Raw genomic sequence first — 72,089 nt, 5'->3', positions numbered from 1 at the left:
TTGTGGTTTGGCTCTCCAACACACCGGTGAGCCAAGCCACAACATTTACAATCCTGCCGCCAACGAATGACGCGGCCATCGCGACGGCAAGGAGACACGTGATGAGTCCGGCGTGTCCTCCTCCACGGGACTCATCGGCAGAGCAAAGGGGCCATCGATAACACGCACGGCGGCCACGCGATGCCTCTGACTGGTGCTCGTGCATGCGCAGGGCTTGTGACTGCACGACAATTGCACTTGCCTACAGGGAACAATATTCATGAAAATTCAGCACTTTGGAGAATTGATGAGAGGACACGACACGCACGAACGTGCGTGCGTGTGTCGGGCTGGAAATTAATAGCTCAAAGCCGAGACGAACTTTAATTTCACCAGGTTCGGTCCACGCAGCTGCATAGCTCTTTTCTTTGTTTTTCCCAGAAGCGACCTGGCCACAAATGATAGCAGCACAATGAAGCGGCTTATCGCGGGGAAATGCATTGCAGCCAAATCATCCAAACGCATGATTCTAAATGCGGGCTGGGAAAAACCCGAGGACCCGGAGACAAATCCACGCCACCACGGAGAGAGAGAGAGAAAGAGAGAGAAAGAGAGACACGCAAACTCCAAAGATTCACGCGTCGGGGGTCTGGGCCCGAACCCACGTGCCTCCGGCATGCCAGGCGAGGTTCAAGTTCAAGTTCATTTATTAGGTGTAGCCCTGTGAGCCATTCGGCTCTTGAATCGGGTGCAACCGCAACAAACAAAAAACAAAAACATGAACAAAAAAACATCTTAAAATTACTATATGACTAAGTGCAAAAAGAAAATCCAAGAAAAGACAGCAACATATTGCAGAAAAAAATCACCGTACACCAACGCTGTGTGCAAGCATCCCAGTGGGATGCGAGTCAAATAACCAACAACAACCACAAGACAACTGAGATTAAGGCCATCAGTCCAACTCCGCACTACAACAAACAAACAGGTAGGTGACATCTCCGAGCGACCGCGGCGCCTCATTCCCCTTGACGCGGTAGAGCATTCGGGGTGGATTCGGTGGCTCAGAAGGTTCACCCCTTGTGCTGAACAACGAATGAACACGCTTCACGAGCCGACGTTCCAGGCAACGCCCCGTCTTCAGATCAAACGACCAAATCACGCGGGGACGTGAGATATATACTATATATTTATTTTTAAAATATACATTTGTGCTTGTGCGTCACTCCCAGCAGCCTCTAATTATTTGTCTTGAGCGCGTAGGAGTGAGACAAAGGGATTAGGTGGGGGGGGGGGGGTGTGAGAGGTGAATGGGATGGAAGAGCGGTGGGGGGTGGGAAGGGCGGGGCTGTAATCGCGGCCCGTGTCTCGCAAATGCACCCCACATCGTCTTGCTCCCGATGCTTTGAGGACCCCTTCGCGTGGTGTGGGAGTGGTGGGGATGGAGGGGGGGGGGCAGGCAGACGGGTGGGGGAGGGGCGGGGACTCGGTATGAGAGACGCGGGTTCGGGACTCGAAAACGATTTTGACAGAATAATAAGGAGAGTAATCCGGTCTGTGCAACGCAAGGCGCTATGTTTGTAAGTGGCGCTTGGTGGTGACGGTGATGAGGATAGTGGTGACGGTGATGGTGATGCAACTTACCATCACAGCCCACCACGGGCCATCATGGACCATCAGAGCCCATCACATCCCATCACTGCCCATCACATCCCATCACTGCCCATCACATCCCATCACTGCCCATCACTGCCGATCACATCCCATCACTGCCCATTACAGCCCATCACTGCCCATCACATGCCATCACGGACCATCACAGCCCATCACGGGCCATCACGGGCCACCACAGCACATGACATCCCATCACATCCCATCACATCTCGTCATAGCCCATCACTGCCCATCACTGCCCATCACATCCAATCACGGACCATCGCCGACCATCGCGAGACTTTCTGCAGACAGCCTCCGTGTCACCCTCGAGTCGTATCGACGCATTTGCGTCGCGCCCATGGGGATCGACGGGCGGCTTCGCGTGACCACGTGGCTCGAAATGCCCCGTGCATCGCCCGAGTACATCCATCTCTCTGCTGTTGCCTCCCCGCCTGGGAATCCCCTAGGTCGACTCAGCCTCAAATGAATCCCTGGTGCGATGTGTGAAACATCGTCACTGGGGAGACAAAGGCGGTCGGGCGTGGTGCTGGCCACCCACCCACCCCCCGTGTACCGTTCCGGCTTTCATAGGTGCTCGCTAACAGCACTTGCCCCTACAGTCTGTTAAGGCTATACGGGAGCTCTTTGTCTTTGTGTGGTTGTCAACGGGAAGCGAACTCGGTTCACAGGGTTCATCGTTTATTGACGGCTCGGCTAACAGCGATTGCCCCGAAAGTATTTTACCGGCTGTATGGGGGAGTTTTGTCTTTGCATACTGCTGTGTGTGTGTGCGTGTGTGACTCTGAGTGTGGCTCTGTGTGTGTGTGTGGCTCTGTGTGTGTGTGGCTCTGTGTGTGTGTGACTTTGTGTGTGTGTGTGGCTCTCTGTGTGTGTGTGGCTCTGTGTGTGTGGCTCTGTGTGTGTGGCTCTGTGTGTGTGTGGCTCTGTGTGTGTGTGGCTCTGTGTGTGTGTGTGGCTCTATGTGTGTGTGTGTGGCTCTGTGTGTGTGTGTGTGGCTCTGTGTGTGTGTCTCTGTGTGTGTGGCTCTGTGTGTGTGTGTGGCTCTGTGTGTGTAACTCTGTGTGTGTGTGTGGCTCTGTGTGTGTGTGTGTCTCTGTGTGTGTGTGGCTCTCTCTGTGTGTGTGGCTCTGTGTGTAGCTCTGTGTGTGTGGCTCTGTGTGTGTGTGTCTCTGTGTGTGTGTGTAACTCTGTGTGTGTGTAACTCTCTGTGTGGGTAACTTTGTGTGTGTGTGTGGCTCTGTGTGTGTGGCTCTGTGTGTGTGCGCGTGTGTACACTGGGATGGCCGAACATCCCATTGTAGTGAGGCCTCTGCTGAATAAAAACCCCCGCCAGTTCTTGAGACTCACTGAGGCTTGTCTGGGTGATTAAAGATTAACGCGCGGCCACCACTACCACTCGTGATTAATTGCAACATTTACAATTCTCCGTGAGTTGCGCCCTATCGCGTATTTGACACACGCGCGCAGACACGTGCGGCTTTACGCCACGCGCGCGTGTCTCTTGAAGCAAAGTTATTCATACCCATTATGAATTTAATTCCATTATACATTTCATTTAATCATCATCATCGTTGGTTATGATGATGGATGGGCGGTCGAGGTTTCTGGGTAAATAAACCCGAGAGATCAGTGAGCTGAGCAGAATCGCGCTCTGGCACCGCGGACCCACCCATCGTGCACCCGCCACGGAGCCCTGACACCCGAGTTCGACACCGGGTCACGGATTCTTGTTTGTTGTGTCCCACGACGGTCATTTCCAGCACGCGGGAACGAAACGTCGAGTCGCTCCTGCTGCTGCTGCTGCAACCCGACGACACAACCCGACAGCAGCAATAGGGGAGAGGGAAATCTACACAGGCCCCGGAGCCTCCCCCTAAGTAGACTCGGCCTTAAATAAGAACTGCACCTGGCACGCTGCGTAAATGTTAAGCAGTGGAGAGAGAGAGAGAAAGACGAAGGTGTCTGGGCGTGGTGCTCCCCACACACGCACGTGTGTATGCATAGCGTGTATGCGTGTGGGTGGCGCAGTGGTTAGCTCCCCTAGGTCGACTCAGCCTAAAACGAGCACCTGCTCCGATGTGTAAACACCCCCACTGGGGATGCAAAGGCGGCCGGGCGTGCTCGTGCTGACCTCCGCCACCCCCTCGTGTGCCGTGCCGGCCTTAATAGGTGCTCGCGAACAACGCTTGCCCCAATAGTGTGTTGAGGCTATACGTGGGGGCAGGGGAGTCTTTGTCGCGTGCCTCAGATGTAAGCGATTCCAGAGTCCGACAGAAATTCCGCGAGGGCCGTCTGGACTCGGGACAGAAGCAGTTACTCTTTTTGGGCGATTCGAAAAAAAAAACCTCCCTCTCAATGGGTCTGCACAATGGGTCTGCAGGGCTAGCACCCCCCCCTCCCCCCCCCAACGTCTCAGATCCCCCCCCCCACTACCCCCCCCCCCGCACTCCTTTCTCCTCCCCACCTCCCCTCCACCCACCCCCACCCACCCACCTCCTTCACGCACGCACGCGGCGGGGAATGAGACATTTGGCTAATTCGGTCAATGAGAGTTGAGCGTCATTTGGGAGGAAACGAGGAGTGGCTGGGGAGAGCCCCCCCCCCACGCGCGTACGTGGTAGTAGTGGTTGTGGTGGTGGTGGTTGTGGGGGGGGGGCGTGAGGTGGTTGACGTGGGAGGTGACACTCAAAAGTTCCGCGCGGATGGATTCATTTCGCGGCCACGCCTCAAGGCAGCGACTCTTGGTGCAAACCTCTCCGTGGACCCCCCCACCCCCCCCGTCGCTTTCGCTGCCATCTGCCCCCCCCCTCCCGCAGCGAGTAATCATCTGGGGTTTGTTGCATCGCGAGGCGCGACCCACCGGCTTGGGAATGTGGAACTTCCCATCGCTAAGCGAGCGAGTGAGCGAGTGAGTTTCGACTCATTTGCAAGCGGGAAGTGCAATCGCACTTGGGGCATTGATTGGTTCGCCCAACGCGAAGCTCCCACCAGTTCTCCTCCTTCACGTCGCTCCCAGCGTCCACTGGACGCAACTCGCGGTTCCCTCCGAACTCCCTCAAACTTCCCACGCACTCGACGTCTGTCCCAGCTCATCGCTTCGCCTGCCCCACCTGACGAGCCCTGTCGATCCCGTTACCACCTCCCCCCCCTCTCTGCCACCGCCCTCTCAGCTCCAACTTAACGTTCTGCTGCTCCCATTTTAATTGAGCTGTCAGAATCACACGTGTATTTCTCACTGGGTATTTCTCACACGTGTATTTCTAACACGTGTATTTCTCACTGGGTATTTCTCACTGTGTATTTCTCACTGTGTATTTCTCACTGGGTATTTCTCACTGGGTATTTCTCACTGTGTATTTCTCACTGTGTATTTCTCACTGTGTATTTCTCATTGTGTGTTTTCTCACTGGGTATTTCTCACACGTGTATTTCTCACTGTCTATTTCTCACTGGGTATTTCTCACTGTATTTCTCACTGGGTATTTCTCACTGGGTATTTCTCACTGTGTATTTCTCACACGTGTATTTCTCACACGTGTATTTCTCACTGTGTATTTCTCACTGGGTATTTCTCACTGTGTATTTCTCACTGTGTATTTCTCACTGGGTATTTCTCACTGGGTATTTCTCACTGGGTATTTCTCACACGTGTATTTCTCACTGTGTATTTCTCACTGTGTATTTCTCACTGTGTATTTCTCACTGGGTATTTCTCACACGTGTATTTCTCACTGGGTATTTCTCACTGGGTATTTCTCACACGTGTATTTCTCACTGTCTATTTCTCACTGGGTATTTCTCACTGTATTTCTCACTGGGTATTTCTCACTGGGTATTTCTCACTGTGTATTTCTCACACGTGTATTTCTCACACGTGTATTTCTCACTGTGTATTTCTCACTGGGTATTTCTCACTGTGTATTTCTCACACGTGTATTTCTCACACGTGTATTTCTCACTGTGTATTTCTCACTGGGTATTTCTCACTGTATTTCTCACGGGGTATTTCTCACTGGGTATTTCTCACTGGGTATTTCTCACTGGGTATTTCTCACTGTGTATTTCTCACACGTGTATTTCTTACACGTGTATTTCTCACTGGGTATTTCTCACTGTGTATTTCTCACTGTGTATTTCTCACTGGGTATTTCTCACTGTGTATTTATCACACGTGTATTTCTCACTGGGTATTTCTCACTGGGTATTTCTCACTGGGTATTTCTCACTGTGTATTTCTCACACGTGTATTTCTTACACGTGTATTTCTCACTGGGTATTTCTCACTGTGTATTTCTCACTGTGTATTTCTCACTGTGTATTTCTCACTGTGTATTTCTCATTGTGTATTTCTCACTGGGTATTTCTCACTGGGTATTTCTCACACGTGTATTTCTCACTGGGTATTTCTCACTGTGTATTTCTCACACGTGTATTTCTCACTGTGTATTTCTCACTGTGTATTTCTCACTGGGTATTTCTCACTGTGTATTTCTCACTGGGTATTTCTCACTGGGTATTTCTCACTGTGTATTTCTCACTGTATATTTCTCATTGTGTATTTCTCACTGGGTATTTCTCACTGTGTATTTCTCACTGTGTATTTCTCATTGTGTATTTCTCACTGGGTATTTCTCACTGGGTATTTCTCACACGTGTATTTCTCACTGGGTATTTCTCACTGTGTATTTCTCACACGTGTATTTCTCACTGTGTATTTCTCACTGTGTATTTCTCACTGGGTATTTCTCACTGTGTATTTCTCACTGGGTATTTCTCACTGGGTATTTCTCACTGTGTATTTCTCACTGTATATTTCTCACTGTGTATTTCTCACTGTGTATTTCTCACTGTGTATTTCTCATTGTGCATTTCTCACTGGGTATTTCTCACTGGGTATTTCTCACTGTGTATTTCTCACTGTGTATTTCTCACTGTGTATTTCTCACTGTGTATTTCTCACTGTGTATTTCTCACTGTGTATTTCTCATTGTGTATTTCTCACTGGGTATTTCTCACTGGGTATTTCTCACTGTGTATTTCTCACTGTGTATTTCTCACTGTGTATTTCTCACTGTGTATTTCTCACACGTGTATTTCTCACTGTGTATTTCTCACTGTGTATTTCTCACTGTGTATTTCTCACACGTGTATTTCTCACTGGGTATTTCTCACTGTGTATTTCTCACTGTGTATTTCTCACTGTGTATTTCTCACTGTGTATTTCTCACACGTGTATTTCTCACTGTGTATTTCTCACTGTGTATTTCTCACTGTGTATTTCTCACTGTGTATTTCTCACACGTGTATTTCTCACTGTGTATTTCTCACACGTGTATTTCTCACTGTGTATTTCTCACACGTGTATTTCTCACTGTGTATTTCTCACTGTGTATTTCTCATTGTGTATTTCTCACTGGGTATTTCTCAAACGTGTATTTCTCACTGTGTTTTTCTCACTGTGTATTTCTCATTGTGTATTTCTCACACGTGTATTTCTCATTGTGTATTTCTCATTGTGTATTTCTCACACGTGTATTTCTCACTGTGTTTTTCTCACTGTGTATTTCTCAAACGTGTATTTCTCACTGTGTATTTCTCATTGTGTATTTCTCACTGGGTATTTCTCACACGTGTATTTCTCACTGTGTATTTCTCACTGGGTATTTCTCACACGTGTATTTCTCACTGTGTATTTCTCACTGGGTATTTCTCACACGTGTATTTCTCACTGTGTATTTCTCACTGTGTATTTTTCACTGTGTATTTCTCACTATGTATTTCTCACTGGGTATTTCTCACTGTGTATTTCTCACCGTGTATTTCTCACTGGGTATTTCTCACTGTGTATTTCTCACTGTGTATTTCTCACTGGGTATTTCTCATTGTGTATTTCTCACTGGGTATTTATCACTGGGTATTTCTCACACGTGTATTTCTCACTGTGTATTTCTCACTGTGTATTTCTCACTGGGTATTTCTCATTGTGTATTTCTCACTGGGTATTTATCACTGGGTATTTCTCACACGTGTATTTCTCACTGGGTATTTCTCACTGTGTATTTCTCACTGTGTATTTCTCACTGTGTATTTCTCACTGGGTATTTCTCACTGGGTATTTCTCACTGTGTATTTCTCACTGGGTATTTCTCACTGTGTATTTCTCACTGTGTATTTCTCACTGTGTATTTCTCACTGTGTATTTCTCACACGTGTATTTTTCACTGTGTATTTCTCACACGTGTATTTCTCACTGTGTATTTCTCACACGTGTATTTCTCACTGTGTATTTCTCACTGTGTATTTCTCATTGTGTATTTCTCACACGTGTATTTCTCACTGGGTATTTCTCACACGTGTATTTCTCACTGTGTATTTCTCACTGTGTATTTCTCATTGTGTATTTCTCACACGTGTATTTCTCACTGTGTATTTCTCACACGTGTATTTCTCACTGTGTATTTTTCACTGTGTATTTCTCATTGTGTATTTCTCACTGGGTATTTCTCAAACGTGTATTTCTCACTGTGTTTTTCTCACTGTGTATTTCTCATTGTGTATTTCTCACACGTGTATTTCTCATTGTGTATTTCTCATTGTGTATTTCTCACACGTGTATTTCTCACTGTGTTTTTCTCACTGTGTATTTCTCAAACGTGTATTTCTCACTGTGTATTTCTCATTGTGTATTTCTCACTGGGTATTTCTCACACGTGTATTTCTCACTGTGTATTTCTCACTGGGTATTTCTCACACGTGTATTTCTCACTGTGTATTTCTCACTGGGTATTTCTCACACGTGTATTTCTCACTGTGTATTTCTCACTGTGTATTTTTCACTGTGTATTTCTCACTATGTATTTCTCACTGGGTATTTCTCACTGTGTATTTCTCACCGTGTATTTCTCACTGGGTATTTCTCACTGTGTATTTCTCACTGTGTATTTCTCACTGGGTATTTCTCATTGTGTATTTCTCACTGGGTATTTATCACTGGGTATTTCTCACACGTGTATTTCTCACTGTGTATTTCTCACTGTGTATTTCTCACTGGGTATTTCTCATTGTGTATTTCTCACTGGGTATTTATCACTGGGTATTTCTCACACGTGTATTTCTCACTGGGTATTTCTCACTGTGTATTTCTCACTGTGTATTTCTCACTGTGTATTTCTCACTGGGTATTTCTCACTGGGTATTTCTCACTGTGTATTTCTCACTGGGTATTTCTCACTGGGTATTTCTCACTGTGTATTTCTCACTGTGTATTTCTCACTGTGTATTTATCACTGGGTATTTCTCACTGGGTATTTCTCACTGTGTATTTCTCACTGGGTATTTCTCACTGGAGGAATCCGATGAGCTGTGAAGATTTTTTGTTTGAGTTCAACTTACAGATGTCATACTCCTAGGTTTTTTCGGTAAAGTCACGTAGGTAAAAAATAAAATTAAAAATTACTAAACGTAATAATAGAAATAAAATAAAATAATAAATCACGACGTTTCGGATGCAACACAAGTCTCCGTCATCAGGTGGGACCGTCACAGCTAGATTTGCTGTATCAAGTGTATCACTTAATAATTATTATTACTGATTTATTATTTTATTTTATTTCTATTATTACTTTGAGTAATTTTTATTTTATTTTTCACCCACGTGACTTTATCGAAAAAACCTAAGAGTATGAATCCTTGCAGTCACGAAAGCTTCAAATGTAGAACTTACAGATTTCGTCCGGTATAGTTCCAGCGACTCCCCGTGCCAGCTATTTCTCCTTTAGCGATCCGTCCCCGCTTCCTTAAGCGCACTGTACTCTGTTTGGCTTGGCATCCGATGCAGAAATAAGGAGGGGGGGGGGAGGTAGTGGGGGTGGGGGTTTGGAGGGGGGGGGTGGAGGGAGGGGGGTAGAAGCTGGAATGGGGGGGGGGAGTTCCTGGTGAATGGAAGGCAGGAAATGTGCGCGCATATATCAAATGTGTTTTTTTTTGTGGGTGGGAGGGAGGGGGGTCTATAAAATATCCCCCAAAGCGTTTGAGAATTAGGTCAAAACTTTACAGGAAAATTAACAGCTGGGGTTTCCATTATGGAATGAAATCCAAACAGGAAAATAGTCAAATGAGTTGCGGGGTTGTGAGGCTGTTCGCTGTTGTTTTAAGAGGGGGGGGGGGCGTTTCTGAAGAGTGGGCTCAGCCTTGAAGGAGCGGTGGCGCTGTGGTTAGCGCGCCGAGCTGCAAACAAGGTGGCACGTGTTCGACTCCTGCCTGTGATGCACACAATCATCATCATCATCACCACCACCACCATCCATGCCATAGCCAACATCATCATCACCACCACCATCGATTCCATAGCCATCATCACTGCCATCACCATCCATGCCATAGCCATCATTATCATCACCACCACCACCATCGATGCCATAGCCATCATCATCATCACCATCACCACCACCATCACCACCACCACCATCCGATCGCAGACAAGAGTTATCATTACGAAGCCACTGTGAAGCAAGCGACACGTGGCAGATGATAGCCAATGGCAGCTATGGTGAGCTAAAGGCACAGCCCTGCACTTGCTTGCTCACGCCACCGCTGGCGGAGGTTTCCCCTCTCTCGAGGCGGCCTGTTGGCCTACTCTTCCACGCTAGGCCAGACGCCTTAGACGAGGCGAGAGTGACCCATTCTTAACCCCACCACGCGCGATCTGTCCGGTGGAGGCGGGCGGAGGGGTCAATTAAGAAACCTCCACCGTTGTGCAGCAGCATCGGATGCCTTCATTTCAGAGAGGGCTGAGTTATTTCGACGACGTCTTTGAAACGTATTGCCCAGGGGAGGTTGTGGGGGGGGGGGCTTCTTCTGCCCGACAGATAACTGCAGCTCGGGGAGGTTTGTGAATTCTATCCGCGGGCAAAGGGAAATGTTTTCAAAGCTGCGCCATCTCTCCCGCCTCCCATCCGATGCGTTGTTCTCGTGAAGATTTACTTTCCCTCCCGTTGTCTCTCTCTCTCGCTCTCTCTCTTTTACTCTCTCTCTCTCCTGCTTCTCGCTATCTCTCTTCCCGTCTCCTCGCCACTCTTTTCCCTCCAGTCGCCACCCCCGCCACCATCACCTCCTCCTCCTCCTGCAACATCCTCCTCCCCGATCCGTGCTCGCGCTGTCGCTCTGCCGTCTGTGATGCCCTCTCCCCTTTTCCAGTGAGTGTGCACGTGTCTGTGTGCACGTGTGTGCGTGTGTGTGCACTTATGTGTGTGCGCGCGTGTGTGTGCACGTGTGTGTGTGCGTGTGTGTGTGCGTGTGTGTGCACGTGTGTGTGTGCGCGCGCGCGTGTGTGTGCACGTTTGTGTGCACGTGTATGGGTAGTGGTTGGCGCCCTACGCTACGAACCCGGCGATCCGGGTTCGATTCCCGCTCACGGTCCACACGAGTGATGATTAATTATCCGAACCGATCCTGGGCCTCTCCTAGGTCGACTCAGCCTCAAATTAGTACCTAGTGCGGTGTGTAAGAAAGACATCACCACTAAGGAGACAAAGGCGGCCGGGCATGGTGTTGGTCACCCACCCCGTCGTGTGCCACAGTGCCGGCCTTCCAAGCTGCTACTCGCTAACAGCGCTTGCCCCGCCAATTCTGCGTGACCACACGAGGGGGTGCTTCGTGTCTCTCTCCGTCTCTCTGCCTTCCTCCCATCTGCTCCCTGCCCACTCTCCTGCTCGTCCACCCGTCGTCTCGCTCTACCCCCCAGGCATGCGGGATGGATGGAGTCGGAGTTGTTTGGAGGTCGGTGGTGGTGGTGGAGGGCGGGCATGGGGAGGCGGGGAGGGTTGGGGGGAGCGGTGGTGTTGCGGTTAGCGCTACGCTGCGCCATGAACCCGGCGACCCGGGTTCGAATCCCGCTCACGGCCAACACCCAGTGACGATTATCTGGAACCGGTCCTGGGCCTCCCTCTAGGTCGACTCGGCCTCAAGTGAGCACTTAGTGCGGTGTGCGAACATCGCCCCTGGGGGAGACAAAGACGGTCGGGCGTGGTGCTGAGACAAAAGGCCGGAATGGCACACGAGGCGGGGGGGGGGGGTGCCCTTCCGTGCTGGCTAATAGCACTTGCCCCAACAGTACGTTAAGGCTATACGGGGGATCTTTGCCTTTTGGGAGGGGAGGGGGGCGAGCGGAGGAGGAGGAGGGGGGCACTGGGAGGGGAACGGGGGTACGGGGAGGGGGAATGAGCAGAGGATGGGGGCACGGAGGGGGCAATGGAGTGTGGGGGGTGGTGGGGGGGGGAGTAGCTATGGACCCATGTCGAGTAGCCGGAGGGGCTGCGGGTGCCCGGGTGGGGTGCCCATGATGAGCCTTAATTAAGAGCGCAATTAATTGGCGTCGGGCGGATTGTAGTGGGCGCGCAATTAATCTCTCCGTCTCCCACTCGCTCTCTCTCCCACTCTCCATGACTCTCTCTCTCGCTCTATGAGTGCCCCCCCCCCCATCGTCTTTCCCTGTGTTTCCCTCTCTTCAACTCCCTACGCCTTCTCTCCTCCCCTCCCTTACGAATGTCACCCGCCTCTCGATTGTTCCCCTCAAGAGACCCCCAAACACAGCGGTCTGCACGTGCTGCGTAAAGGCGCTCTACACGTGCTGCGTAAAGGCGCTCTGCACGTGCTGCGTAAAGGCGCTCTGCACGTGCTGCGTAAAGGCGCTCTACACGTGCTGCGTATATGCGCTCTACACGTGCTGCGTAAAGGCGCTCTACACGTGCTGCGTATATGCGCTCTACACGTGCTGCGTATATGCGCTCTACACGTGCTGCGTAAAGGCGCTCTACACGTGCTGCGTAAAGGCGCTCTACACGTGCTGCGTATATGTGCTCTACACGTGCTGCGTAAAGGCGCTCTACACGTGCTGCGTAAAGGTGCTCTACACGTGCTGCGTAAAGGCGCTCTACACGTGCTGCGTAAAGGCGCTCTACACGTGCTGCGTAAAGGCGCTCTACACGTGCTGCGTAAAGGCGCTGCACTCCCGGGACCTGGCCGACCTACCGGAGACCATTTCTCTCCCCTCATTGCGGCCGCCCCTCAGTGGAAACAAACGTACAAGTCTCCCCCGTAGCCAAACGCTACGGTGACCTCCAGTGGAGGTTGGCACACCGCACGTTGCCATCGGCCGTGTGGCTCAGCCGAATCTCGCCAGGGGTAACAGACTTGTGCATTTCCTGCGGTGCCAGGGAGGATCTGCCACACCAGTACTTAAGCTGCCAGCGGCTCAAACCCAATGTTCCGCCTTTTGGGGGACATCTTCAGGAAACTGGGGATGCCCTTCTACAACAGCAGCTTCGTATATGGGGTGCCTTACCTGGCTAACAAGCGCCATGACCTCGCCAACTTCGCCTGTGCTCAGGCGAAGATGGCGGTGTACAGAACGAGGAAAAAGATGCTGGAAGGTGACACTGACGGTTGCTCTGTTTAAGGCACGACTCCGGCTGGAGCACGCGTACCACACACATGTCGGTGATGTGCACATCTTCTTCGAACGCTGGGGAGCCGGAAAAGCCCTCTGTACCAGCGTGGACGGCACCCTCGTGGTGTTCACCTTCTGAAGCGCTCGCTCGTCGCCGTGGCGTGCGCGATGACCACCACCACCACCACCACGTGACTTTTATTTCGTGTCGTGCGCGGAGCATTTACCGCCACAGCGCGTGGATTTGTAGCGTTTGTTTATTTGCTGGTGACTTTGTGTGTTTCGTATCGGAATCACCCCCAGTGCCGTTGCAGCTGGCGGCAATGAAAGTTGTTTAAAAGTCAAAGTCTATTATTCTCACTCACTCACTATACTCCATCCCTCTCTAGCCCACATTCTCTCCCCGCTCGCTCTCGCCCACTCTCTATCTCTCTGTCTCTCTCCCAACTCTCTGCCCCTTCTCCCCCCCACCACCACCACCCCCTCTCCTCCCCCACCACCACCACCACTTCTCCCCCCCCCACCACCACCCCCTCTCTTCCCCCACCACCACCCCCTCTCCCCGTGGTAGTAGTCGACTGTGCCCAGGGGGTATCGCTGCTCGCCGCCGCCGCCGCCTCTCTGGCGGCAAGAGACGCCACAGAGGGGGGGTGGGGGGGTCACGGATTTTTTTGTCCGTCGCGAGCAAAGGGGGAGGGATCAGCAATCTGCGGCTCCGCAGCCGCATTCGCCTCTCTCGAGGACCGCTTCGTGACCGTGCACTCGCGTTGGATTGCGGCTCTTGCGATGTCGAGTCCTGTTTTGTTTTGTTAGGGAATTCGAACAAATAAATTGGCTCGAATTGTCATTTTGGTTGCCAGCCCCTGGTCTAAAGCTTCTCTCTTTCTCTCTCTCTGTGTGTGTGTGGTGGTGCGGAGTCTCGGCTCTCTTCCCCCCCGCTCGCCCCACCACCCCAATGTCCACTTCATCTCGGCAGGTGGCACCGAGGCAACACTGGGACCTCACACAGAGAGAAGAACCTGGGTTCGGTTCCCGACTGCGGAGGCCTTTCTGTGTGGAGTCTGTGTGTGTGTTTTCTCTCTCCCACTTTCTCCTCCGCCTGCTTCCTCCCCTGTTCTGCACGCTTCGGGTGAGGGTTCCGCATGGGTTCCTCTCCAGGTCCTCCGGTTCTCCTCCCATAGCTAAAGACGCATTCGACAAGTGAGTCTTTGGACTCAGTCTGGCTTTACCGAGGTAATTAGTTTGCGAATATCATTCTGTTGGCTGAGTGTAATGATGTATTATTGTGTTTCTGGGCTTTCAAAGCTGTTCGCTAACAGCCTGTGTAGCCTATAGGGGGGGGGGGGGTCTTGGTCTATGTGTGTATATATATACTCCTGTATGTGTGTTATACTGAATGTGTATGTGTGTTTCTGTGTGTTTCTGTGTAGGTGTCTGTGCCTTTGTACGTGGAGGAGCGGTGGCGCGGTGGTTAGCGCGCTGAGCTACGAACCCGGCGACCCGCGTTCTATTCCCGCTCAAGGTTAGCACCGGTGACGATTATCTGAACCGGTCTCGGTGCGGTGTGCAAACATCAGCACCGGTGGGGAGACAAAAGCGGCCGGGCGGGTGTGATGTGCCATGGCGGTCTTGGTAGGTGCTCACTAACAGCTCACGGCCAACACCAGTGACGATTATCTAAACCGGTCCTAGGCCTCCCCTAGGTCGACTCAGCCTCAAATGAGTAACTGGGGCGGTGTGTAAACATCGCCACTGGGGGATACAAAAACGGTCGGGCGTGGATGCTGGCCACCCACCCCATCGTGTATCGTTCCGGCCTTCATAGGTGCTCGCTAACAGCACTTGCCCCTACAGTCTGTTAAAGGCTATACGGGGGGATCTTTGTCTTGTGTGTGTGTGTGCAGCCGGTGGCAATGAGCTGACAAGTGGAATAACATTTCCTTGGCCGCCACTCAGATGCCCCCCGCAGTGAGAGACAGAAAGAGCTGCAGACTCAGCGAGCCATGAGCTGGCGCCGAAACGAGAGAAACAAACGTCACGTCTATTCCGCATTTCATTATCATCATCATCAGCATCATTATCATCATCATCATCATCCATGTTTAATCCACTGCTAAAAAAAATGTTTTGCTGTATCATGTGAGGCCCACTGAGCTAAATAGCTTTATTGTTTGCCAGAACCGACCTGGCTATCGCAAATGATCGCTCAACGAGGTGGCTTACCACGTGGAAATTTATAGCAGCCAAATACTCGAAACGCGCGCTGATTCTAAACGTGGAGGGGGGGAAACGGGAGGACCCGGATTAAAATCCACGCGCGACCATGGGGATAAAGAGAAACAAACACACGCAAACTCCAAATATACAGCAGGCGCCAAGACCTCCTGCATACCAGGTGAGGGAGTTAACATCTCACCACCGCGGCGCTCAGATGGAGGCCTCCCGAGGCCTCTGCCACCACCAATTCTCGAGATCGTGCCAACGCAACAAAATGCGCCCAGCACCTGGCGCGCGAACTCATTCAATCGCTCCATCTCCGCGGCATACGGGCCGGGCCCCCTCTCGGGCGCGTTCCGTCCCTGTTTGGCTGTCTGTCCCCCCCCCTCCCCCCCGTTATTATTCTCAACCACCGCGACTTGTCTCGCACAGGTTCACCACTTTACTTTTTTTTCCCGACAGTGCTAAGCGACGAGATGTCACCAAAGGGCGCGCGCGTGCAATTCCGATGAGTCAATTGGACGTCCAGTCCCGAGTGGCGCGGAGCAAACGCAGTGCGTATCACCCCACCCCCCCCCCCCACGGCGCGTGTAGCGAACGTAGCGTGGAAGGGGATATCACAGAGGCACTTCTGAAATCAGTTAGAGGTGTCACGCTATGTCCAGTGCCGGATTAAGCTAGTGCGGGGCCTGTAGCATATGTTATAGAGGGGCCCTAGATACAACAAAAAAACAAGTAAATATTAAACACACACATTTTGAACTTGCATAGTAAAGTCATTGTATTTTTTCGATTACTATACAGACAGATAATACGACAAATCGCTAACCCTAAACACCCAGTCGTTCGTAAATATTGAAGGCAGTATAGCACTGTAGTAATAGAGCAAGTGCAGAATCACTGAACCGGAATTGATAGCTTGAAAGCATTTAGCCCTGGAACGTGCGGGGCCCGTAGCTACATGTGTAGCTACTTTTGCCACTTGGATAATCCGGCACTGGTTATGCCCAAGCGCGAGGACGAAACGCTGCTCTTCCCCCGGCTCGGGCTGCAGATAAAAGAGACGCGTTTCTGATTGTGCATCAACACCACTCGTTGTGTATCCACTTCACCAATTGTGTATCTAAGCCACTCATTTCCACGAATCTTATGCCCGATTATCAACAATCGGTGTCACGTCACGAGACAAAAAACCCATTCCGAGCTCTCTTTCCATCGCTTTGAGAGCAGTGCAAACCCCGCCTCCTCGTGTTAGAAAACGGCCCGTGGAAGTGGGTATCACACAACCACTTCTGAGATCCCTTCAAGTTACCTCTCATCTAAACGCTAGCAGCGGACGTCACGTGATCGCACGCGCACATGCTACAGAGGACAGTTCATTGCACGAGAGTCAAACCAGATATGTTGAATACTCAGCGCTGAGATTTAAGCAAAAAGAAAAGGAAACATCTAATTTATAACGCGACGGTTCCTTTAGTGCAGTCGTTAAGTGACCAGGTTGAGATCAACAACTCGCTGCACTTGAGAAGCGGCGATTGAATCACAACTCAACATGGGTAAGTCTCGCGGGGTCTCGGTGCGAGTCTGTGGGTCTCCGTGGCTGTTTCTGCTTGTGATCACCAACGCTCTACCCCCCGAGAAGCCCGATTTGAATCACAGGCTGTGGCTAAAACCCGGGATCGAATCGAGACCCGCACGGCCAAGTGACCGACTGGGACGATAAAACAATCGGCCCAGGCATTTGGAAGCACACCGGCCCAAATTCGGTGCCGCCGAACAGCTAGATCTGCGATGTGACGACTTATTCGCGTGGATTTTTTTGCCGTGCGATCTCATTGGCACATTTGGGTTGGTCCAAAAAACCCAAAACAAAATAAATGGGCCGGTGAGGAAAGCATTTCTGGGGTTGTAATGAAGCGTACACATTAGAGGTAATAATATATTTTGATTAAAAAAAAAAGAAATATTTTTAAAGATATATTTCTTACTCTGATAACATTTGCAATTTCCCGACACAGATCGGCTCACCGGCCCTACCACCCACTCACCCGTTGCCATCGAGACGTGGGGACCAGCTGCCACTACGCAACGAGACGTGCCCGTTACGTTGCGGGCGCAATATAACGTGTGAGTAGAGTTTGTATTACTCTACGGCAGTGGCTCTTTAACCTTTACTACTTTTTCGGTAAAGTCACTACACGTGACTTTACCGAAAAAACCTAAGAGTATGAATCCTTGCAGTCACGAAAGCTTCAAATCTAGAACTTTACTGCAGCCTTGCACCCCTTTGGTTCTCGATCGTATTTTTTTCTTATGTTAGTAAGTACGTGCTTAATTTGCGTTTCGATGATTTATCTTCTAAAAAAAAGTCTGGCCATGTCTCGCAGTCCCAGAAAGGGTATCTCGCACCCCAGGTTAAGAACCGCTGCTCTGCGGCGATCATTGACCGAGAACAATTTTGCAATTCACAAAACGCGACCTCGCCTGGGTTGCATCAATGGGATCCGGATACAACCACATTTGCAAATGTGATTTTGGTAACGTTGCATCGATGGTGTGCTATTTTATTCAGGTACTGCGCGTTATCTCGGCGTGGTCTGGGACTGCTGTTGTTTTGCTGCCTTGCCCGGGTTTGCATTTAGTGTTGAAAAAAATCGACAGGAACCCATTGTACTCATGCAATTTGCACTCATGTTTTCTTCTTACTCTTCCACGCGTTCGTCCCACTCGCGTGGGGTCCGCTGTCCTTTCCAACCTTCTCCATGCTGCCCTAGTTCTGCGCCAATTTGTGCGTATGTCCGCTATTTATATTTCATTATCGATAGTGACCTGCTTACCTTTCCTCGACTTTGCACTCCTATCGATTGTTGTGTGTGTGTGTGTGTGCCCTTGGTTGTTGTTGTAACTTGCTGACCGTCCCTACTGCACATCTGTGCAAAAGAGCTTCACAGCTCATCGGATTCCGCTCGGATAAATGCAACAAAATAAATTGTGATTCAAGTCGCCCTGTAGACATCCGAGCGGCCGGATAAAAACCCCTCCCCACAAATCCCATCATACCGAGGGCTGCCGCAACTGCTCCTGCCGATACTGCTGCTTCTGTTCCTCCTGCTGCTACCGCTACTGCCGCTACCGCTACTGCTGCTCCTACTGCTGCTACTCATGCTTCTGCTGCTGCTATCGCTGTTGCTGCTGCTGCTCCTGCTGCTACCGCTGCTTCTGCTCCTCCTGCTGCTACTCATGCTTCTGCTGCTGCTGCCGCTACTGCTGTTCCTGCTGCTGCTGTTGCTACCGCTACTGCTGCTGCTGCTACCGCTACTGCTGCTGCTACTGCTGCTGTTGCTACCGCTGCTGCTACTGCTGCTATTGCTACTGCTGATGCTGCTCCTGCTGCTACTCATGCTTCTGCTGCTGCTGCCGCTACTGCTGTTCCTGCTGCTGCTGTTGCTACCGCTAATGCTGCTGCTGCTACCGCTACTGCTGCTGCTACTGCTGCTGTTGCTACCGCTGCTGCTACTGCTGCTATTGCTACTGCTTCTGCTCCTCCTGCTGCTACTCATGCTTCTGCTGCTGCTGCCGCTACTGCTGTTCCTGCTGCTGATGTTGCTACCGCTAATGCTGCTGCTGCTACCGCTACTGCTGCCGCTACTGCTGCTTCTGCTACCGCTAATGCTGCTGCTACTGCTGCTGTTGCTACTGCTGATGCTGCTCCTGCTGCTGCTACCGCTAATGCTGCTGCTACTGCTGCTGTTGCTACTGCTGATGCTGCTCCTGCTGCTGCTACCGCTGCTGCTGCCGCTACTGCTGCTGCTGCTCCTCCTGCTGCTACCGCTACTGCTGCTGCCGCTGCTGTTGCTGCGGTTGTTGCTGCTCCTGCTGTTGCTACCGCTGCTGCTGCTACCGCTGCTGTTGCTACTGCTCCTGTTGCTATTGCTCTTGTTGCTGCTGCTCCTCCTCCCGGGCACTGAGCTGTGAATGAGAGCGACAGGAGGAGCCGAGGACCCGGGCAGAGAAAGTGGTGCTCAGGTGACGCTGCCGCTGCTGCTGCCGCCGAGTAATAATGATTGTATTCATGGTCACATGGAGGTTGGAGGTGGTTGTCATCGATGGTGGGGGGGTGGTGGGGGGTGGGGAAGGAGTGGGTGGGGGTCGGTCACTTTCAGAGCATTTCAATTCCTGAGTGGGGGGCCCTCGGTGAGTCTGCGAGCTGAGTTCAAATACCGGTGGCAACGTGCAAGCTGCAATCCAAGGACGCGTCGCATTTGGAACAACGCGGCAGCCACTGCTCACTCGAGGCTCAGCCAAGTCGCCCCGAGGGGAGCCCCAGGGACCGGTTGCGGATAATCGCTGCTGACGTTTGCCCGTGGACAGGAATCTAACTGGGGTCGTGTGTAAGTTGAACTTCTTTCGCACCGTACGTAGCCAACCGCGCTAATCGGAGGTGCGCGCGCGAGCGGTGGGGTACAATAAACTAAACACAAAATGCAGTTCGAAGTAGCACGCCGTGGTATCCCAACGGGTCCATGGGCTTCCTCTAAGTCGACTCAGCCTCAAATGAGTACTTGTTGCAGTGTGCGAGCTTCGCAATTTGGAGGGGGGGGAAGACAAAGGTGACCGGGCATGTTGCGGGTCCACCCCCCCCCCTCCTTGTGTCGTGGCACCTTAACAGATGCTCGCTAACAGCACTTACCCCGACACAGCGTGTACAGGCTACACGGGAGACCATCGAACTCGTACGTAAGATAAAAAATAGAAACAATCATGTCTTATGCACTAATTTAAAGAGCTTGAGTTCGGTTATGTAAGAGTTCCAACGATAAATAAATAACACAGACATCAAGCGGCCACATCGCTTTAGACTCAAGCAGCGTTAAATTATTAACGCCACTTACAATTTTTCTTTTCGTGACGGCTGAAACTCGTCCATGCCACTGGGCTGGGCAAGGGGACATATTGCAGGGACGCCGAATCGGATTTGTGCCGCCGACTGTCAAAGACGTGGGCGGCGTTCGACAAGGCCCATTCCCGTCGCTCCTTGCTCCAAGTAAACAGCATTACTCCTTGGTTCTTTCGGTAAAGTGACGTATAAAGAGAAAATAAATAATAAAATACTAGCATACGACGTTGCGATTGCAACACAAGCAATCATCAGGTATAAATGAAACAGAAACACAAATCTAGTATACTTAGAAATGTAATGTAATACAACAAAAAGAGTCGGATAACATAACAGTCAACACCCTACCTGGTTGATTACGTTCTTCCTGAGAATGCTAAATTTGAGAGAGAGAGAGAGATAAAACACAGAACCAGAGACATATAGACAGACATATACGTAGAGACAGATATCACAGAGATACATAGAGAGAGAGACGTACATAGTCACACAGAGAAAAAACAGCATCATCAACGTCGAGCCAACGTCCCACGTTGCACATCAAGCGGCGTGTCACAATACGAGGCCCAGTGTCACGTGGGTGGCCGTGGACCAGAGGCGCTTTCAGATGCGCGGCTTGCGGCCGTCTGGAATGCTCTTCCTCCCGATGTTAGGAAGCGAGTGTTGCCGTGCAACTTTAAAAAAAAGTCTAGACTGGAAACTTCGTTTTGTGTTTAGTTTTGCCGTCCTTCCTCCGCACCTCCAATCGAAATCTTCGTTTCGAAATCTTCGTTTCGACTGGAGGAATCCGATGAGCTAGGAAGCTTTTTCATAGATGCCCGAGTAGGGGCGGGTTAGCAAGTTACATGGACAAAAAAATACAACATAGGATACAATGGAGATAGAGAAAAGTCAAACAAGTCACACAAAAAATTAATATAAAGCTTTTAAGTATATATGTCACGAGTACATGCATTCATACAGGTGTCAAGATCAAATGCAAGCTTGGGGAAGGCATAAACAACCACAACAACCACAACAACATCAACAACAATCCCAGAACACACCAAGACATAATTACAGGTCACAAAGCGCGCGTGCGGCCGACGAACGAGATCGTCAGCGCGACCCGGTCGCGTCCCCGCGCTCGGGCAGGGTGAGTGACGGTTGGTGAGTGACGGTTGGTGAGTGACGGTTGGTGAGTGACGGTTGGTGAGTGATGAGAGTGAGCGAGTGAGTGTGGGGGGTGGGGGTGGGGGGGTGAGGTGAGTGGAGTGCAGCGGTTAGCGCGCTGCGCTACGAACCCGGCGACCCGAGTTCAATTTGCGCTCACGGCCAGCAAGGCCAGTGACGATTCTCTGCAACCCGTCCTGAGGTTGACTCAGCTTCAAATGGGTACCCGGTGCGGTGTGTAAAGAAAACATCGCCACTAGGGAGACAAAGGCGGCCGGGCGTGGTGTTGGGCACCCACCCCCTCGTGTGCCGTTCCGCCCTTCATAGGGTGCTCGCTAACAGCACTTGCCCCAATAGTCTGTTAAGGCTACACGGGGGATCTGTGTCTTTGTTGAGCGGCAGCGCAGTGGTTGTTAGCGCACTGCGCCACGAATCCAAGTTCGATTTCCACTCACGGTCCTGGGCCTCCCATAGGTTGACTCGGCCTCAAATAATTAGCTGGTTGCGGTGCGTAGAGCAAAGGCGGCGGGCTGGGTCATGGCTGGGTCATGGCCAGGAAACCGCTCCCTCGCGCGGATCGCCGTCCGACCTCCACAGGTGCTGCTCGTTCACGGCACTTGCCACCCGCAGCTTGGCAAAGGTGCTGCTGCGTGTCGCCCTTGAGAGCGGCGGGGTGGGTGGGCATCAATACACGGACGCACGGCGGTGTAGGAATGCGACGACCTTTTTGGCTCTGCAGAGGGAATCCTGTCGGTGTCAGTCGCACCTGCGACCAGCACGGCCGGCTGCCTAGGGTGCCAAAGACGTGCACACGATGCACGCGCCAGCTTGGCGGGTCACCGTGTACGTCTCTGATTGTCTGTCTGTTCAAGAATGTTACCGATGAATGAGTGAGTGAGCGAGCGAGTGGGCGAGAGAGTGAGCGAGTGAGTGGGCGAGCGAGTGAGCGAGTAAGTGAGCGAGCGAGCGAGTGAGTGAGTGAGCGAGTGAGTGGGGCGAAACAGTGGGCGAGTGATGCCACCGGCAGGGCTCGCACGTCCGCGTGCCGCGTGGCGCGGGCTGAGCGAGCGGAAGGGTACAACGGAGAGAACTCTGACGCCGGCTTCCAACAGGTGCAATACTCAGAACGGCGGGGGGCAAGGGGGTGGGGGGGGTCTAGTGGGGGGGGGGCACCAGGGGAGGGGGGATCGACCTTGGACTGAGCAGGATGCACCGGTAGCGTAGGGGGTGGCAGAAATCTGGGGGGGGGGAGAGGGGGAGATGGGGTATGGAGGGAGGAAACGCGAATGGTAGAAGTGGGGGTTGGTTAGGGGGTGTGTGGGGTCAAGACGACAGCGGTGGGGGGGGGGTGAAGGGGGGTTAGGGGGAATGTTCGTGGGGGTGGGTGGGGGGGGACTCGGGGTTCCTGTTTGGGGAAGGAACCCCCAGCACACACCGCGCGTCAAACGCGTCACAGGGAACGGACTTCGGGAAATTTTGCGGAGGAAATCGTGGGTCCCGAGGGGGACCGATTTGGGGGTCCGACGGGGGGCGGGATGACCCCCCCCCCTCCTCCCCTCACCCCCCCCCCCCTGAAAAGGGTCTCACCAATGGGAGAGTCGAGGTTGTCTACTTCCTCGATGATTCGAAGAATTGTCACTCCCCCCTTTGTTTCTGTGTTACTTTGTACTTTAGTCTACTCCGTCTTGTCTGCCTCGTCTGCATTTCCGTCTAAACAATGGGGGGAGAGTTGCAGGTTGGACCCACGGCCTCTCGCCTGTCACGTCTCAATTCCTATTGTCCGTCCGTTCGGGTCACGAGCCTCGAGTGACCCGTGGTAAGTCAACGTGGTATGAGTCGCGTGAAACAATCGACGCTCGTATACAACTTGAGCGTGCGAACCAATTGACGCATCGACTTTAGCCCGCCGGAATCGCGCCCTCGGCGATTCTAGTCCGAGCTGGAACCGAGCGAGCCATTGCGCTATGAAACCGCGCAACGCCAGTCATTGTCTGCGACTGCTTTGTCCGCATCTGAGCGAGCGGTTGCGCAAAAAAAAAGAAAGGACACTCGGGATCATAACGTCCAATCAGAAGCAGCAGCGACAGCAGCTGCGGCGGCAGATCGAAGCTTGACAGTCGATGAGTCCTTCTCGACTGCTCGCAACCGGTTACGCAGCGGCTCGCAAACCGGTTTGCGGAAGACGTCCACGTTGTTAAGACGAGCTCAAGTCGCAGCGTTGCATGCAACTGTCGCGTGCTAATTGATGGCTCGCGTGCGCATGGAAGTGATGGACGAAAGAATGCGGAGCCGGTGAGTAATGAATATGGAACTACCGCCGCTCGCCAGTAGAGGAGTGAATACAACCATGGGTCGATCGGTGCAACGGAAATCGCGAGCTCCGAAGATGAACGAGTGGCAGGAACTTTACCTAGTAGTAGGTTTTTACCCTTTTAAACTGGTACAAAACTGACACCTTTATTCAAGGCATCATGTTTTGCAATAACCACAACACAAGTAGTCATTATTGCAAACATGATGCCTTGAATAAAGGTGTCAGTTTTGTACCAGTTTAAAAGGGTAAAAACCTACTACTATATTGTGCCACTGGTAAAAGAGATCTCATAGTGTAAATGCTTACCCCGAGCTCTCAAGACTCTGATATTGCACTGTGTTTGAGTTGTACGCCTTCTGGTGTCATCTGGTCCAACACCAATGGGGACTAGGCTCTAAAGAAAGCCGTCTCAGGTGTGGACCAATCAACTTCAAGGACAGTGCATATTGTTATCATTATCAGAGTTGCTTCTTTTTGTTTGCTTTTTTGACTACTTGTGTTGTGGTTATTGCAAACATGATGCCTTGAATAAAGGTGTCAGTTTGTACCAGTTTAAAAGGGTAAAAACCTACTACTATATCTTGCCACTGGTAAAAGCGATCTCATAGTGTAAAGGAACTTTACCTCTTCGCTGTGTCTATTTTGTTTCCCCCCCCCACCCCCCTTGCAAGGCCACGGTGTTATCGACGAATGCAACGAGTCGTTGGCCAACGGCGGTGGCGGAGACAGGTGAAGCCGTCTGCCACGGGAAGAGAGGCGAAGCAATGTTACCCTCGGAGTAAATTGTTGAAGTTCGGGACGGGTTGAACATTTATGAAAGACAGAGGCGGGTCGGAGTGGATTTTTGTTGTTGTTGTTGTAAAGCTGAACTCTCGATAATGAAGAGCACTCGCACGTCCGATTAGCACGGTTAGCTACGTACGGTGCGAAAGAAGTTCAACTTACACACGACCGGCAGTGTGTGTGTGTGTCATCTGCTACGATGCAGAGAGCGGTGGTGCAGCGGTTAGCGCGCTGCGTGCGCTACGAACCCGGCGATCCGGATTCGATTCCCGCTCATGGCCAACACCAGTGGCGATTATCTGAACCGGTCTTGGGCCTCCCCTAGGTCGACTCAGCCTCAAATGAGTACCCTGTGCGGTGTGTAAACATTTCCATGAGGGAGACGAAGGCGGCCGGGCGTGATGTTGGCCACCCACCCCATCGTGTGCCGTGCCGGCCTTCATAGGTGCTCGCTAACAGCACTTGCCCCCACAGTCTGTTACAGGCTACACGGGGGACCTTTGTCTCTGTCTCTTTTTGGTGCGGATCAGACACATCACGGCCGTGGGACAAAGGCGGAGAGCAGTGCGCAAAGAATCATTGCGCGAGAGGCGAGTTGAGTGCCGACTTCGTCTTCACGATTGTAGAAGCAGGTCAGAGGCATCATCATCATCACCATCATCATCATCACCATTATCATCACCATCATCACCATCATCACCATCATCATCACCATCATCATCACCATCATCATCATCATCACAATCATCATCATCACCATTATCATCACCATCATCATCACCATCATCATCATCACCATCATCATCATCATCACCATCATCATCACCATCATCATCACCTTCATCATCATCACCATCATCATCATCACCATCATCATCACCATCATCATCACCATCATCACCATCATCACCATCGTCATCATCACCACCATCGTCATCACGATGCACATGATGGGCTCACAACTGACGACGTCATCATTTAACCCCCCCCCCCCCCACCGCGGAGACGGAGCGATGGAACGAAGCTCGGCTCGCGTGCAGCAGGTCCCTGGGGGTGAATCGTTGGCGAGAGTTGGCGGACGCCTCGGAGGGAAGCCTTCACTTGGCAGCGGTGGATAGAGCGTGGCGCGAGGACGACGAGGGTTGCCGCGCCGATGTTCTAATTGTACCAACGGGACACAACAACGCCGAGTGATGATGATGATATCATTATTATTATTATTATTATTCATAATCGATTCTTTTCTACTCCACTCGTGACCGCTGTTGACACAGGAGCTCACGGAGAGGGCGCGTGGGATGTGAGCCTCGTCTCTCGTCCGGGAACGGGGAGGGGGGCTTTTGGGGGGGAGGGGCGATGTGGGGGGGGGGGGCGATGTGGGTGGGGGAGGGGATGTGGGGGGGGGCGATGTGGGTGGGTGGTGGGGGGCGACTTCCAGTCATTGTCCTCCTGACGGAGGGAGACGCGGGCGAGACATCGCGGGTCAGACGACGGCGTTGACCCTCCCGAGCTCGCGTCCCGTGTCCCCCCCCAGCGCGAGGCAGAGACACGGAGACAGTCACGTGTCCCGTGTCCCCCCAGCACGAGACAAAGACACGGAGACAGTCACGTGTCCCGTGTTCCCCCAGCACGAGACAGAGACACGGAGACAGTCACGTGTCCCGTGCCCCCCCAGCACGAGACAAAGACACGGAGACAGTCACGCGCCCCGTGACCCCCAGCACGAGACAGAGACACGGAGACAGTCACGTGTCCCGTGACCCCCAGCGCGAGGCAGAGACACGGAGAGAGTCACGCGCCTCGCCTCGCGCGGACCCCGCTGTGGGCGAGCGCTGCGAGCGAGAGGCACCTGGGAAGAAGGCGGCGGCGCGATGGGGGTTCCGTGGCCAGCACCACCACGACCCGGGCCCCCCCACTTGGTTGCTTCGTATCGCACCAGGTTACTCGTTTGAGACCGAGTCGACCTACGGGAGGCCCAGATCGCGGTTCGGATATTCATTGCCGCGAGCGGGAATCGAACTCGGGTGGCCGCAATGCGCCGACCGTCAAACTACCGCTCCCCACACAACACCAGAGGCACGAGAACAAAGGCAAAGATCCCCCTATAGCCTTTAACGGGCTGTTGGAGCAAGTGCAGTTGACAGATACAATACACACCACACACACACACCGACGCACAACAAGGCGCATATCGCACGTCGCCTTTCACAGAGCGTCGGGGCAAGGGGTGACGAGTATCTGAACGGGTCCTGGGCCTCCCCTAGGTCGACCCAGCCTTAAAAAAAACAAATCAGTACCGAGCGCGTCGTGTGAATATCGCCGCTGAGGAGACAAAGGCGGCCGGGCGTGGTGTTGGTCACCGCCTCGTGTGCCGTGTCGGCCTGCTGAGGTGGCTCATTCACAGCAACATTGCAACAGCAGCACGTGGGGTTTAAAAAAATGTTTAAATCATTCGATTAACGCGTTCATGGGCGCACAAGGATTCACCAGACATTTTTCCTCTCTTTGAATCTCAAGATGTTCTCGCGTTACGCTGCGTGCATCGCGTCCGGTTTCATCCGGGTGCTCTGGCTACGGATGGGGTGGGGGCGTGGGAGCGGTGGCGCAGTGGTTAGCAGCGCACTGCACTGTGCATGCACCTGAGTTTGAATCCTGGCCACGACTAACAAACACAATTGTGGCGAGTCATATCAGCAACGTCTCTCTCTCTCCGGTCTACCCACGCTTAACGAACTCCCATTGACGAACGCGTGATGAAGGACGTTTCAAACGATCTCCGTCACTCCGACATGGCGTGGGTGAGGTCTTCATCGAGCAGTGGATGGCTAAAGATCACGGGCCGAATGAATGGGAATTCACAGAGCCACGTTACATCACTCGTGTAAAGAAATCTGGGAATATTTATATGTTTTGCTGACGCACCACGGATCACCCCGTGGAAACTAGCCGGGTAACTGGCTTCGTGGGACCTTTCGCGTAACAAACAAACATTGGCCGATTGACATGACGGCCCCTTGTCCGTGAGTAAGAGCGAGAATTCGCGCCTTCATGGAGTCACACAGAGCCCACAGCCGCCCACGTTACGCCCAAACTCGCCGCGGTGGCGAGGAGATGTCAACTACCTCGCCTGGTGCACAGGAGCTCGTGGGTTCGACCCCAACCAAAGACGCCTGTACATGTGGACGTGTGCGTGTTCTCCCAGCGGTCGAGTGGATTTTTAATTCTGCTCCCCCGGGGTTTCTCTCCACGTTTAGAAAGGCGCGTTTAAAGGTTTTGGCTGCTGTACATTTCCACGTGGTAAGCCACTTCGTTCAGCTATCCTTTGGGACCAAGTCGCTTCCGAAAAAAAGAGCTCTGTATAGCTCAGTGGGCCTTACCTGGTAAACTAATACAACTCGTTCTTGATTTGAAGCTTTCGTGACTGCAGGAATCCATACTCTTTGGTTCTTTCGGTAAAGTCACGTGGGTAGAAAAATAATCGATCGCGACGTTTCGATCGCAACACAAGCAATCGTCATCAGGTGGTACAACCACAGCAAGAAACAACTGCTGAAGTGTATTTCATAGTTTAGTGTGTACCACTTCATGGTCGATATGAGTTGGAAGGGGCGCCGTGATTTGCGTGGACTGCTCTTGACAATAACATACGCGCACCCATCAGCATTGGTTTAGACAAGACTGGCCTTGTTGATGAGACCCAGAACGTCGAAACCGATCCAGAGTATGCTCGGTTATTTATTTAAAAAAAGGGTAAATTCGCAGACAGATCTCACAGATCTCAACACACGTGGAATGTGCTGAGATTTGAACGTGTTGAGAATTTGCGGTGGAAGGCCGTGAGAGTGTCCAGTTTGGTTTTTGTTGTTGATGTTGGTAATTGTGCCTTGTGCAACCACTGCCAATGCAGCAGCAGCATTATCATGAAACACGCATTTTGTATTTACGTATTTATTAGACAAAATGCTGCTTGCTAACATTGCGCCTGAAAAAGCGAGCAGGCTTGATGGAAGAGAAGGCCTCTTCTCCTATCTGGGCTATGCCAAGCTCAGGGCCAGGCCGCGAGTGGTGGTGGGGGGGTGATGGACGCTCACTCTAATTAACTAATTAAGGCCATTAATTAGCGAGGTGAGTGAGGCGTGAGGAAGGTGGGTATGAGATGAAAGTGGAGCGGGAGATGTGGTAATGGAGGGATGTGCTGTGGGAAGTGTGGGGGGGGGGGGGGGTATAGGGGAGGGGTCAGGGGGGAAGAGTGGAGGGGTGAGTGGGAGAGATGGGGAAGAGTGCTCACTGAAGATCAGCAGCAGCAGCAATCAGGCAAGATCGATCCACTGTTAGATGAAGGCCTCTCCAAGCCACCGTCACCATTCACGGCCCTGCGATGTAACAAAGACAAAGATCCCCCGTATAGTCCTAACACGCTGTTTGGGGGCATGTGCTGTTAGCGAGTAGCACCTACGAAGGCCGGAACGGTACGCGAGGGGGTGCCCGGCCAGCATCACTCCCGGCCGCCTTTGTCTCCCCAGTGGCGATCTTTTTCACACCGCACCGGAGACTCATTTGAGGCTGAGTCGATTTGGGATGCAAGTTAGCACCTTCGCACGAAATCGCACCTCCCATTATCACGGCTCGCTACGTGAAAGAATCTCAACGTGCGTACGGGATGATTTTAACCGCTCCATCTCCGCGGAGGACTTCCTCTCTGCCACTCCGTGCTTAGTCTCGACCGGAGGAATAAAAATGTGGAATCGATGTTGAGGAAGTGCAGGAGGAGAGAGAGAGCGAGATGGGTTGCGAGAGTGCGGGAGATGTGAGAGGGAGACTTGTTGGATGGGCTGAGTGGCTGATTGGCTCAGTGGGGGGATCGGGGGGGGGGGTGCAGGGGGGAGAGGGGGGTCATGATGGCCTTGTGACCCCAGAGTAAGTGGGTCACCGCGTGTGTGTTACACACGAGGTCGGCTGAGTCTAGGTCGACTCAGCCTCAAATGAGCACCAGGTGCGGTGGGCGGTAAACGTCATCGTCACTGGGGAGACAAAGGCGGTCGGGCGTGGTTCCTGGCCAAACCACCCCCTCGTGTGCCGTGCCCGCCTTGATAGGTGCTACCTGACAGCACTTGCCCCGAAAGTTTGTTGAGCCCATACGGGGGATCTGTGCCTTTGTGTGTGTGTCACATCATCTGTAAGCGCGTGTGTGCCGACGGTAACTTCAGCGTGCAAATGCAATAACTTTTAGCAAATATTTATCAAAGGCTTTAGCTCTACTTAAGCCCGTTGACATTGTGTGCACGTGTAGGTAACTGCGGGAGTGTAATATAGTCGCTCGACGATTGACGACCGCTGTGATTGTTGTTGTCATGGGGCGGATCTGTATTGTTGGAGCGATTGCCAAGTTCGAGTTTATTGTTGCAGATTCGAGCGACCACCGCGGGGAGCCCCCCGTGGCTCGCACGCAGCGACACGAGGCTGCGGCGTTCATCCAGCAGTGGATAGAGCGTGGCTGCTCATGATTGTGACGCGTGGACACGACACACACGCCACACACACACCACACACACACCACGACACACACACACACCACACACACATACACACCACGCAACACACATCACGCTACACACACACCACGCTACAACAACACACCACATACACACCACGCTACACACACCACACTACAGACACACACCACGCTACACACACACCATGCAACACACCACGCCACACACACACAAACACACCACGCTACACATACACACCACGCTACACATACACACCACGCTACACACACACCACGCCACACACACATCACGCTACACACACACCACGCCACACACCCCACGCCACACACACCACACACACCACGCTACACACACACCACGCCACACACACACCACGCCACACACACACCACACACACACACCACGCCACACACTCAACGCCACACACACACCACGCCACTCACACTACACACACACACCATACACACACACACCACACACACCATGCCACGCCACACACACCACACACACACCACACACACCATGCAACGCAACACACACCACACACCACGCCACACACACCACACAGCACACACACACACACCACACACACACACCATACACACGACGCCACACACACCATGCCATACACACCAGGCGCCCCACACACCCCGCCACTCCACACCGCACACCAATCAAATCGCCGCCTTGCGCAGCGACGGGTTTAGTTTGTGAGCATTGATTGGCGATAGATTTCGCAATGAGCGAGCCTGAGAATTGTCTCTCACTGGGTCAGCAGAGCGTGAGGTTAGAGCAGAGCGGGACTCGTGCCGTGCGCTCACTGCGGCACGTTTAGGCGCAGCCCTGCAATTGCCTGCGGCGGAAGAGGCTTCGCGACTCGAAGGGAGCTCGAGAGAACGCCTCGACTCCAAAGGCGCTTTGGCCTCTCGGCGTTTGAAGAGACGGCAAGTCAACACGCGCTGGTCGCGAGTTAGAGCGCGCGGGGCGTTGGAACGCGCGTGGAGTTGAAGCGAGCGGTGGGCGTTGGAACGCGCGTGGAGTTGAAGCGAGCGGTGGGCGTTGGAACGCGCGTGGAGTTGAAGCGAGCGGTGGGCGTTGGAACGCGCGTGGTGTTCAAGCGGGCGGTGGGCGTTGGAACGCGCGTGGAGTTGAAGCGGGCGGTGGGCGTTGGAACGCGCGTGGAGTTGAAGCGAGCGGTGGGCGTTGGAACGCGCGTGGAGTTGAAGCGGGCGGTGGGCGTTGGAACGCGCGTGGAGTTGAAGCGAGCGGTGGGCGTTGGAACGCGCGTGGTGTTCAAGCGGGCGGTGGGCGTTGGAACGCGCGTGGAGTTGAAGCGAGTGGTGGGCGTTGGAACGCGCGTGGAGTTGAAGCGAGCGGTGGGCGTTGGAACGCGCGTGGAGTTGAAGCGAGCGGTGGGCGTTGGAACGCGCGTGGTGTTCAAGCTGGCGGTGGGCGTTGGAACGCGCGTGGAGTTGAAGCGGGCGGTGGGCGTTGGAACGCGCGTGGAGTTGAAGCGAGCGTGCGTTAAGTCCGAAGGTGCTTTCCTTTGCGCAAGAGCCGAGCGTGACCTCGCGCGGGGCACGGAGGGGGGGGGGCGGAGGAGGCTCCGTTAACGCGCCGGCTTCGCGAGGCCTGCTCCCGCCCGACGCGTTGTGGTTCTTGTGTTTTTGTTGACCGCGTTCCGCATCGCTGTTTTCGTTTAGTGGCGGCGTCTCTTTGCCCTGCGCACCTCGCCAGTGGCGCGTCGTCATTCACTTGTTTTGTTGCACGAATTGGGTTTTGGAGGGTTTTTTTTCCTTCTTATTCCTCTTTCTGCCTCCCCCCCCGAGAGGCTATCCAAGATTTGCGACGTCACACGCGACCCCCCCCTCCCTGCCCCCCCCTCCCCCCCCAGGCCGGGCCCTCGGTTACCACGACAAATAGAAACGCGAGCCGCTGTGAGTCGTGGCTCGGACAAGGCCGAGGCGGGTAGGTTTCGAGTAAAGATGCATCATCATCGTTCTGATCATCATCGTCATCATCGTCATCATCATCATCGTCATCATCATTGTCATCATCGTCATCATCGTCGTCATCATCATCGTCATCATCGTCATCGTAATCATCATCATCGTCGTCATCATCATCGTCATCATCATCGTCATCATTCTCATCATCATCGTAATCGTCGTCATCGTCGTCATCATCATCGTCATTATCGTCACCGTCATCATCATCATCATCGTCGTCGTCGTCATCATCATCGTCATCATCGTCATCATCATCGTCTGTGCTGCATCGTGGTTCGTCTGACGTTCATAGACATAGCAAGCCCCCACCACCACCACTCCATCTGTCTCCCTGTATCTCTGAGATATCTCTAAACAACAACATCAAGAACAATAAAAAAACAACATCAAGAACAGCAGCACCAATAACAACACCACCAACAACATCCACGATAGCATCAACAACAACAACAACATCAATAACAGCATCACCAATAACAACATCCACGATAGCATCAACAACATCAACAACAACATCAATAACAGCATCACCAATAACAACATCCACGATAGCATCAACAACAACAACATCAATAACAGCATCACCAATAACAACATCCACGATAGCATCAACAACAACAACATCAATAACAGCATCACCAATAACAACATCCACGATAGCATCAACAACAACAACAACAACATCAATAACAGCATCACCAATAACAACATCCACGATAGCATCAACAACAACAACAACAACATCAATAACAGCATCACCAATAACAACCCTGTTAATTGGAGGTGCGGGGGAAGGACAACGGTAAACACGATGGCCAGATCACCCAGAATGCATCCTGTCTCGTCGTGTCCTCGGAAGCTCGGCAGGTCTCAGCATGCTTAGTGCAGGGACACACGAATCCCGGGCGTTGTGTGTGGACTCGGGCTGCGAGGTGGCCGAGGGATGATGGCAGACCAGTAACAAGGGATTGCTGAGTCCATCCGTGCGTCTCCCTCCCCTTGGCTGACCCAACCGTAACCATAGACCAGCACGAGCCCACACCAACCCAACGCGATGCCAACCCTAACCTCATGAAACCCGAACGATAACCTAACATCACCTACACCTCAACTCTGACCTAATCGTAATAATAGTCCTGAACACTGACTCCAAACATTCTAAATCCAAACCCAACCCATAACCCAACACCCAAACACGATCTGAACCCCCGAACCTTAACCCCCACCACAACCCCCCAAATCCCACTCGCTAGAATCCGCAGTGTAGTTGCCGCCCAGCAATGCAACCCAAACGTTGCAGCCGTCCGTGGCTCTTCTGGAGTGGAGGACATGGCGAGCCGGATGTGGGTCACGGGTCCACGTGACCCCATGGGTCGACACTCACTTCTTGCACGAGTTCGCGGTTCTGACGTGCGCCTATTATGGTCCTATGTGAGTCGATGTGGTCCTATATGGGGCAATGCGGTCCTGTGTGAGTCTATACGGTGTTACGTCAGTCTATAGGAGGGGTGGGGAACCTCTTTTTCTGCCAAGGGCCATTTGGATATTTATAACATCATTAGCGGGCCATGAAAAAATTATCAACTTAAAAATTAGCCTGTTATATTTGGTCAAACATTTAATTAACTCACCCCTAATGTGATGGCTGGAACTGCTTCTCTCTGGCGAGGCGTGTGATGTTAGCTGCTGGTGTTGATGATGTTGCTGCTACTCGCAACTGCTTTTCCAGGTTTGCTCCGAGATTTATTGAATTTCGAGTCCCGCCTGCGGTTGCCTTGGCAGGGCCACACCAAATAATTTCGCGGGCCGGACGTTCCCCAACCCTGTTCTATAGGGTCTTATGTGAGTCTATGGGCTCAGTGTGAGTCTATGGGCTCGGTGTGAGTCTATGGGTCTCTGTGTGAATCTATGGGTCTCTGTGTCTATGGGTCTCTGTGTGAGTCTATGGGTCTCTGTGTGTCTATAGGTTCAGTGTGAGTCTATGACTCTCTGTGTGTATATGGGTTCAGTGTGAGTCTATGGGTCTCTGTGTGAGTATATGGGTCTCTGTGTGAGTCTATGGACCTTGTGTGAGTCTATGGGTCTCTGTGTGTCTATAGGTTCAGTGTGAGTCTATGACTCTCTGTGTGTATATGGGTTCAGTGTGAGTCTATGGGTCTCTGTGTGAGTATATGGGTCTCTGTGTGAGTCTATGGACCTTGTGTGAGTCTATGGGTCTCTGTGTGTCTATAGGTTCAGTGTGAGTCTATGACTCTCTGTGTGTATATGGGTTCAGTGTGAGTCTATGGGTCTCTGTGTGAGTATATGGGTCTCTGTGTGAGTCTATGGACCTTGTGTGAGTCTATGGGTTTCTGTGTGAGTCTATGGGTCTCTGTGTGAGTCTATGGGTCTCTGTGTGAGTCTATGGGTCTCTGTGTGAGTCTATGGCTCTCTGTGTGAGTCTATGGGCTCTGTATGAGTCTATGGGTCTCTGTGTGAGTCTCTGGGTCTCTGTGTGAGTTTATGGGTTCCGTGTGAGTCTATGGGTCTCTGTGTGAGTATATGGCTCTCTGTGTGAGTCTATGGGCTTTGTGTGAGTCTATGGGTCACTGTGAGAGTCTATGGGTCTCTGTGTGAGTCTCTGGGTCTCTGTGTGAGTCTATGGGTTCCGTGTGAGTCTATGGGTCTCTGTGTGAGTCTATGGGTTCTGTGAGAATATATGGGTCTCTGTGTGAGTCTATGGGTTCTGTGTGAGTCTATGGGTTCTGTGTGAGTCTATGGGTTCAGTGTGAGTCTATGGATATCTGTGTGAGTCTATGGGTCTCTGTGTGAGTATATGGGTCTCTATGTGAGTCTATGGGCTCTGTGTGAGTCTATGGATCTCTGTGTGAGTCTATGGGTTATGTGTGAGTCTACGGGTCTCTGTGTGAGTCTATGGGTCTCTGTGTGAGTCTACGGGTTCCGTGTGAGTCCTTGGGTCTCTGTATGAGTATATGGACTCTGTGTGAGTCTATGAGCTCTGTGTGAGTCTATGGGTCTCTGTGTGAGTCTATGGTCTCTGTGTGAGTATATGGGTCTCTGTATGAGTCTATGTGTCTCTATGTGAGTCTATGTGTCTCTGTGTGAGTCTATGGGTCTCTGTGTGAGTCTATGAGCTCTGTGTGAGTCTATGGGTCTCTGCGTGAGTCTATGGTCTCTGTGTGAGTATATGGGTCTCTGTATGAGTCTATGTGTCTCTGTGTGAGTCTATGGGTCTCTGTGTGAATCTACGGGTTCCGTGTGAGTCTATGGGTCTCTGTGTGAGTCTACGGGTCTCTGTGTGAGTCTACGGGTCTCTGTGTGAGTCTATGGGTTCAGTGTGAGTCTATGGACCCTGTGTGAGTCTATGGGCTCTGTGTGAGTCTATGGGTCTCTGTGTGAGTATGGGTTCTGTGTGAGTCTACGGATCTCTGTGTGAGTCTATGGGTCTCTGTGTGAGTATATGGGTCTCTATGTGAGTCTATGGGCTCTGTGTGAGTCTATGGATCTCTGTGTGAGTCTATCGGTTATGTGTGAGTCTACGGGTCTCTGTGTGAGTCTATGTGTTTCTGTGTGAATCTATGTGTCTCTGTGTGGGTCTATAGGTCTCTGTGTGAGTCTATGTGTCTCTGTGTGAGTCTATGGGTCTCTGTGTGAGTCTACGGGTTCCGTGTGAGTCCTTGGGTCTCTGTATGAGTCTATGGACTCTGTGTGAGTCTATGAGCTCTGTGTGAGTCTATGGGTCTCTGTGTGAGTCTATGGTCTCTGTGTGAGTATATGGGTCTCTGTATGAGTCTATGTGTCTCTGTGTGAGTCTATGGGTCTCTGTGTGAATCTACGGGTTCCGTGTGAGTCTATGGGTCTCTGTGTGAGTCTACGGGTCTCTGTGTGAGTCTACGGGTCTCTGTGTGAGTCTATGGGTTCAGTGTGAGTCTATGGACCCTGTGTGAGTCTATGGGCTCTGTGTGAGTCTATGGGTCTCTGTGTGAGTATGGGTTCTGTGTGAGTCTACGGATCTCTGTGTGAGTCTATGTGTCTCTATGTGAGTCTATGTGTCTCTGTGTGAGTCTACGGGTCTCTGTGTGAGTCTATGTGTCTCTGTGTGAGTCTGTGTGTCTCTGTGTGAGTCTACGGGTCTCTGTGTGAGTCTATGTGCCTCTGTGTGAGTCTATGTCTCTGTGTGAGTCTATGGGTCTCTGTGTGAGTCTATGTGTCTCTGTGTGAGTCTATGGGTCTCTGTGTGAGTATGGGTTCTGTGTGAGTCTACAGGTCTCTGTGTGAGTCTATGTGTCTCTGTGTGAGTCTATGTGTCTCTGTGTGAGTCTACGGGTCTCTGTGTGAGTCTATGGGTTCAGTGTGAGTCTATGGACCCTGTGTGAGTCTATGTGTCTCTGCGTGAGTCCCACAGAGCGACATTGGGTCCCCAGCTCGGCGTCTCTGTCTGTCCCGCTTGGCTCTGCGCCAACACTCACAGCGCGACTGTTTAGGCCTGGAAGCTGCTCGCGGACCTTTATAACTTCACAAAACCACAACAAACAAAAACCCCCCACACACACACAGACTCGCCGAGACGCATGAACATACACATACACTGAGACACACAAAGACAAACGTTCCCCGTACTGTATAGCCTTCACGGAGTCTTGGGACAAGTATGTACGTGTTGAACTTCTTTCGCACCGCACTCCTGTTAGCGAGCACCTATGAAGGACGACAGGGCGCGCGAGGGGGTGGGTGACCAGCAACCACGCGCGGCCGCCTTTGTCTCCCCGGTGGTGATGTTTAGGTATACTCATTTGAGGCTGAGTCGACCTAGGGGAGGCACAGGACCGGTTTAAAATAATTGCAACTGGTGCTTAGCCGTGAGCGGGGATGGAACCTGGGGCGCGGGTTCGTAGCGCAGCGCGCTAAGCACTGCGCTGCCGCTCCCCAAACGCAAATACTGGCACACAAATATTCCTGACCGACATCCTGCAGCCCGGATCCTTTGAACGCAACATCCCCGTGACCGCGGCTGCCTGCCCACGTTCAGTGTGAGCTCGTCATCTTCATTCTTACAGGCGTCGCTGAAATGTGAATGCGTTCATGTTAAAACACGGCACGCAGATACACACACACATTTAGATAGAGATCCCCCCGTATAGCCTTAACAGACTGGAGGGGCAAGTGCTGTTAGCGAGCACTTATGAAGGCCCGCACGGTACACGAGGGGGTGGGTGGCCAACACCACGCCCGGCCGCCTTTGTCTCCCCAGTAGCGATGTTGACACATCACACCGGGTACTCATTTGAGGCTGAGGCAACCTAGGGGAGGGCCCAGGACTGGTTCAGATAATCGTCACCGGTGTTGACCGTGAGCGGGAATCGGACTCGGATGGCCGTGTTCGTCGCGATGCACGCTAACCACTGCACTACCGCTCCCCCCACACACACACACGTGCACTAACACTCTCGCTGGCCACTTTATCTTTATAGCCGTCATTAGCCCTTGCGAGCCCTTTTATGTCACACGCGGAGCCGCGTGGTGCACGCAGCCCACGTGTGTAACTGCGAGTCTGGTTTAATCCACTAATACTGGTAGGAACGAAGTGGACCAGACCACCAATAGATTCATGTGTCCGTCCGTCCGTCCGCGTTTGTCCGTCCGTCCGCCCGTCCGCGTTTGTCCGTCCGTCCGTCCGTCCGCGTTTGTCCGTCCGTCTGTCCGCGTTTGTCCGTCCGTCCGTCCGTGTATCAACATCGCCCCCTACTGCAAACACTTGGCATGACCCTGTCCGACAAGATGGCCGCCCGCTCCCCCTGCGATCTGTGAATTAAACAAGATGGCCGTCGCTTCCGGCGCATCACGGCAAAACTTTAAACTTCGCTTCAAAATTACTTTACTGAAACGCAGCACGTTTATTTAAAAAATTACTTTACTGAAACGCAGCACGTTTTTTTAACACAGAGACAAGAAATATTTATTAGCACAGAGACGAGATACATTTAATCGCCTTATTTGTGCACGAAAAGCACGGCGCGAGGCCTAGTGCGGCAGGCTTCGCGAGGCCTAGTGCGGCAGGCTTATTAACACAGAGATGAAACGCAGCACGTTTATTTAAAAAAAATTTACTTTACTGAAACGCAGCACGTTTTTATAACACAGAGACAAGAAACATTTATTAACACAGAGACGAGATACATTTAATCGCCTTATTTGTGCACGAAAAGCACGGCACGAGGCCTAGTGCGGCAGGCTTCGCGAGGCCTAGTGCGGCAGGCTTATTAACACAGAGATGAAACGCAGCACGTTTATTTAAAAAAAAATTACTTTACTGAAACGCAGCACGTTTTTATAACACAGAGACAAGAAACATTTATTAACACAGAGACGAGATACATTTAATCGCCTTATTTGTGCACGAAAAGCACGGCGCGAGGCCTAGTGCGGCAGGCTTCGCGAGGCCTAGTGCGGCAGGCTTATTAACACAGAGATGAAACGCAGCACGCTTATTGTTGTTGTTGTGCATATTGGCAGTGGTGCCTGACTCGGCTGAATCTGCAGCCCGGCAGCGGCAGAGCAGAGGCAGCGAGAGCCCTCGTCGCTGCTGCTATTCACTCGCTTATAGTTCTACCGTGTTCACTACATCTCTGTCGTATTCACTATATCTCTGTCGTGTTCACTACATCTCTGCCGTGTTCACCACATCTCTGCCGTGTTCACCACATCTCTGTCGTGTTCACCACATCTCTGCCGTGTTCACCATATCTCTGCCGTGTTCACTACATCTGCTGTGTTCACTACATCTCTGCCGTGTTCACTATCATCTCTACATCTCTGTCGTGTTCACTATATCTCTGTCGTGTTCACTATCATCTCTACATCTCTGTCGTGTTCACTACATCTCTGCCGTGTTCACCACATCTCTGTCGTGTTCACCACATCTCTGCCGTGTTCACTACATCTCTGTCGTGTTCACTACATCTCTGCCGTGTTCACTACATCTCTGCCGTGTTCACTACATCTCTGCCGTGTTCACCACATCTCTGTCGTGTTCACCACATCTCTGCCGTGTTCACTACATCTGCTGTGTTCACTACATCTCTGCCGTGTTCACTATCATCTCTACATCTCTGCCGTGTTCACCACATCTCTGTCGTGTTCACCACATCTCTGTCGTGTTCACTACATCTCTGCCGTGTTCACTACATCTCTGCCGTGTTCACTACATCTGTTGTGTTCACTACATCTGCTGTGTTCACTACATCTGCCGTGTTCACTACATCTCTGCCGTGTTCACCACATCTCTGCCGTGTTCACCACATCTCTGCCGTGTTCACCACATCTCTGCCGTGTTCACCACATCTCTGCCGTGTTCACTACATCGTATTCACACGCAAGTATTTCTACTTGTGCTGCAATCTTTGATTATTTAGCTGCTGGCTGCATGTTTGGTGGCGATGCTACCGTTATAGCAGCACCAACTGCGGTTGGTTCTGGGTCCATGGAAACGACGCTTTTCACTGCGAGTTTGTAAAGGGTTCCAGCAGCAAATGCGGTCTCTGTTTCAGCAAGCATCTTTTCAACGTGGGCGTCCAGACAACCATTGGGGTCTTCAAAGTCGTGGTTGTTTTCGGTATCCATGTCGTGCGCGCGAATAAAAACTCGAAGTGCCAAACAAACACTGCTCAATGTAGTACTGTTATATGAATATGCCAAACGCCCGTCTATTCAACTCTATGTAGACGACATAAAATGCACCAAGGTGCCGTTTATTCCCTCTATTTTATTTCACCTTTATACTAGTAAATGCATTCGAGTTTCCCCATCTAAGGTCAATTAATCTCAGATGTGATCGTTTGGAAATGAAAGACTACGAGTCTTTAAATCTCACAGCGTTTCTTGTCAAAACAAACACTTTTAATTAACGTTACACTAGAATACAGTAATTTTTTCTTTAACTCCTCTATACCCGGTCGATATCCCTGTACCGGTACTAAGTATTATTCCTACCAGCCCACCCCGCAGGGTCCTGTTATTGAACCCGACTGACCCCCCCCCCTCCTTCTTCCACCCAACCGCCACGACCCCCACCTCTCATCACCAATCCGCACTCATTTACCGGCGTGGTGAAGTATGGTCAGAGTTTGTTCTAATCCACTCGTAGTGATAGAAGCCCCCTCTCCGTCCCACCGAGGAGACAAAGGCGGCCGGGCGTGGTGCTGGCCGCACTCCATCGTGCGCTGTGCCGGTCTTCATAGGTGCTCGCTAACAGCCCTTGCTCCGAGCGTCTGCTAAGACTGCCTCTAAAAGGCGGATCTTTGTCATTATATATGTATACATTTTTGGCACGTGATAACAACGACGATCAATCGATTCAACGCGATGATGACGCTCACGGCCAATCGATCACTCAACGAATCCACGATTCGTAACGCGTCACGTTCGGCAAGAAGCCGAGAGGATAAAGCGTCGAGGGATTGGTGATGGCGGTTCGGATGCGACTCGCCGCTCACGTTTTGCCGTGGCTGGGAAATGGAACTGCAGCGGTGGCGAGATGTTAACTACATCGCCTGGTATATACGAGGTCGTGGGTTTGATTACGACCCTGACGCCTGCCGTGTATTTGGAGTTTGCGTGTCTCTCTCTGTCTCTCTCCCCGTGGTCGCGTCGATTTTTCTCCGGGTCCTCCGGTTTCCTCCCTCCACATTTAGAATCGACATCACGCGTTTAGAGCATTTGGCTGCAATAAATGTCCACATTATGATAAGCCACTTCGTTGAGCAATCATTTGTGGTCATGTCGCTTCTGAAAAATAGCTAAATATCTCAGTGGGCCTGGTAAAATAAAATAACATTATTTTAGAACTTATAATTCAAAGTATAGTGCGAGAAGCATTGCACCACCACTCCACCCTACGATATACGAATCTATCGAGTAAAACATTGTGCTGCGGGCAGACACACCGCCGCCGTGGGAATGTGGATTTTCCACGACTTGCACATTGAATTGGGGTTGAGTTTCAATTGTGATGATTAAGATGGGAACGCGTGTTCACCCTGAGGTCGCAGTCGAGTTCGGGATGAGTTTGGATTCTGGATGAGTTTGAGTTCGGGATGAGTTTGGATTCGGGATGAGTTTGAATTCTGGATGAGTTTGGATTCTGGATGAGTTTGAATTCTGGATGAGTTTGAATTCTGGATGAGTTTGAGTTCGGGATGAGTTTGAATTCTGGATGAGTTTGAGTTCGGGATGAGTTTGAGTTCAGGATGAGTTTGAATTCTGGATGAGTTTGGATTCGGGATGAGTTTGGATTCGGGATGAGTTTGAATTCTAGATGAGTTTGAGTTCGGGATGAGTTTGAGTTCGGGATGAGTTTGGATTCAGGATGAGTTTGAATTCTGGATGAGTTTGGATTCGGGATGAGTTTGAGTTCGGGTCGAGTTGAGCTGTCTTGCAGTTAAGAGTTCAGTTTTGAAAAGTGGGGGTAGAATGTGCATCTGTGACTGTGGTCAGGTAGAGTTTGTGAGTTCAGCTACAGAGTTCGGTGTCTATCCGAGTCTTGGCTCTGTGCGAGTCGGAACGCATCTGGATTTCTCGCCTCGCTCTCTATCGCCCCCCTTGCCCCCCCCCCACTCCACCCTCACCCTGCATTGTTGAGAGCCCTGCAGGATGCGAGGAGGTGTTTCATTACCGGGGGGGGCAGGAAAGGGAAGGTCCCCTCCCACGGCACATTCTCTGCCTTCTCCTCCTCCTCGACTCGACACGACTCGGTGGGGGGGCAGGAGGAGCGGTGGTATGTTTGTACGTTGAACAACATCAACAATAACAACACCACCAACAACATCGGCAACATGCACAACAACATCAACAACAACATCATGAGACCTTCTTTGCCAGTACCAAAATATAGGAATAGGTTTTTCCCCTTTTTTCTGGCAACAAAACTGAAACCTTTTTATTCTTATTCCACAACAAAATCAACAACAACATGAATAAAATCAACACCATCAATAATATCAACAACAATATCAACATCAACAACATCAGCAACATCCACAACAACATCAACAACATCAACAAAATTAACATCAACAATATCAGCAACAATATCAACAACATCAGCAACATCCACAACAACATGAACAACATCATCAACAACAACATCAACAATATCACCACCACCAACAACAACAACAACGACTTGTATGTGTGCATGTTGAACTTCTTTCGCACCGTACCCAGCCAACCAAAGCTAATCGGAGGTGCGGGGTTCTTCCTCACGCACGGCGACCTACGATTGGTCGGTTCCACGTGACGATTCACCATCGATTCGTCGGTTCAATGTGAAACTCCACCGCAGGAGATGGAGCCACGATATTCAGCTCGCAATCGAATCGTGTTGTTGGTTTGGAGCTGTGGCGGGCGGGCGGGGGGGTGCAATCGTTAGATGACAAGTACAACGTTGTGGGCAAACGTTGTACCAACGTTGTCGCCAACGTTGGATCAACGTTGGTCCAACGTTGGCTCACAACGTTGCTTGTTTGCTGGGTGGCTTTTCACATCTTCACCCACCCCTCCCTACCCCGACATCACCGGCTGATCCCCGTCTGCCATCCCCTCCACTCTGACTGACGCTCTGGCACACAGCATGAACCCTCTTGCGCAGCAACCCGTTAAATGGTCATCGTCGTCATCATCATCACGATTCCATGGGGTAGTTAGCCCCCCTGTAAGGTGGTCACTGCACATTCCGTCATTTGCCGATGACCGGTACCTGCGGTGTCAAGATCGGCCTCTGTGGAGGAGGCTCGTGAAGGACGCTGCTGCTGCAGTTGGAGGTAGTCGCCCTCCAACAACAACGGAGGGCAGAGAAGCGACGCTCACAACAACGGGCGCAGCGCCGGGCGGCTAAAACACAGCAAATTGGCACAGTAGGGGGCACAGATGGTGCATCGGCCACTCATCTCAGCCAGTCGACCCATGGCATCTGGGTCTGCCCCGTGACCTCCTGCCAGCGGGCGTTCGACACTTCACGTGGCCTCAATGTGCACATAGCCTGGCACAAGCACCGTGGTGACGTCACCGCCACTTAGTGGCGAATGACGGTTGTTGTTTGGCTACGTACAAAAGACGTTCAACATACATACAATGCGCGTGTTGGTTTGAACCGGTCCCGGTCCTCCCCTAGGCTGACTCAGCCTTAAATGAGTACCTGGTGCGGTGTGTGAACGTCGGCACCTGTGAAGACGCAGTGCTGGTCACCCACCCCCCTCAGTGCGCCGTGCCGGCCTTCATAGGTGCGACTCGCGAACAACACTTGCCCCGACAGTCTGTTAAGGCTACACGGGGGATCTTTGTCTTTGCATTCGCACGCTGTGTGCGCGTGTGAGTGTTGGCTGAGCACCTATGAAGGCCGGCACGGCGCACATCACGCCCGGATCTCCTTCACAGGTGCTACTCGCTCACAGCACTTGCCTCAATGCTACACGGGGGATCTTTGTCTTTGTGATTGCCTGAGCGCGGTTGTGTTCTCGCTGCTTGCTCTATCGATCCCGCACATCCATTAAAGCCAGAGACGCTAATCCCCATTGACTGTAGCATTTTAGAGGCATTTCCCCTCCTCCCCTCCCCTAAATCAGGGAGCTTGTTTCAAGCGAGGGGTCACCCCCCCCTGCCCAATAACCCCCCCCCCCTGCTGCCCCCTGCTGCCCCCTGCTGCCCTCCGTGCTCCCAACCCCTGATCCCCAATGCCCCCCACCCCTCCCCACCTCCCCATGCTGTCCTCCCTCCCTCCCTCCACACCGACATTTGACTCAAACGTCCCTACAATTAAACCCACACTCGGCAAGCAGTCACACAAAGACAAAGATCCCCCGTATAGCCTGTAACAGACTGTTGGGGCAAGTGCTGTTAGCGAGCACCTATGAAGGCCGGAACGGTACACGAGGGGGTGGGTGGTCAGCACCACGCCCGGCCGCCTTTGTCTCCCCAGTGGCGATGTTTGCACACCGCACCAGTTACTCATTGGAGGCTGAGTCGACCTAGGGGAGGCCCTGGACCGGTCCAGATAATCGTCACTGGTGTTGGCCGTGAGCAGGAATCGAACCCGTGTCGCTGGGTTCGTAGCGCAGCGGTAACCACTACGTTACCGCTCCCCAGCCACAGTCACTCACACACACGCACACACCATGATGACACACACACACTCACACACCATGACACAAACACACTCACACACACTCACACACCATGATCACACACACTCACACACCATGATGACACACACACACTCACACACAATGATAACACACCCACACACACACACCCACACACCATGATAACACACACTCACACGCACACACCATGATAACAGACACACACACTCACACACCATGACACACACTCACACACACTCACACACCATGATGACACACACTCCCACACACACTCACACACACCATAATAACACATACACTCACTCACACTCATACACCATGATGACACACACTCACACACTGTGATAACACACAGACACTCACACACGCACGCACCATGATCACACACACACTCACACACCATGATGACACACACACACTCACACACCATGATGACACACACACACTCACACACCATGATGACACACACACACTCACACACCATGATGACACACACACACTCACACACCATGATGACACACACACACTCACACACCATGATGACACACACACACTCACACACCATGATGACACACACACACACTCACACATCATGATGACACACACACACTCACACACCATGATGACACACACACACTCACACACCATGATGACACACACACACTCACACACCATGATGACACACACACACTCACACACCATGATGACACACACACACTCACACACCATGATGACACTCACACACCATGATGACACACACACACTCACACATCATGATGACACACACACACTCACACACCATGATGACACACACACACTCACACACCATGATGACACACACACACTCACACACCATGATGACACACACACACTCACACATCATGATGACACACACACACTCACACACCATGATGACACACACACACTCACACACCATGATGACACACACACACTCACACACACCATGATGACACACACACACACACCATGATGACACACACACACTCACACACCATGATGACACACACACACACCATGATGACACACACACACTCACACACCATGATGACACACACACACTCACACACCATGATGACACACACACACACACCATGATGACACACACACACTCACACACCATGATGACACACACTCATTGCCTATGAAGTGTTAGGCGTTTGCCGAGACTCGTTCTCACGAAGAGAGTGAAGACGATTGAATCCGTTCTTCAGCACATCATTCGGTGATAACTGCAGTGCCATGCACACCCATGCGCTACGAAAGAAGGGCTATTGCCAGAAATGTCGTCTATGATAGTGTACATTTGCTTCCTTTTGAGGCCACACACAGCGTTATTGAGGGATAATGTTTCATGAGTCTGATTATTATGATTAAGTTCATTGAACGACCATCCGTGGGGAGATGACGCAATAAAGTAGAAGCGATCAGCAGCGGATCGCCATGCGTCTCCACGCGGCTCTCTTCATTTACCAAGAACAAAAAAAAAACCCCAAGCAGCAGCAGCAGACACAGCAGCAGCAACAGCAGCAGCAGACACAGCAGCAGCAGGCACGGCAGCAGCAGACACAGCAGCAGCAGCAGACACAGCAGCAGCAGACACAGCAACAGACACAGCAGCAGACAGCAGCAGCAGGCACAGCAGCAGCAGACACAGCAACAGACACAGCAGCAGACACAGCAGCAGCAGCAGACACAGCAGCAGCAGCTGACACCGCAACAAACACAGCAGCAGACACAGCAGCAGCAGCAGCAGCCGTGATCAATCCACTGCTGGATGAAGGCGTGTCCGAGCCGCCCGTCAACTCTCACGATCCTGCGACGTGACAATCCACCCAGGATCGGTACACGAGCTGGCTGGGTTTTACCGCTCCATCTTCGCACGGTGGCCGTGCCTCTCTCGGGACGCAAATGTTTTGCAGATCACACCACTGGGTGTCCCAAAGTTTAGCACACATCGGGGTTGTTGTTATTATTATAGAGGGTGGCCCAAAAGTTAGGACACATAGGGTTGTTATTATACAAGTGTAACCCTATGTATACTGGCTTTTGGGCCACCATGTATACTGTTTGATGGTTATCAAAATTTTTGAGTTTCCATAAAATCGCTAATTTTCTCCCCCTTATAGTTTTCATACTGAATATCCCAGTTGAATATCTTGCTCATTGAGATGCCACCACCTTAAATAAGCTCAACAAAAGGCGGACATATACTTCACCTTTTGCACGGTACGTCGCATGTCCGATAAGTGAAAACTGTCACATTGACGATCATCTACGGCGAATGAAAGTTGCAGTGGTGCGATAATATTGCACTGGGTAGGGGCGGTTAATTGGTGAGGACGGATGTGTGACAGAGACGCACACACACGATCAGAGACAGAGAGACACACACAATCGAAGACAGCGAGATACACACATAATGGGATACACAGAGACACACACACAATGAGAGACAGAGACACACACACAATGAGAGACAGAGACACACACACAATGGGAGAGACACACACACACAATGGGATACACAGAGACACTCACACACACAATGGGAGACAGACACACACACACAATGGGAGAGACACATACACACACAATGGGAGACAGCGAGACACACACACAATGAGAGACAGAGACACACACAATGGGAGAGACACACACACACAATGTGAGACAGCGAGACACACACACAATGATACACACAGACAATGGGATACAAAGAGACACACACACACAATGGGAGACACACACACAATGGGAGAGACACACATACACAATGAGAGACAGCGAGACACACACACAATGCTACACACACACAATGGGAGACAGAGACACACAATTGGAGAGACACAATCGCACCGATTGTGTCCGCGCGTTTCCCAAGCAGAGCCTCGACTCGCTCCTCTGCCCCCCCCCCACGTGGACCCCCGTGTCTCCGACCTCTCGCACACTCGGCTCTTTCACAATCTCGAGACAAACAAGCCCCCCTCCCCCGCCGCTACCACCCCCGGGGCCAGCGAGCAATACCGCTCACGCGAATTACACATTTAATGCAAAAAAAAATGTGCAAAAAAATAAGTTAAATAGAGAATGCGAAGAATTGTGCGACCGTGAGACAATTGACAACACTGTGGTGGTGGTGTTGGGGGGTGGTGGTGTTGGGGGTTTGGTGGTGGTGGGGGGTGGTGGGAGGTTGTGGTGGTGGAGGGGGGGTGGTGGTGGAAGGTGGTGGTGGTGGGGGGTGGTGGGAGGTTGTGGTGTTGGGGGGTGGTGGTGGGGGGTGGTGGGGGGTGGTGGTGTTGGGGGGTGGTGGGGGGTTGTGGTGGTGGGGGGAGGTGGTGGTGGGGGGTTGTGGTGGTCGAGGGGTGGTGGTGTTGGGGGTGGTGGTGGGGGGTGGTGGGGGGTGGTGGCGGGTGGTGGTAGTGTGGTGGGGGGTGGTTGTGGGGGGTGGTGGTGGTTATGGGGGGTGGTGGTGGGTGGTTGTGGTGGTGGTGTTGGGGGGTGGTGGTGGGGGGTGGTGGTGGGGGGGGGGTGGTGGTGTTGGGGGTGGTGGTTGTGGTGTTGGGGGTGGTGGTGGTTGTGGTGTTGGGGGTGGTGGTTGTGGTGGGGGGGGGGGGATGGTGGTGGGGTTGGGGGTGGTGGTGTTGTTGGGGGGTGGTGGTGTTGTTGTGTTGGGGGTGGTGGTTGTGTTGGGTGGTGGTGGTTGTGTTGGGGAGGTGGTGTTGGGGGGTGGTGGGGGGTGTGTGGTGGGGGGAGGTGGTGGTGGGGAAAGGTGGTGGGGGTGGTTGTGGTAGTGGTGGTGTTGGGAAATGGTGGTTGTGGTGTTGGGGGGTGGTGGTTGTGGTGTTGGGGGGTGGTGGTGGTGGTGGTGGTGTTGGGGGGGGGGCTCTCATAACGGCGCGGATTGTTCGACTCGCCCCGGGGCACTGTTCCACTTGGGATGTTTCGCGAGTTTCCGATTTATTTTTCTTTCCCGACCGATAGACGGGGGTGGGAAACTTTACACTTCGCAATTATAGTTTAGTTTGTAGCTTGATAATGCAAAAAAAACACAACATTCAGTCCCGGTGGAGGTTTTTCTTTCTTTAATACCCTCTGTAAGAAATCCTGAAAAATTGTGATCTGGCCGATGGGACCTCCTCCTCCTGCTCATCATCCTCCTTCTTCTGCCTCTTCTTGTGTTGCGATCGAAACGTCGTCATCTATTATTTTTCTACCTACGTGACTTTACCGAAAGACCCAAAGAGTACGAATTCCTGCAGTCACGAAAGCTTTCAATCAATGCTGATATAATTTACACGCGATAATCAACTTCGTGGAACTATCATTTGTGATAGCCGACTCGCTTCTGGAAAAAAACACAGGAGCTATTACAGCTCTGTGGGCCGTAGCTGGTAAAAAAAAACAATATCAAGAACTTTACTTTAGTTTAATAAGAGCTCGCTAACAGAATTCGCCCCAACATTCTATGATACTACACGGGGGGTCTTTGTCTCTGTGTGTGTGGCGGGGGAAGGGAGGTGTGTGTGTGGGGGGGGGATCAGCGGGGTAGGCGAGGTCAGAGAGAGAGAGAGATACTGGGCAGTTAATTTATCTGGGAAGACACGCGGCCGTTATGCGCTTCGACTGCCGCTGGGAGTGAAACTTTCTTGTTTATTGTGGAGCCCCCCCCCACCCCCGCGGGGATGAGGCAACGAGGGGGCTGGGAGGGGGAGGGAGGATGAAAAGATTTTAACAATTTGTGGAATGTTCCTATTTTCACTGCATATGTATCGTGCGTGTCACTGTGTGTGCGTCTGCGTGCGTGTATGTGCGTCTGCGTGCGTGTCTGTGCATCTGCGTGCATGTCTGTGTGTGCGTGCAGTGGGGGAGCGGTCCTGTGGCAGTTAGCGCGCTGCGCTACGAAATCTGGCGACCCGGGTTCGATTCCCGCTCACGGCCAACAACCGGTGACGATAATTATCTGAACCGATGCTGGGCCTCCCATAGGTTGACTCAGCCTCATATGAATCCGTGTGTAAATATTACCATGTAGGAAGACAAAGGCGGCCGGGCCGGCCTTCATATGCGCTCGCTAACAGCGCTTTCCCCGGGGGGAACTTTGTCTTTGTGTAGGGGAGCAGTTGCGTAACGACCCGAGTTCAATTCCCGCTCACCGTCAACATTTCTCACAGGTGCCCTGGTCTCACACGGGGGGCTCTTTGTCGGTGTTTCTGAGAGGCTGAGCGCGTGAGAGCGTGTTTTCAACTTGGTACACGAACCCATTGAATTACAAATCACCCTGCAGAGAAAGAGGGCGCACGTGCACACAATCACGCCGATATGCGAAGGTACGGATTGGCAGAGGTGTGGACTCGAGTCATGTGACTTGGACTCGAGTCAGACTCGAGTCATGAATTTGATGACTTGCGACTCGACTTGGACTTGCATAACAATGACTTTGTCCCACCTATGAGATGTGGACTCGAGTCATGTGACTTGGACTCGAGTCAGACTCGAGTCATGAATTTGATGACTTGCGACTCGACTTGGACTTGCATAACAATGACTTTGTCCCACCTCTGCGGATTGGCCGTGCAGCTTTCAAAATGATCTTGGGGCAAGTGTTTGTTGGCAAGCACCGATAGTCGTACACGATGACCAGAGCGGCACACGAGCGAGCGGGTGGGTTGGTGGGTGGCCGCCGTTGTTAACACAACGCGCCAGGGGCCTCGTTTAAGCCAGAGTCAAGCCACGGCCGATTCAGAAAATTGTTCGCGATGTTGGCGGGAATCGAATTCGGGTCGCCGGGTTCGCAGCGCAGTACGATAACCGCAACAAGACCTCCCCCCCCTCCCCCACAGACACGCAGACAAAACAGCACACACACACATACACATGCGAAACATACAGACACAAAGCAAACACAAGGGGCCCGCGTATCGCCTAGGCAGGCTATACAGGGGCGCCGCGGTGGCAAATGTTTACTTCTTCGCCGAGTATGTAGGAAGTCGTGGGTTCGATCCCGACCCACGACGCCTGCTGCATATTTGGAGTGTGCGTCTCTCTCTCTCTCTCCCTCTGTGGTCGTGTGGATTTTTCTCCAGGTCCTCCGGTTTTTCCCTCCACATTTTAGCATCAATATCACGGGTTTTGAGTATTTGGCTGCTATAAATGTCCACGTGATGATAAGCCACTTCGTTGAGCGATCATTTGTGGCGAGGTCGCTTCTGAAAAAAAAGAGCTATATGGCTCAGCGGGCCTTAGCTGCTGAAATAAAACAATAAATTGTTTACTAGTTGTATGCTTCATTGGGGGGGAAAGTGTTTTCATCGGCGTGGAACACGATGGGGTCAACCGCGTCCTGCACCACACCCACGGCGCCCGCCCCCCCCCGCTCTTCCGTGTCTCGTCATTGGCGACTCATTGAGAGCGGCAACTCACGCAACTTTAATTCTAGATTTGAAGCTTTCGTGACTGCAAGGATTCATATTCTTAGGTGTTTCGGTAAAGTCACGTAGGTAAAAAATTTTAATTAATAAAAGTAAAATAAAACAAAATTAAAATTAAAAATCACGGCGTTTCGGAAGCAACACATGAAGACGGAGGCTTGTGTTGCTTCCGAAACGACGTGATTTTTTATTTCTATTTTGTTTTATTTTACTTTTATTAATTACATTTTTTTACCTACGTGACTTTACCGAAAAAACTAAGAATAACTCACACAACGTCGCCGTCCAGGTTGGAGGGCGTCGGGGAGACTTCCTCCGTACGTCGAACGATCGTGGGCTCCGCCACCCCGCGTGTGAACGCGGCGAGGTGCAAACCACCCGCGGTGTATCACCGATGGCTGTCACAATGCATTTGTACTCTGCTGGAACAAGAGACTTACTCCGCTCAGCTACCTCAATAAACCACAACGTATTCTGGTGGAACAAGCGGATGGCTCCACTCAGCTACCACCTCGGATGCTGCCATGGAATGGTTCAGAGCATTAACAATACAGTTATAGCTGTGCTGCTGCTGCTTTTTTTTTTACCAAGGCCATACGAAATAACACGGTTTGATTGGCACAGGCATTTGGCTACGCTGGCAAACCCTGGCTTCGATATTGTTGGGTCTCGCCAGCAGGGTTAGGCTTACCAACAACAAAAACAAACAAGCCAGATTTAGTTTTTTAAAAATAGCGCAGACATTGTGTGGAGTGATGTTGGTGGGAGGTGAGGTGGGGGGGATGCGATGGGGGAGCGGGGGGGGGGGCTGTTAAATAATGAGATAATTATTCTGTTAAATAAAGAAATAATTAGCCGGTTAAATAATGAAATAATTATTTTGCTAAATAATGAAATAATTATTCTGGACCTCAAATGTCTAGACGGCTCGGAGTGGCATTTCGTTTCGTGTCATCGCGGTCGTAGTTTTGCGGGGTCGCCTACAATGCACGACTTGGGTTCGGTCGCAATTTAAATATCCTGCGGCGGAGTCTCAAGACCCGTTTGCAAGAGAGTCCTGCACTGGGATGCTGAGCCATGAAAGAGTGGCAAAGCACCGTTAGGGTTCGTAGGGTTCCGTGTTAATGCCAAAGGTTCGTTTAGCCAGGAAACGGTGTTTAATTTTATTTTAAACTGGAGTATATTGAGTAAATGTGTAATAAACTCGCAGCCCTCGGAATTCAATGAATTATCAGGATGCTAGGATCGCAATTCAATTCAAGAACATATTTCTTAGAGCAATGTTGGTAGATGTAGCGGCCTCTAGCGGCTGGATGAGGTCACATGAACCCAATACGTACAATGTATACGAATTGTATGTATCTTATGGGATGTTAGGTTTACAATCGATACGTGCATCGTGAGACTAAAATCGATATTTATCGATGAATCCATCATTGAACCCTTAGTCTCGAGGGCTGTGTTTGAGGAAACATAAGTGAGCAGAGACAAGCCACGCATAAGAGGGGTTCATCATCACCACCACCATCACCACCACCATCACAACCACCATTGTCTCATCGTTTACCAACACCAATTGAGAACAGAAGCCAAAATCTAGATGCCAAGCAAATGCATTAGCAAGTCAGGTTGAGCAAAGATGTCTCTGCCATGGACCACATCAACAATAAAATACATGCAGTAACAACAACAATAATAATTTACATGTTTTCTAAGGCGCCTTTCCGAAAATGTCTCGAGGCGCAGTAACAGTCCTGTCAGTCACGTGCTGAAACCTCCCCCAACCGTCTCCCGTAAGTCACGTGACTTCGGTGTGGCCACCCCCACTCGGAGCCCCGCCCCTCTCCGCGCCGCCCACTGTGAGAACAGACGCCGCGCGGCAGCGCCCAGGCCACTCCCGTCGCCTCTTTCTCCCGTTTCTCCGTTCCTTTTCCATCCTTCTCCTCTTATTTCCCATTCTCTCGCCCGTCTTTGTCCGCGTATCTCTCCACACGCATTGTAGAGCGTTGTCAGTGGTCGTCGTATCGGTGTTCTTCATTGCAAGGCCCCCCGACAGTATGAATACACATTCAGATTGCTGAGTGAGTCCACGACAGATGTGAAAACAACACCCCCCCCCCACCCACCACCACCATCACCATCGTGCTGCTGTCAACCCCCGGAGGTTTGAAATGTGTGGCGGCCCTCACGCTAACGATGCCTTCTCGGCAAAAGTGGGGGGGGGGGGGGGGCCCAACCCCCGCTTTCTCTGTAAACGAGTGAAGAACGCCGCGTTATTTACCAGGCTCGACTCGCCCCCGCTGACGATGTCTTCTCGGCGAAAGTGGTGGCGTAGCCACGGGACACAAAGGCGCTCGCGTGAAGTGAGTTTACTTTACACGACGAGGCACAGGGAGAGCGAGCGAGCTCGCTCGCGTTAATGAGCCCCTATCGGTAGAAGACGAGGCAGGGTCGTGGTTCTTGGTTTGCTGATGATGATTTATTTGCTGAAACAGATCACGTGTGCTGACTCCCCGTTGGGCACAGAGAGGGTTGCTTGAGTGAGTTAATTAAATCAAACAAGTGACACGCACACCGGATTCCCCCCGGAGAGCCTTAACACGCCTTCGGGGCAAGTGCTGTTCGCGAACACCTATGAAGGCCGGCACGGTACACGAGGGGGGGGGGGGGTGATATCCCGCTGGTGTTGACACACCGCACGACGTAGTCAATTGAGGCTGAGTCGACCTAGCGGAGGCCCAGGACCGGTTCAAATAATCGTCACTGGTGTTTGCCGTTAAAGCGGGAATCTGACTCGGGTCGCCGGTTCGTAGCGCAGCGTAGCGCTAACCACTGCGCCACCGCCATCACGAACACATTCACACACTAACGACTCTCGCACACACGAACAGCTAGTGTGAGTATTCACTATGGGTGAGTATTCACTGTGGGTGAGTATTCACTGTGTGAGTATTCACTGTGTGTGAGTATTCACTATGGGTGAGTATTCACTGTGTGAGTATTCACTGTGTGTGAGTATTCACTATGGGTGAGTATTCACTATGTGTGAGTATTCACTGTGTGAGAATTCACTGTGTGTGAGTATTCACTATGGGTGAGTATTCACTATGTGTGAGTATTCACTGTGTGTGAGTATTCACTGTGCAAGTATTCACTGTGTGTGAGTATTCACTATGGGTGAGTATTCACTGTGTGTGAGTATTCACTGTGTGTGAGTATTCACTATGGGTGAGTATTCACTGTGTGTGAGTATTCACTGTGTGTGAGTATTCACTGTGTGAGTATTCACTGTGTGTGAGTATTCACTATGGGTGAGTATTCACTGTGGGTGAGTATTCACTATGGGTGAGTATTCACTGTGTGAGTGTTCACTGTGTGTGAGTATTCACTGTGTGAGAATTCACTGTGTGTGAGTATTCACTATGGGTGAGTATTCACTATGTGTGAGTATTCACTGTGTGAGGGTTCACTGTGTGTGAGTATTCACTATGGGTGAGTATTCACTGTGGGTGAGTATTCACTGTGTGTGAGTATTCACTGTGTGTGAGTATTCACTATGGGTGAGTATTCACTGTGTGTGAGTATTCACTATGGGTGAGTATTCACTGTGTGTGAGTATTCAGTATTGGTGAGTATTCACTATGTGTGAGTATTCACTGTGTGTGAGTATTCAGTATTGGTGAGTATTCACTATGGGTGAGTATTCACTGTGTGTGAGTATTCACTATGGGTGAGTATTCACTGTGTGTGAGTATTCACTACGGGTGAGTATTCACTGTGTGTGAGTATTCACTGTGTGTGAGTATTCACTACGGGTGAGTATTCACTGTGTGTGAGTATTCAGTATTGGTGAGTATTCACTGTGTGTGAGTATTCAGTATGGGTGAGTATTCACTGTGGGTGAGTATTCACTGTGGGTGAGTATTCACTACGGGTGAGTATTCACTGTGTGTGAGTATTCACTATGGGTGAGTATTCACTGTGGGTGAGTATTCACTATGGGTGAGTATTCACTGTGGGTGAGTATTCACTGTGGGTGAGTATTCACTACGGGTGAGTATTCACTGTGGGTGAGTATTCACTATGTGTGAGTATTCACTGTGGGTGAGTATTCACTGTGTGTGAGTATTCACTACGGGTGAGTATTCACTGTGGGTGAGTATTCACTGTGGGTGAGTATTCACTGTGGGTGAGTATTCACTGTGTGTGAGTATTCACTACGGGTGAGTATTCACTGTGTGTGAGTATTCACTATGTGTGAGTATTCACTACGGGTGAGTATTCACTGTGTGTGAGTATTCACTGTGTGTGAGTATTCACTATGGGTGAGTATTCACTGTGTGTGAGTATTCACTGTGTGTGAGTATTCACTATGGGTGAGTATTCACTGTGTGTGAGTATCAATTGTGGGTGAGTATTCACTGTGGGCGAGTATTCACTGTGTGAGTATTCACTGTGTGTGAGTATTCACTGTGTGTGAGTATTCGCTGTGTGAGTATTCACTGTGTGTGAGTATTCAGTATTGGTGAGTATTCACTGTGTGTGAGTATTCACTGTGTGTGAGTATTCACTATGGGTGAGTATTCACTGTGTGTGAGTATTCAGTATTGGTGAGTATTCACTGTGTGTGAGTGTTCACTGTGTGTGAGTATTCACTGTGTGTGAGTATTCACTGTGTGAGTATTCACTGTGGGTGAGTATTCACTGTGTGTGAGTGTTCACTGTGTGTGAGTATTCAGTATTGGTGAGTATTCACTGTGGGTGAGTATTCACTGTGTGTGAGTATTCAGTATGGGTGAGTATTCACTGTGTGTGAGTATTCACTACGGGTGAGTATTCACTGTGTGTGAGTATTCACTATGGGTGAGTATTCACTGTGTGTGAGTATTCACTATGGGTGAGTATTCACTATGGGTGAGTATTCACTGTGTGTGAGTATTCACTATGGGTGAGTATTCACTATGGGTGAGTATCCACTGTGTGTGAGTATTCAGTATTGGTGAGTATTCACTGTGTGTGAGTATTCACTGTGTGTGAGTATTCACTATGGGTGAGTATTCACTGTGGGTGAGTATTCACTGTGTGTGAGTATTCACTATGGGTGAGTATTCACTGTGTGTGAGTATTCACTGTGTGTGATTATTCACTGTGTGTGATTATTCACTGTGGGTGAGTATTCACTATGGGTGAGTATTCACTGTGTGTGATTATTCACTGTGGGTGAGTATTCACTATGGGTGATTATTCACTGTGGGTGAGTATTCACTGTGTGTGAGTATTCACTGTGTGTGAGTATTCCCTGAGAGAGTATTCACTGTGTGTGAGTATTCACTGTGTGTGAGTATTCACTGTGGATGATCGCCTGCGGCGGTGCAGGTGACGGTGACGTCGTGTTGACTGAAACAGCTCACCTCGCTCATCACCACATCTCCATGGCGACACCAATTAGCATTCATTTGCATTCTGCAGAAGCACGCGAGACACTTCATACCCCACCCCTCTCTACCCTCAGCCTGGAGGGGGGGGCCCTCTCCCTGCTGGCACGCGAGTCGTGGGGGGCGCCTGGCCAAGTCCCCGGCACTCCAGGAGCGCGTCTCTCGATCTGAACTCGTCGTCTCTCTCCATCACACTCGTCAACAACCTCCCCCCACCACCACCACCACTCCCCACTCACACTCCACTCACACTCGTCAACAGCCCCCACCAACCACCACCACCACTCCCACTCACACTCCATCACACTCGTCAACAGCCCCCCCACCCCCCACCACCACCACTCCCCACTCACAATCCACTCACACTCGTCAACAGCCCCCCCACCCCCCACCACCACTCCCAACTCACACTCCACTCACACTCGTCAACAGCCCCCACCAACCACCACCACCACTCCCACTCACACTCCATCACACTCGTCAACAGCCCCCCCACCCCCCACCACCACTCCCAACTCACACTCCACTCACACTCGTCAACAGCCCCCCCACCCCCCACCACCACCACTCCCCACTCACACTCCACTCACACTCGTCAACAGCCCCCCCACCCACCACCACCACTCCCCACTCACACTCCACTGACACTCGTCAACAGCCCCCCCACCCCCCACCACCACCACTCCCCACTCACACTCCACTCACACTCGTCAACAGCCCCCCACCCACCACCACCACTCCCCACTCACACTCCACTCACACTCGTCAACAGCCCCCCACCCCCCACCACCACTCCCCACTCACACTTCACTCACACTCGTCAACAGCCCCCCCACCCCCCACCACCACTCCCCACTCACACTTCACTCACACTCGTCAACAGCCCCCCCACCCACCACCACCACTCCCCACTCACACTCCACTCACACTCGTCAACAGCCCCCCCACCCCCCACCACCACTCCCCACTCACACTCCACTCACACTCGTCAACAGCCCCCACCAACCACCACCACCACTCCCACTCACACTCCATCACACTCGTCAACAGCCCCCCCACCCACCACCACCACTCCCCACTCACACTCCACTCACACTCGTCAACAGCCCCCACCCCCCACCACCACCACTCCCCACTCACACTCCACTCACACTCGTCAACAGCCCCCCCACCCACCACCACCACTCCCCACTCACACTCCATCACACTCGTCAACAGCCCCCCCACCCACCACCACCACTCCCCACTCACACTCCACTCACACTCGTCAACAGCCCCCCCACCCACCACCACCACTCCCACTCACACTCCACTCACACTCGTCAACAGCCCCCCCACCCACCACCACCACTCCCCACTCACACTCCACTCACACTCGTCAACAGCCCCCCCACCCACCACCACCACTCCCCACTCACACTCCATCACACTCGTCAACAGCCCCCCCACCCCCCACCACCACTCCCCACTCACACTCCACTCACACTCGTCAACAGCCCCCCCACCCCCCACCACCACCACTCCCCACTCACACTCCACTCACACTCGTCAACAGCCCCCCCACCCACCACCACCACTCCCCACTCACACTCCACTGACACTCGTCAACAGCCCCCCCACCCCCCACCACCACTCCCCACTCACACTCCACTGACACTCGTCAACAGCCCCCCCACCCACCACCACCACTCCCCACTCACACTCCACTCACACTCGTCAACAGCCCCCCCACCCACCACCACCACTCCCCACTCACACTCCACTCACACTCGTCAACAGCCCCCCCACCCACCACCACCACTCCCCACTCACACTCCACTCACACTCGTCAACAGCCCCCCCACCCACCACCACCACTCCCCACTCACACTCCACTCACACTCGTCAACAGCCCCCCCACCCCCCACCACCACCACTCCCCACTCACACTCCACTCACACTCGTCAACAGCACTGCCCGTAAACGTGTGCAATATGTCTGATCGGCGACGTTTCTCGGCCAGTGGCTCTTCTTCGCCACACGTCAGCAGACGGACAGGAGCGATAGTTTCGTGATGGCTGGAGATTGGCGCTTCACATCACCGGGGCCTGATGAGAATTCAATTTTAAAATAATAGAGAATAGTTTCTGACGACCAGTTTTTGTTGTTGTAAAATAACCACATGAAAGGTTTCCTAGTCGTAGATATATTGAGTGCTCACCACAAACCCTTCAAGGACTCAAAACACAATTATTGCGACTCATTTACTTAATGTTTTTTTTTATCTATTAAAAGTAACGAACGGTACTATAATGTTGCTCGCCCAATGCATTGTGGGAAGGTTTGTTCTGGTGGGCGACAAACCAAAGGCGTGGACGCCCCCCGGCAGTAAATTCCTGCACCCCCCCCCCGCCCCAATCCCCATTAAGATCGAATCAATTAAGCTCACATGTATTGCTAAGACAGAGAAGTCCTGATGGGTTTTTGTCGTCGTTGTTGTTGTTGTTATTTATGGTTGCTTGTGCATCACTGCCAACGCAATGTCATCAATTAATTCAAATGAGGCCCCTGTTAATTTTGGGTCTTTTTCTTCTTCCCGTCGTGTTTTTGTATTGTTTGTTGTCGTAACATCGCTCATCGGATTCCTCCAGTACAAATACATATTCTGATTCTGATATTGACAATTTTCTCTATTTTTGTTACTCCTATCGTTGTGTTTCTTTGTATTGTTTTTTTTTGCTCTTGCGACATGCTGACCCGTCCCAGACTGTGGACGTCTGTAATAAATGAGCTTCGCAACTCATCGAATTCCTCCGGTCTAAATCAAGATTCTGAATCGATAAGGATTCCGACATTTACCCTGGCGGTGGCCGTGGGTAGCCTGTGCCTGCACGTCACTGCTGCCTGTAGTCCAGAGCGCTGTGGAGGCGGCAGCGAGGGTTGGCGGATCACGCAAAGATGCCGTGATACTACCTGGCCTTGGATAACCACAGCGAGCGTGACTCCCTCGCCTTGGAGTCACGGTCATTTATGTCCGCGATGAATTGTGGTGCTCGAATGATTCATTGTCGATAGCTCAGCCATCGAACACAGAGGGTCGCTGCATCGCGCGCTTTCAGATGCGCCTTCTGCGGCCGTCTGGAAAGCACCTGCTCCCGATGTTAGGAAATCACCGGAGCTATGCACTTTTAAATCATCTCGATTGAAAACGCATTTCTTGATGACTGCTTTTTGCATTTAGGTTGTTGTGATCCCCACCCCCGCACCTCCGATTAGCACGGCTGGCTGCGTACGCTGCGAAAGAAGTTCAACATCGAGGTACATACGGAACATTCCGTTTAGGCTTGGTGCCTGGACGTGGTCGCATTCCCCGGCGCACCACGAGATAACGGGAGAGCAAGTGGATTCACCTCCATCTGTTTCCAACTGTACGGAGTACTGAGCGTTGTCCCCACTACCCCAAAGCTCCCCGCAGCCTCGCACGCGTGGGGTATCCTCCCACGTGTACAACATCACGCCTCACCACTGGCTTTCGACGGGAATCCCGAAGCTAGGACCGCAGAGCTCGGGAAACTGGCGGTTGTGACTCTGCCGTCCCGTTATATCCCAGCGATACTCCGTGCGCGTCACAAAGCGATTGCCGATTTCGCACAAAATCTACCACCCGTTCGGACCGCAAATCGATCCCGCACGCGCCGCACGCGCCAGATGATTGACGGACAACGCGCGCGTATCAGTCATCAGGCGCGCGCAGCACGTGACGGCTCGAAGGCTCTCTCCGCTACGAAGGTTTCCATTCCCTCCCCACCCCCCCTCGGAAACGTCGCCTACTTATGAACACGTGGTTCCTACCAGGGCGGTGTTGGGGACGAATGTGCTTGCATGCGTGTGTGCCCACTGCGCGATTTGCACCACCGCCAACAGCAGCACGTCACACACGCAACTAATATTAAAATATATACGCCGCGATGAACGCGTCTCACGTGACGCAGAGGGTTATAAAAACAAAGGAGTGAGAGAGGAGTGGGACGCGGTGGGGGTGGAGGGTGGTGGGGGGGCAAGCCGATGGGGGGAGTGGGGGCGTCCTCAGCGTCAGCGACAATCAGCGACAAGGCGACGGTTACAGATTGAGCGGTGACAACAAAGCAGGTGATGGGGACACCAGGTGTGTGGGTGTGTGGGAGCGTGGTGTGTGTGTGTGATGTGTGTGGGTGGGTGTGTGTGGGTGTGTGGAGTGGTGTGTGGGTTCGTAGTGTGTGGGAGTGTTGTGTGTGTGGGTGTGTTGTGTGTGTGGGTGTGTGGGTGTGTGTGGGTGTGTGGTGTGTGGTGTGTGTGGGTGCGTGGGAGTGTTGTGTGTGTTGTGTGTGGGTGTGTTGTGTGTGTGGTGTGTGGGTGTGTTGTGTGTGTGGTGTGTGGGTGTGTGGTGTGTTGTGTGGGTGTTGTGTGGGTGGTGTGTGGGTGCGTGATGTGTGGGTGTGTTGTGTGTGTTGTGTGTGTGGTGTGTGGGTGTTGTGTGTGTGGTGTGTGGGTGTGTGGTGTGTTGTGTGGGTGTTGTGTGGGTGGTGTGTGGGTGCGTGATGTGTGGGTGTGTTGTGTGTGTGGTGTGTGGGTGTGTTGTGTGTGGGTGTGTTGTGTGTGTGGGTCCGTGGTGTGTTGCAGTTTGGAAGTGAGAATCCAAATCATTGAGAGCCTGGGGCCAATGATTCACTTCGCTGTTTCACACTGCCCCCATTGCGCACACAAAAATAGACAAAGATCCCCCGTGTAACCTCAACAGGTTGTAGGGGCAAGTGCTGTTAGCGAGCACCTACAAAGGCCGGCACGGTACACGAAGGGGTAGTTGGCCAACACCACGCCCGGCCGCCTTTGTCTCTCCAGTGGTGATGTTTACACCAGGTACTCATTTGAAGCTGAGTCGACCTAGGGTGAGGCCCAGTACCGGTTCAAATAAATCGTCACTGGTGGTGTTGGCCGTGGGCGGGTATCGAACTCGGGTCGCCGGGTATCTTAGCGCAGCATCGCGCTCACCGCTCCACCACCGCTCCGCGTGCGTGCGCGTGACCGTGCATGGCCCCAGTACCGGCACGCGGCCACCTCGACGTGGAATCGACGGCGAACGCGCGAGGAGTTGCACATCGACGGGACGCCCGGCGTTCCATTGGATTTTGGCGGCGCGGCCTCGCGCACCGCGGTTCGTAGTCCACGGTGGGCGCGTGTGTAAAGTGTGGGCCCTCCCGCCCACCTCTTCCGAGACGTGTGGCCGATGTGGACGATTAGGCTCACTAAACTACTCTCGCCCTCTCTGTCTCTCTCTATCTCAATGATGAGCAATTCCCCCCAAAACAATACAGAATCATGTTTGCCATGAAACTCAACACGCCCAACAACAACGGCGCGTGGCCTTAAAAGTAAAACAATACTTGCACGTGTTAGGCGACGTTTCGGGCAATGGCCCTTCTTCATGGCACACACACACAGAGAGAGAGTCCGGAGAGATCGAGTGGACGCGAGTTGGAGACTGCACGTTACACCATGGCGCGTGATGAGAGTTGTACTATTATTTGAAAAAAATAATTCTGCTGGATTCCTGTACGCCCAGAGCGTTGAGTCTGGCTCGTGCGTTGTGACGTCACGCCCCCACCCCACCCCCATCCACCCCGTGGCCATGGATCGCTCTCATTTTATCACACTGTACAATAAAAAAAAGTTTGGCTGGCTGGCTGGCTGGCTGACTGGCTAGCTGGCTGACTGGAGGGAGGGACAGACGGTCACGTCCAAAGGGCGTGCGGGTTGCTAATTAAATGTAAAAAAAAATGTTTCCTGATGAACAGAGGCCATGACCTCACCTCGATAGAAGCGGGTAAAAGTTGCCAAACAATCCGCAACCACTGCCAGCAGCAGCAGCAGCAGGAGGAAGCACTTGATTCGAAAATCCGGTGACCGATTCAAATCCGACTATCGATTCGAAAATCCGGCTGCCGATTCGGCGTTGGCAGTGGATGTGAAGTTGGTGATAGATTTGCTCGTGATGGTGATGGTGGTCGTTTTGCTAGTGGTATAGCGTACGACGATTGTCTAATGTCGCCTGATGAAGCTAGTTGTAATTACTGGCGAAACGTCGTACTTAGTTTGTAAATGTTGTGGCTTGGCTCTCCAACACACCGGTGTTGCTGTACCAGTGACAAATTGGCCACGTTCTGTTTACGTGACAACCCTTACTAGTTGGCTGTATCGGGTGGTGGCGGGTTTAAACGACACATTTATATATTTTTACGCAATCTAACCCTCCCAAAAAACCTGTATTATGGATGATATTGGTCGCGAAAACCTACGTGTTAAACTGGTGGTGGTGGTGATATTGAAAAGAATTTCTTATATAGAAAACTAATTTCTCTTACAACCGCTTTTTGTGTATAGTTTGTTATCATTCTCCCGGACATCCGACTAGCACGGTAGGCTACGTACGGTGCGAAAGAAGTTCAACAAGCATACACATTGATAGTGATGTTGGTGTTCACTGTGACATTGGTGACTATGATGGTGATAGTGTTGATGCTCGTGATAGTGGGGAGAGGAGAAGGAGGGGGGGGGGGTGGCGGGGGGGGGCGCAAGGAGGAGCCGCGAGTGTCCTGAAGTGTTGCGAGGGATGGGGGTGGCCGGGGGTGCGTGGTGGGGAGATGAAGCGACGTCACGTGATCGAAAGAGGGACTAAGGGCGGGATTCATCCCGGATCTGTGACGGATGAGAGGTCACGGGGTGGGGGGGGTGACCTCATCGCTGAAGAGCGCAGCTTACGGGCACCGCGGTCTCTGTTCTCTTTGGCAGAGATCCAGGCGGCGTTGGGCGGCCAGTGACACGCAGCCAAGGTGTCTGTGGCGACACGATAAGAGCCGCTCCGCATGTTTCACGTCGCGCCTCCACGTGATCAATTCAGAGCAGCAGCAGGAGCAGCAGCAGCAGCAGTACGATTGTGATCAGAGGCAGCGGTAGCAGAAGCGTAACAATCATTAGCAGCGGTAGCAGCAGCATCTTAATTATCAGCAGTAGCGGCAGCAGCAGAAGAAACATCATGGGCAGCAGCAATATCAGCAATACTAATATTATACTGTGGTGGTGGTAGTAGTAGTTGCATTATCAATAAGGGCAGAAAAGGTCTCAGCAGTAGCAACTGTGACAGTGGCACCCTCGTCATCATCATCTTCGTAAACAGCGCCATGAGGAGCAGAATCATAATAATCATCATCATCAGCCGCAAAAGCAAATTCATCTTCATCACCAGCATCAGCATCATCATCATCAGACAGACACACAGACAGATGAAGCAACCGATAGAGAGACACATCCGTCTTAACACACAGAAGACAAAGATACCCCATGTAGCCTTTAACAGGCTGTTGGGGAAAAGTGAGCACCTATGAAGGCCAGAACGGCACACGAGGTGGTGGGTGGGTGGGCAACAGCACCACGCCCGGCCGCCTTTGCCTCCTAAGTGGCGATGTTTACACTCGTCGCGGCAGGTAATAATTTAAGGCTGAGCCGATCTAGGGGAGGCCCACGACATGTTCTTGATAATCGGCTCGCGGGAATCGAACTCGGGTGGCCAGGTTCGCGAGTCTGGGCGCTTCCCATGCTGACAAACAAACAAACGAGACACGACCCAGCGTCGGTGTATAACGAGGCCAGTTCTGCATGAAGTCAACTCCACCGCCGTCCCCGCCACTGTCAAGGCAGCCCCTTGAAATATTAAAATATCTCCACTCGGCGTGTCCACGGGCTCGGAGACTCAGGCGCGATGTTTAACTCGCGCTCCCGGGGGAGGGGGATAGGGGAGAGAGGGGGCACGATTCGTTATTCACAGCACGAGTGCGGCGATTTCGATGACTAAAAAAACAACGCTCTTCAATGGCAATATTGCAACGACGTTTGATGTACGACGTTCCGGGCCACGTTGCCCTTGTTCGCGGCAGGTCCCCGAACCCTCTCTCGGCCACGCAGAAGAGGCATCGCCACAAATATCGAACAACATGAATCTGCCTAAAATACGTCTTAAAGCGATGTAAAAAGATGACGTTTTGGGCAATGGCCCTTCTTCAAATTAACACGGACTGTGTTGTGGATTTGGCCTTGAGGTATAAAATGCGTTGTTGTACCGTACTCCTCTCCAAAGTCTACGCTCCCCGTGCGTTAGCAACCTGAACTGACCAGGGTGGTGTGGTACGTAGAGGGCCTCGTACAGCAGTGGACTGACAAATGGGGGCTGTCACATGCACATTAGGGGCGGGAGTGGAGGGTGGGGGGGGGCGACGGTTAATCGATAACGATAATAATCGATAAAATCGTCCACGTACCCCCCCCCCAGCAGGCAATTGTCGAGAACGGCAGGGGGAGGGGAGGGCGGGGGTGGAGTGGTGGGGGCACGGGGAGTCACGTGACCACGGTGGCATTATCTGGCGAGATTGCAGATTTGACCTATTTCTTCTCTTCGCATCGAGTTCGTGTTTCGCTGGAAATTCCCCGCGGAAATTTGTGGAAAGCGGATTGGGAAAAAAATAAAAAAAAATATAAATAAACAACCCGGCTCCAGCACACGCGCGCGCACCCGCACACACACGGACGCGCGCGCCTTTTGCCTTTGCACAAATCTACAGACAGAGAGACAGACTGATGATGATTGTGAACATAATGATGATTATTATTGTTGAAGCTTACGATGATGATGATGGTGATGACTGCGATGGTGATGGCTGATGATGACGGTTCTGCTACTCCTTGTTGTAATTGCTGCTGCTGCTGTTGCTGCATGCCGCTGCAGATGCAGGTTTTGCTATTGCTGTTGCTTGCGGATGATGATGATGATGCGAATAATACCACAACCCAATGACCAAATATCTCTTGTCTTGTAGCTATTCACCTAGGAATGGACTGTGTGTGTCCCGGGCTGCCAAACGCGAGATTGAAGCTTCGAGAACGTTATGCGATGCAGAATGGAATCGAACCTCATGATTTCTCGTAGGTTGTCCTCTAGTTAAGCGGGAAATCCTCACCGATGTCCCAAGACGTAATGCAAGATCCAACGTGGAACGTTTTGGGTACAACGTGGGGCCAACGTTGATCCAACGGTTCCAACCGCGTGCCAACGTGCACCCAACGTTGGTGTGTTTACCGAGTGATGTTTGTTGCTTGGAATGTTTTTGCCAATTCATCTCTGAAAAAAAATATGACTAGTCTGTCTTCTTGGTTCTTTCGGTAAAGTCACGTAGAAGGGAAATAAAAAAATAAAAAAAATAAAACATAATAAAATAATTCTCACGACGTTTCGGCCACAACGCAAGCAGCCGTCCTCAGGTGAAGAACAGGTCTGTCGGAAAGACAGCGTCTGAATGACTAGTCTGGTGCAGGGGTTCCAATCGGCACAGGAATAGTAATCCAGGTTTTTTTTTAATGTTATTGATTCGAATAGTTTGAATGTTTTTTTATCGTTTTCTCAACCAGAATTGTTTCCCTGTAGCTGCCACGAGTGGCGTCTTTCCAACGGTGTCCACAAAGTAAACTGTGATTGAATTTCGATTTAAAGCTTTCGTGACTGCAGGGATTCATATTCTTGGTTATTTCGGTAGTCACGTAGAAGGGAAATAATAAAATAATAAAAATAAAACAAACGTCGTGAGAATTTTATAGTTGTATTTTTATTATTTGATTATTTCCCTTCTACGCTACTTTACCGAAAGAACCAAGAATATAACTGTGATTGGATAGAATCAGTCACATGTAGCTTATTTCACGGTAACTTACTGATTATAACTGATCGTGATTGTATAATACAGTCGATCACCTGTCGCTTATATCATTAACCCTGATAGAGGAGGATTTCTCCACGACTCTGGCTGTCGCCTGATGATGCTAGTCGTGATTTCTGGCGAAACGTCGTACTCAAATTGTACATTTTGTGGGTTTACTCTCCAACACACCGGTTTGCTGTACTAGTAACGAATTGAATGTTTTTTTTTACAAACATTACTAATTTGCTGTGTTGAGGCGATCTAACCCAAAAATCTATATTATGAACCCAAATATATTATCATTATTGTGTAATTAGCACACGATTCGCATAAATATAATAATCGATTATCCCGCGCACAGTTAGGTTCGTGAGTGTAAACATCGATGCGAATCCATGAATAAATTAATAATTCCACTCTAAGCCTGTTGCTCCTACAAACTTACTTGCTGTAATTGCCACTGAAGGCCACTTTTATATTATGACTTTTTCCCAATGATTTCACATTATTTTTTCACTGTATTTGGTGAGGGTGCTGCTGCTGTTGTTGCATTGTTAACAGACAAAAAACTCAACACATTTGCCAATAACACAGTAGTCCAACAACGCAAATGACCTTCATAGCACGCGGATCATTCACGTGATATGAATAAGGGCTATTGCCTGAAACGTCGCCAATTATATATATTTTTATTTTAAGACAATGCTATTGACGAATGTTTTTTTTTTAAAAACATACATTACTTCATGATAATAATAATAACAGCGAAACATAATGACGACCAGTTGCATGTGCAACTTAGTATATCGTCTCTTGATTGGCCGACACTCGCAGGGGCCTTTCAGGGAATCCCCGTACATACAACGGTCGGGCCGGGTCTCCCAGCCAATCAGAGGGGTCCGCGTGGCCTTCAATACATTTCAAAAGATGAACCCGGGAGAATCCACCCCCCTCCCTCCGCTCCCTTCCCCCGCGTGCGCTGTTGCAAATGAGAAGACATTTAAGAAGAAATGAAAGCTGAAAGAGATTAAATAAAAGGCGTGGTCTTTCAAATGCTAATTCGAATCTCGCCGGGAAGGGAGTGGGGGGGGGGTGAGATGATGTTTTTTCTTTCCGCGGTAGATTTCGAAGGAGGGGAGAGACGTTGATGAGGGATTTCGCCAGTGCTAGGAAGACAAAGGTGGCCGGGCAACGTGCATAACAATCGATGAAAAAGGCATCGTTGCGAATGCACGTGTGACACGTGCTGTCAAGAGAACCCCCATCAAGGCTCGCACGATGGGAAGGAGTGGCTGACCACGTGCTCACTTTAGGCTGAGTCAATCTATAAGTGGCCCAGAACCATTATTATTATTATCATCGCTACGATCTCATTTAATTGGTAATACGAGTTTCTCCTGGACATCTGTGGAAAAAAGAGCTCCGTAGCTCATCGGATTCCTCCAGAACGAACAGATATTATGATAAACACTCGTGATGTTCGTGGATCATGGGGCCCAGGGTGGCAATGTGGCTTTTAGAGGGATTCTGGGTCACGCGATGAAGCCAGAGACCTCTGATTTCAATTCGCGGCCACTGCCCCCACCCTCCTCATCTCCCACCCCCAACACACACAATCCACACGGCGTGAGGAAGGCCTTCATCCAGCAGTGGAAATATAACATATCAATCCCCATTTTTTTTAATTAGATGTTGTTATGAATGTCAGCGACACGTGTGACATCATCTCGGGTGGCAGGTGCCAGGTTGGTGTTTTGGTAGCAACGCAGCATTGAGAGAAGGCCGGCAGCGGCCTTCATCCAGCAGTGGATTGACCACGGAGGAAATGTATAATAATACTAGATGGCCACATGTGTGGTTGTTTGTATATAGGTATTTTTAAATACAGTAAATGTTATATATGTGTGTGTCTTTGTATTATATATGTGTGTCTTTGTATATATGTGTGTGTCTTTGTATATATAAATGTGTGTGTGTCTTTGTATTATATAGAAATGTGTGTCTTTGTATATATGTGTGTCTTTGTATATATATGTGTGTGTGTGGTTCTACAAACACGCACGCTTCACATGCGCTGCATAATCTGTCTCGTCTGCTCGGGTCCGTCGCCATGGCAACTGATAGTTACCGGGGAAACGTGCGGCGAGTCACGTGAGCGTAGAGAGTGGGGGGGGGGGCTGAGTGGGGGGAGGGCTGGGTGGGTGGGGGGGGCAACCGAGGTGGGTTGGGTCGTTGTGAAGGATTGAGAAGAGGGTGGGGGTGGATGATGAGGTGGGGGGGTGGTGGAGGAGGAGGAGTTGATTTGACGGGGGGGGGGGGGGGGTGGTTAGGGGGGAGGGGGTAATGTGGGTTTGAGGACGGCGGGCGGAGGAGGGGGAGGGGCGATTGAGGGAGGGGGTGGATGGGAGAGGATCCATTGATGGGGGGGTGCGTGGTGGGGGTAACGGAGCGGGGGGAGCAGGGTGGGGTCGGTGGGCGTGGCAGAGGAGGTGAGGGGAGGGGCAAGGATTGAGGGGGGACGAGGAGGATGAAGGGTGGGGGGCGAGTAGCAGGGATGGAGGATGAGTGGGGGGGGGATGAAGGGCGGGGTGTGGGGGATGGGGGAGGGAGTCGTGCGCGCGGGGGGGGGGCACGCGCGCCTCTAACAAAGGCACCGACTCCATTAAAAAGGAGCCCTAATTCCTAGGCACGTAACAATGCATTTCGTCATCAGCCGTGCTCAATCCACTGCTGGATGAATGTCTCCGGCGAGACGCCGCCACCTCTGTCACGGTCCTTGCCAATGTAATAATCCACACCCGGCCCCTTGCACATGGACTGATTCCATCGCTCCATCTCCCTGGCGCACGATGGGTCGCGGTTCCCTTTCCGACATTGTTTGGCTGCTGCTCGGTTATTCTTGGCCGTCGGTCAATGAATTTAATGCAGCTATTAAATTGGATTGTTGCGCTCACGGCCTACGTACGATAATCTAATATTAACAATGCATGAATTAAATGTGTGCATGTCAAACTAATGCAAATGATATGACAGGCTTATTCAAAGTGAGGGTATTTTTTGTTTTACTATATACAGACATTTATCTGAGAGAGGCTCAGAAGACTTTTAACATATCCACTCAGCGTGATGCCTTTCCATAGTCAGCTCATTCCATGTCCCCTCCGCTCGTCCTCTTCGTTCCCCATCTTCTCTCTCTCTCTGTCTGTTCCTCCTTCTCCCTGTGCCCAATCACGCTTTCAGTCCTTCTCTCTCCTTGCACCCATCCACTGGAATCAACGTTCCCTGTACATTGAGCAGCACTGCCCAGTCTCAACACTGCACCATAGACTCAACACTGCACCATAGAATCAACACTGCACCATTGACTCAACACTGCACCAAAGACACAACACTGCACCATAGACACAACACTGCCCATGGACTCAACACTGCCCATAGAATCAACACTGCACCATTGACTCAACACTGCCCATAGACTCAACACTGCACCATAGACACAACACTGCCCATAGACTCAGCACTGCCCATAGATGCAACACTGCACCATAGACTCGACACTGCCCATGGACTCAACACTGCCCATAGATGCAACACTGCACCATAGACTCAACACTGCACCATAGACTCAACACTGCCCATAGACAAGACTGCACCATCGACTCAACACTGCACCATAGACTCAACACTGCCCATAGACTCACCACTGCACCATAGACTCAACACTGCACCATAGACACAACACTGCACCATAGACTCAACACTGCACCATAGACTCAACACTGCACCATAGAATCAACACTGCCCATAAACTCAACACTGCCCATAGACTCAACACTGCCCATAAACTCAACACTGCACCATAGACTCAACACTGCACCATAGACTCCACACTGCACCATATACTCAACACTGCACCATAGACTCAAGACTGCACCATCGACTCAACACTGCACCATAGACTCCACACTGCATCATAGACTCAACACTGCACCATAGACTCAACACTGCCCATAGACTCAACACTGCCCATAGATGCAACACTGCACCATAGACTCAACACTGCACCATAGACTCAACACTGCCCATAGACAAGACTGCACCATCGACTCAACACTGCACCATAGACTCAACACTGCCCATAGACTCACCACTGCACCATAGACTCAACACTGCACCATAGACACAACACTGCACCATAGACTCAACACTGCCCATAGACAAGACTGCACCATCGACTCAACACTGCACCATAGTCTCAACACTGCCCATAGACTCACCACTGCACCATAAACTCAACACTGCACCATAGACACAACACTGCACCATAGACTCAACACTGCACCATAGACTCAACACTGCACCATAGAATCAACACTGCCCATAAACTCAACACTGCCCATAGACTCAACACTGCCCATAAACTCAACACTGCACCATAGACTCAACACTGTACCATAGACTCCACACTGCACCATATACTCAACACTGCACCATAGACTCAAGACTGCACCATCGACTCAACACTGCACCATAGACTCCACACTGCACCATAGACTCAACACTGCACCATAGACTCAACACTGCCCATAGACTCAACACTGCCCATAGATGCAACACTGCACCATAGACTCAACACTGCACCATAGACTCAACACTGCCCATAGACAAGACTGCACCATCGACTCAACACTGCACCATAGACTCAACACTGCCCATAGACTCACCACTGCACCATAGACTCAACACTGCACCATAGACACAACACTGCACCATAGACTCAACACTGCACCATAGACTCAACACTGCACCATAGACTCCACACTGCACCATAGACTCAACACTGCACCATAGACTCAACACTGCCCATAGACTCAACACTGCCCATAGATGCAACACTGCACCATAGACTCAACACTGCACCATAGACTCAACACTGCCCATAGACAAGACTGCACCATCGACTCAACACTGCACCATAGACTCAACACTGCCCATAGACTCACCACTGCACCATATACTCAACACTGCACCATAGACACAACACTGCACCATAGACTCAACACTGCACCATAGACTCAACACTGCACCATAGAATCAACACTGCCCATAGACTCAACACTGCCCATAGACTCAACACTGCCCATAAACTCAACACTGCACCATAGACTCAACACTGCACCATAGACTCCACACTGCACCATATACTCAACACTGCACCATAGACTCAAGACTGCACCATCGACTCAACACTGCACCATAGACTCCACACTGCACCATAGACTCAACACTGCACCATAGACTCAACACTGCCCATAGACTCAACACTGCCCATAGATGCAACACTGCACCATAGACTCAACACTGCACCATAGACTCAAGACTGCACCATCGACTCAACACTGCACCATAGACTCCACACTGCACCATAGACTCAACACTGCACCATAGACTCAACACTGCCCATAGACTCAACACTGCCCATAAACTCAACACTGCACCATAGACTCAACACTGCACCATAGACTCAACACTGCACCATAGACTCAACACTGCACCATCGACTCAACACTGCACCATAGACTCCACACTGCACCATAGACTCAACACTGCACCATAGACTCAACACTGCACTATAGACTCAACACTGAACCATAGACCCAACACTGCACCATAGACTCAACACTGCACCATAGACTCAACACTGCACCATAGACTCAACACTGCCCATAGACTCAACACTGCCCATAGACTCAACACTCCCCTTGCCCCTCCACTCCTTCCCCGTCCCTCCCCTTCCCTTGCGTGACCCCTTTGCACCCCCTCTATCGCTGTCACTCATTTCTCAACGCCTTCGTCGCATGCCCCTGCCATCGACGTAATTAAATTGGCGTCGTCGTAAGCTGTGTCAAGTCTACAAAAGCCAGGCACAATGGCATTTGTAATTATATCCATAATATATATGTTTTAGTTCGATCACGTAAATATAAATGCGTCGTTAAATCCGCCACCACCCGACACAGCGAATCAATAAAGTTGTTCACGTAAACAGAACGTGCCAATTAGTTACTAGTGCAGCACAGCAAAAACACACCGGTGTGCTGTCCTAGCAACGAGTTGGGATGTTCTGTTTACGTGAAAACCCAAACCTCGTAACTCGTACAGCAAACCAGGTCTGTCGCCTCGACAGACCTGGTTTTCACCTGAGGACGGCTGCTTGCGTTGTGGCCGAAACGTCGTGAGAATTATTTTATTATGTTTTATTTTTATTATTTTATTACTTCCCTTCTACGTGACTTTACCGAAAG

The 72,089-nt window shown here is 51.4% G+C and overlaps 1 long non-coding RNA gene across 1 annotated transcript; it reads left to right on the top strand.

Moving 5' to 3' along the window:
* Positions 1-31,485: 31,485 nt before the first annotated feature.
* On the top strand, positions 31,486-56,258 carry LOC144932206 (uncharacterized). Its single transcript, XR_013636864.1, has 3 exons — positions 31,486-31,514; positions 31,873-31,946; positions 56,104-56,258. It is a non-coding gene; the product is annotated as an uncharacterized LOC144932206 (long non-coding RNA).
* The last annotated feature ends 15,831 nt before the right edge of the window (positions 56,259-72,089 follow it).

This window comes from Lampetra fluviatilis, chromosome 5 (assembly GCF_964198595.1).
Source record: "Lampetra fluviatilis chromosome 5, kcLamFluv1.1, whole genome shotgun sequence".
Taxonomy (NCBI): Eukaryota; Metazoa; Chordata; class Hyperoartia; order Petromyzontiformes; family Petromyzontidae; genus Lampetra; species Lampetra fluviatilis.
Note: the sequence above shows the minus strand (reverse complement) of the source record. Positions and strands in the feature narration are given on the sequence as shown.